Source organism: Cajanus cajan, chromosome 7 (genome assembly GCF_000230855.2).
Source record: "Cajanus cajan strain Asha chromosome 7, NIPB_CcT2T_4, whole genome shotgun sequence".
Taxonomy (NCBI): Eukaryota; Viridiplantae; Streptophyta; class Magnoliopsida; order Fabales; family Fabaceae; genus Cajanus; species Cajanus cajan.
In genome coordinates, this window is record NC_138523.1 from 21,595,119 (window position 1) to 21,667,207 (window position 72,089).

At 36.9% G+C, this 72,089-nt stretch overlaps 2 protein-coding genes across 2 annotated transcripts; both read right to left on the bottom strand.

The window, feature by feature from the left end:
* Nucleotides 1-22,969: 22,969 nt before the first annotated feature.
* On the bottom strand, nt 22,970-47,104 carry PIE1 (SNF2 domain-containing protein / helicase domain-containing protein). Its single transcript, XM_020370874.2, has 21 exons — nt 46,769-47,104; nt 46,569-46,681; nt 43,464-43,544; nt 43,266-43,373; nt 43,025-43,105; nt 42,844-42,932; nt 42,614-42,750; nt 42,466-42,530; nt 41,504-41,639; nt 41,030-41,101; nt 40,865-40,938; nt 40,647-40,781; nt 38,924-38,959; nt 38,356-38,424; nt 38,135-38,197; nt 34,976-38,045; nt 34,482-34,546; nt 34,336-34,403; nt 33,266-34,031; nt 32,508-33,028; nt 22,970-23,977 (listed from the first exon to the last, which is right to left on the bottom strand). The coding sequence occupies exons 2-21, from the start codon at nt 46,626-46,628 to the stop codon at nt 23,542-23,544; spliced, it is 6,132 nt and encodes a 2,043-aa protein (XP_020226463.2). The 5' UTR covers nt 46,629-46,681; nt 46,769-47,104; the 3' UTR covers nt 22,970-23,541.
* On the bottom strand, nt 28,944-32,501 carry LOC145949487 (uncharacterized). The gene is made up of 2 exons (XM_083059439.1): nt 29,303-32,501; nt 28,944-29,114 (listed from the first exon to the last, which is right to left on the bottom strand). Exons 1-2 carry the CDS (start codon nt 30,714-30,716, stop codon nt 29,092-29,094), a joined length of 1,437 nt encoding a protein of 478 aa, XP_082915565.1. The 5' UTR covers nt 30,717-32,501; the 3' UTR covers nt 28,944-29,091.
* Nucleotides 47,105-72,089: the final 24,985 nt, after the last annotated feature.

The window sequence follows — 72,089 nt, forward strand, 5'->3', positions numbered from 1 at the left end:
AGAAACCCGGATTGATGTTGAGTTTCCTTCAAGCTCCTCCCTAGATCTTGAACTCCTTGATTCTTCCTATGCTTGGTTAAGGTCTCCTATGGAGGAGAAGACCTTAAGACCACCACGGTTGGTGGAGAAACTCTCCCAAGAAGCGCCACTCCTTGTTGTAGAGATAAGCCCCTTCAATTCTCACCACACTCTTCTATGAAGGGATAAGAGAATTGGATGCACTCAAAGAGGTTTAGGGACTTTTGGAAGAGAGAAATCTGAACTCAAGTCAGAAAATACAATCTCAATTACATCAAAAGTGTTTTACAAAGAGGGAAAAACGAAAATATAGGAGTAGGAAGCTTGGAGAGTAAGCTAGTCTTAACCATGGTTCACTAGGAACCATGATAAGGTCTAGCTAACCACCCATGGTCTAGAAGCTTGGAGAGCAAGCTCCTCACTTAGCTTGCTTGGTAAGCTAGCTAAGGAGAAGCTTGTGCTTCAAGCTTCCAAGCTTGAGAAGAACCAAACTATTTGGCCAAGTGTGAACACAAGTGTGAACACAAGTGTGAACACATCTAGGTGGGCGGCTCTTTGGACTTAATTTACTCCAACCGGTTTTGAAATTGATAATTTGATTTAGTTAGGTTCATCCAATGTGAATGGAACCTAGCTAAATCAAATCTATGAAAAATTAGGAGTAAAATGAGTCCAATATATAAATTTTAGCCTAGGACCACCTTTTGGCTAAATTGCTAGTAACACTCTCTAGCTTGCTAATGGCACTCTCTAGCTTGCTAATGCCACTCCCAATCCTACTACTAGAAAACTAAGAAAAGAATGTATTTCTAGGTTAGGTTAAATGGAGTCCAAGTGTCCAAGTAACCTATCCTAGAAACAATATACAATAGCTACTAAAAAGGAAATAAAGTGCCTCACAAATACAAAGGCAAAAATACACCTATACAAGTATCTACTATATACAAGGTACAAGAAAACAACTATACAAGTATGTACAATGGAAACTTAAGAGACTAATAAGAGGAACTATAATCAATGCTCATGATGAGCAAAGGTCTTTTGAGCACCTCCTCTTTAGAAGTCTCCTCTAGCTTCCTAACCATGGACCTAATTAAAGGCCCAATGGTCTTCATGGGTGAGCCTTCTTGGATCATCCTTCACCTTTCTTGGTCTTACCTCTTCCAAATGGATCCTTGGGGATTAGATTTCCATCACCTATACCCCACAATCGATTCAAACTACTTAAATATTATGACAATTAGCCCAACTTGACAATCTTAAGTATAAGTATAGTAAAAATATGGTTAATCACTAAGTGAAGGACATGCCTCGTTAAGCTAGAATTCTTATTTATGGTAAGTGTTGTTATGATGAATTAATGTATGAAACTTATGATTGATATCAGTGATGGACAATGAGTATGCTATAATTGTTATCATTCATATGAATTTCATGAACATGATATGCTTTAAGAATGAAATAAAGACCTAACCAAGAGAACTAGGTGTCTCCCCATGAAATTTTGTTAAAATGAATCCCAACTAAAGCAATCCCTAAAACCCTTTTTGAATTATTGAAAGGTTGGAAACCAAGCTTAAAACATGTGTGTTTGGACTTGTCCAAATGAAGTTAGGATGTATAATCCAAATGAAAGCAAGTTAAACCTAAGGAACATTAGTGCATATTTTATTGGTTATGTTGAAAGGCCTAAGGTATAGATTTTATTGTCCAACTCATAACACTAGAATTGTTGAATTAAGAAATTCAAAGTTTCTTGAGAATGATGCGGCTAGTGGGAGTGATTCAAATCAAGTCATTGGATTTGAGAAAGATCAATGTGTGAAGACACAATTCTTACATAAACTTTTAAGCTAGTAGTTTTGGTGGTGCTCACCAAAATCAAGTAACTTAAGTACCACACCAAGTTGAACATGTTCTAGTAGGATAGTTGAACATCATCCAATACAAAATTTTAAGCAACTTGTTGAACAACAACCTTTTCAAGAGGTTGTGGATGTAACATTAAGAAGGTTAAATAGAATAAGGAAGTTCGGTATTCCTAGTGATTATCAATTGTATTCACAAAAGTTTGAATATGACTTTGGAGTTGAAAATAGTCCTAAATTGTTTTCACTTGTAATTAATAATTACAATTCTAAGTTGTGGTATGATGTTATGAAAGAAGAATTGGATTGTGTGGCAAATAGTAAAGTTAGGATCCTTTTGGTTTGCCAAATGAAGTAAAACCTATTGGATGTAGGTGGGCTTTTCAAACCAAGAAGGGTTCACTAGGCAACATTGAGAGATATAAAGCATGATTGGTTCCCAAAGGATGTTCTCAAAGGGAAGGAGTTGATTATAGAGAAACATTTTCTCCTATAGACTCTTTATGCATAATAATGACATTAGTTGCTCATTTTGACTTCGAACTACATCAAATAGATGTGAAAACAAATTTCCTAAATGGTGACCTTTTTCCTCTAGTGATGGGGTTCACTTAGTTTGCAAGGTCAAGAAATCTATGTGGATTTAAATAGGCATCCCGTCAATGGTATTTGAAATTCCATAGTATTATCTCATCATTTAATTTTTATAAGAATAATATGGATCAATGCAAATACCACATGGTTAGTGGGAGTAAAATTATATTTTTGGTCTTATATGTGGATGTTATACTTATTGCAACCAATGTTTTGGAGATGTTACATGAGGTGGAACAATTTATTTCTAAGATTTTTAACATAAAGGGTATGGGTGTTGCATCATATGTCATTGGCATTAAGATCCAAAGAAATAGGTCTTGTGGAGTTCTTGACTTATCTCAAAAGGCCTATATCATCAAAGTTCAAGAAAGGTTTAAGATGAATGATTGTTCATCAAGTGTGGCACTTGTTGTGAAGGGTCATATATTCAATTTGAATCAATGCCCTAAAAATGAGCTTGAAAATGAACAAATGAAAAACATTTTATATGTTTCTATTGTAGGAAACCTTATGTATGTTTAGGTTTACACAAGAACTAACATTGTTTTTGTGGTTGGAATGCTTGGGAGATATCAAAGCAATCTAGGAATGGAACACTATAAAGCTACAAAGAAATTGTAAAGGTATCTTCTAGGAACCAAATATCTTGGAGGTTTCTAGTTACTCAAACTCATATTTTTCTTGTTGAATTGACTCTTGTAATTCAACATCTGGATACATCTTCATGATGGCTAATAGAGCAATATCTTGGAGAAGTACAAGATAATCATTAGTTGTCTCTTTACTATGAAGGTTGAGATTGTCTCATTATTCAATGCAACGTCGTAGGGTATTTGGTTAAAAAAATTCATTGTTGGTCTACAAGTAATTGATTCCATTTCTAGGCCATTGAATATATACTATGATAATTTCATTGATTTTTTTTTTGTTAAAAACAATAAAAGCATAAATCAAAGCAAACATATTGGCATAAGGTATTTATCCATGAAGACACATGTTAAAGCAAATTAATTTATCATTGAAATTAGCACTAAATCAATGATTGTAAATCCATTGACAAAAGGCATGCCAACTAAGTTGTTAAAGGATCATGTAATAAATATTGGTCTTGATTTAGTTATGTGAGGTATCTTTTGATGTGGTGAAACTTTAGTTTTTAATTGTCTTCTCATTTTTTATGTATACATTTTGGTTAAGAAAGGCGAGAAATTTGGACTCTAATAAAAATTGAACATGTTCATTCATATAAATTTTTGTTTTTACTAAGAGTGATTATATTGTGATACATAAAAGGTAATAATCATTTTATTAGAGAACCTACCACCATAATTCACGTCATTACCTTTTAGGTTAGAGCATAAAGTTATCAATAATGTAGATATCATGAAGTGTGAGAATTAGTGGTCCAAGTGAGAGAATGTTAGACTTAATTTTAAATTCTAAAATTGTTATAGTGGTCTTAACTATTCTTACCCACCTTCAATTTTTATTGTCTTAAGTTGTTAGACTAAGTTAAAGTTTGTTCATTTACTCTTTTAATGAAAAGAGAGATGTTGATGCATAGACTAATTTATCTCCAGATCTTTAGAAATAGGAGTTGGATTTCTATGATGGATAAAAGCTAAACTTTATAAATTGCATAAAGTCCCCACTCTAAACATATCTAAAAAGATAATACCCATCCATCAATGTTAAGTGTTAAAGGTTGAAAGTATTTTGTGTATTTTATCTTCGAAGGCTTTTTAGCGAGAGCAATGTCTGGAGGTTAATGATCCTATTTATACTTAAAGTTTCATTTTCTATTTGTGGTTTGTTTGAAGCATGTGTATATATGATGAAACAATGCATGTTTCAATGCTTTATTATATAATTTTACATTATGTCATTTTAAATGTTGTTACATTGAAAATATTACTATTTTAGAACTCTAAGGGTCGAGGGATCCTTGAGGGTTGAGTTGTTGTGTTGTTTTAAGTCGAGGTCAAAGTTGACCAAGTTTAAGGGAATGTATATAAGGTTCTATTAAGACTTGAACTTCATAAGTTCATATCTTAAGAATTCTAGAGAAAAGTTTTAGAGATACAATCTCTAAAGCCAAAAGAGATCCATTTCTTCTTCTAACTCCATAGAGTGTATCAATTCTTCCATTGTAGTAGAGTTGTGGTGTTTGAATGAAGATTCAAAGCTAGGAGTCGAGAATCAAATATTAAAGTTTCTTATAGTGTGATAGCTTGAGAAGTCATGTTCTTCACTGTTCCTCCTTCTCTTTCTTGTTTCTAAGAGATTCAAGGTAAGGAAAGCTTGTAGTTTCATCTTTTATGATGTATATGTTGATTTTGTGTGTTGAATTCATGATTTGAAAAACATTGAAGTTGAATTTTAGAGATGAAACCTAGGTGTTCTTGTTTTGGGGTTTCTGATGGCATCCTTGCTTGCATTGGTGGAGAGATGATGACCAATGTGAAGGAATCCTTGACTCTTTGGATCAAGCTCTTCAAGGTGGGCATTTTTTAGGATGAGAATCAAAAATGGAAAGGTGAGCTGAAAGTGTTTGATGGAAGGTTTGAGAGAGTACTATAGGGTTTGGCTCACTCCATGGGTCATGAAGGTCACTTCTAGGGTTTTTATCTCAAGGATGGAGATAGGAATGGTGATGGCTAAATTTAGCCAAGGATGACTAAGGAAAATATAAAGGCACAAAAGGCTCTCTCTATATTAATTTCCAAAGTATTTACAAGGAGGCTAGCCTAGGGTATTTATAGAAGGGAGGATGAATTTAGGGTTGCATTTGAGAGTGTATGGTCGAATAATGAAAGCCAAATGCACTTCAAATGAAACCTAAATTAACCCTAGATACTACTTGGTAGCCAAGGATGGAATCTTTGGGTTTGGTTAACCTACAGGAGCATCATAAGACCATGCAACCTAGGTGCCCTCCACTTGGGCCTGAACCTTGCCAAGTCCAAAAATAATTCCAAGACTACCAAAAAACATGTCTAGGCCTAGTTTCCAACCTTAATAAAAATACCCTAGCTATAAAATAAAATCCTATAATCTAAGGCACCCCATAATACAAGGGTAAAATGGGAATTTAAAGACAGGTGAAGTTAGACATGAAAAACACATAGAAGGGGGGGTTGAATATGTGTGTGTGAACAAGGAGAAGTTTTATAAACTTTTCGCAAAGATAACTTGATTCGTCTAATCAAGGTTTTAAAAACGTGGACAACTATACAAGGTTTGCTTAGCTCAAGATGTTTACGTCTGCAAGTTTTGTCGTCTGCTTCGGGAAGATGTTTCTTAAAGTGATAAATTAACAGTGTGTATCTTCCATTTAAAGACAGTTGTGTTTTCAAAATAAGCAATAGACGAAACTTCCAGTTTGATAAATAAGCTAAACAAAATTTATGTCTACGTCTAAAACTTGGTTTTTAAAAAAAATGTTGGACGAAATTTTATAAGTGATTCGTCAGTATTCAAGTCCAAAATACAGATAAATAGTGTAGATGTTTTTATACTGGTTCACTCAAGTTGAGCTATGTCCAGTCTCCTTCAACTAAAGGGTTCCACTAGATATGCAATTCAATATAGAAGTATTGGCAACCAGTCCTAGCCCGTTGGCTTCCCTTGCCAACGCTAGTATTTTCTTATCAACCTCTTCAGGCTAGCAATGAGTATTATGGACCTTCCATGTCAGAACAACTCCTGGTTCAAGTATTATCGACCACTCCTAGTCACAGGTATTCTCAACCACTCCTGATTGGCTAGCTTCACTCACCAGCTCTAGTATTCTTAAACCATTTCTAGTTCTCCAAGTATTCTCGACCACTCCTGGCTCACCAGCTTCACTCACCAGCGCTAGTATTCTTTGTTCAGCCACTTCTGGCTCTCAGTGAGTATTCTCTACCAACTCTTGGCCCGCCAGCTTCACTCACCAGCGCTAGTATTCTTTGTTCAGCCACTTTTGGCTCTTAGTGAGTATTCTCGACCAACTGTTGGCCTGCCAGCTTCACTCACTAGCGCTAGTATTCTTTGTTCAGCCACTTCTGGCTCTGAGTGAATATTCTCGACCAACTCCTAGCCCGCCAGCTTCACTCACCAGCACTGGTATTCTTTGTTCAGTCACTTCTGGCTCTCAGTGAGTATTCTTTGACAAGCCTAAGTACATGTTCCTTACATATATTTCTTTCCCTAAGTACACATTCCTAAGTTACACTTAGAACTCCTTAGTCTATAGAAAGAAATACACTAAAGTACATGTTCTTTTTGTTTATTGGGCTTGATCTCCATTTAATCATTCTTACAATCAAGTAATAGCCCAGGGCAACGCCAGCCATTTTCGGTTCGAGGTTATTACATATTTATAGGCTTATAAGATTTTCCCGTTGCATATATTCGTTGAAGTTGATATAGTCATTCATGACCAGTTTCATTTCCTCATTTAATGCTCAGATTCTTGCATAAAATGTTGCTTCTTGTGATAGATCTTGCGAGAAGTATTTTTGTCTTGGTAGCAGCAGTATCTAAGTTTAGTAGGGGCCTAGGAACGTTTTTGTCCTTTTCTAGTCTCATAGCTGTGGAATTTTGTCCTTGTCTGAAAAGGTAATGTACTTTTTCTAACACATGCATGCTTCTAGTTACGTGCTTGATTTTCTCTTTTCTTCTTTTCTTCTCACAGTTTCGATGACTTTGTGTGTTCTTCTGCGAGTTTGGATGACATTCAAATTGTCCTATGAAACTTGATTTCTCATATGGTTGTGTGACAATTTCTGTCTGGTCAACTCATATATGGTTAGACTTTCAAATGATCTTTGACCAGCCTTCGTTTGAGTCTTTATGTTTGCTTTAGGTTGTGCTTGACGCGCTTTCATCTTGTTCTTGATTTGTCTTATGTTACCCTTTCATCTGTCGTCGTGTATCATCTGATGCACATGCTTGTTCTTCATTTTACTTGTTCTTATGTTTTTTTGACACACTAACACAGTTGTTAGAGATAACAACATGTATTATATTTGTCTCACTCAAAACTTCGTTGGGAGTTTCTTCGCCTGATTTAACAATCTCCCCCTTTTTGATGATGACAAATATAATTAAACAAATTTGTTACAAATAAACCTTGGAAACTTGAGGCAAACACTTGAAGACTTGAAGTGCTTTATTTCAATTATAACCCTATTGATCATTATGTAATTTACGAGATATTAAGACATAACTCTCCCCCTAAGTCTATACTCTCCCCCTGACTAGATTGCTCATTGCTTTTCTTCATGTTTAATATATCTTATTTATGAGTCCGTATATAGTTTGATTTCTTTTGTTTCTTCTTCTCCCCCTTTGTGATCATCAAAATGATGTAGATATAAGAAACAGATGTAGGTTGAAGTAAAAAGATAGTTGAGATGAAAACTTGAAGTAGAAAGATGTATTAAAAATGTTCATAAGAGAAGACAATACAAATAATTTCGTTTTCTCTTAGCAAAATACGCCCTATTCTACTCTCTCCATTCTGACCATCAAGACGAAGGTGGATCATTGGGTATCTTGGATGCAATCAGATTAAACAAGCTATCAAACTTGTTCTCCAGGTCTGTTCTGAACCTTTTGAATTCTTCAACTAAGACGTATTGTTGTTATGGTTCATAAGCAGAAGAAAGAACCTCTAGAGGAGCAGACGCAAAAATTGGTTAAGCAAAGATAGGCTCAGACAATGTTTGTGATCCAGATTGGGCAACTTCGGAGGGAGCATCCCAAGGCATAGGCATACCTGGTTTTCATGGTGGAATATCCTTGCACCATTTATACTTTACCTTATGCCATGTGTCAGTGGTCGCCTTCCACTCATCTTTGTATAGGTCGAGATTGAAAAGAGAGGAGTGGATAAAGTATCTCTTACTAAGTGCATCAGGATCTGGCCCACGTCGTCTATGAAGAAAGGCAGCAGATGTGTCACTGAAATGTATCAGTTTGCATGGCGTCATCTAGCAATATCTACGTAATGTGAGTGTCTCAGTTTTTTCTTTGTCCGAGATACCAGACGAACTTGCTTCCTGATTACCTTGTACATGAAGTTCTGATAAAACTTTTCAGCATCATCTTCAGTGTATTGTAGTGCTCTGGCCGGGTCTTGTTGCCAATTCAAGTTCACTCCTTTATAGTGGTGAACCTTAACCTTTGATGGTTTGGGCATAGGTCCGAGATGAAGTACAGGATCCTTCATTTTGTTTTCATCAATTGGAGGGAGACGAGGGCATATACGATCAGGATAGACATAGATTTGTGCTTCTATAGGAGTGTATAGAGAGGGAGGTATGTACAATTGTAAAGGTATATCTCTACATAGGCGCAAATGGCCAAATGTAGCAAAATCGGACACAGAGAGGGAGCGATAGTGACCAATATGTACAGGGAGGAATTTGGTTGGAGAATTGAATAACTCTACCTTTGGTAGAGGAGGTGGAGGCTTACTTGGTCGTCGTGAGGATGAAGTTTTCTTTCTACATGGTCATGAGGATGATGGTTGTAGATGGAAGGGACGGGGTAAGTTGAGGAGTTCCTTGTGGTGGAGTCCATGCGAGTTTGGAGTTTATCACACCTCCAGGGTAGATCTTCCTCTTGAAAGTTGGTGGAGGAAGGGCAGTTATGGCACCAGGTGGAAGGGCTAGGTAGGCCTTAGACGGAGAGAAGTGTACGTATGGGAAATATGGTATGCACTCGTACATTCCTTCCTCATATTCATACTCCGGCACTAGTAGAGTATTTTGGCATTATGGAGATGCTTCTTCTACGATTGTTTGACGATGAGGGCCAATGACAGTGAGTGTTGGGTAGTGCTTCAGAAGGTAGTGATTAAACGTAGGAAGTCTGGGTAGTTCTACTATCTATTGTGGAGAGGATGGAGGAGATTCTTGTTTAAGCCCAAAAGCGAGTGGACGAGCAAGAATGGAGAATGGAGCTAGAGGAGGAGGCTGCTCCAGGTAGTAGTACTCTGGACCGTATGTTGGCTTGTTGGACAGGATGGCTTCATACTTGTGAGTATTCTCGTGCGAGTCACGTAGAGGATTCTTTGAAGTGTCTAGTATGGTTGAGCCTTCCTCAACCCAAGAGTACACAAGTCTGTAATATCCCAGCGCGTGTGCGTTGGGCTTCTGCAAGATGTAGCGCCCCATCTAGTTGATGGGATAACATCCACACAGCACACTGAATGTCTTTTCAATAATGTAGGAGCGTGGCTTTGATCGTAGACCAATTTTATTTCTCTTTATGATATCCTTATCAGTGGTGAGATGGTCGGTAGTAAGCAATTCTGCTTTTTTTGTCTAGATTAGCTGTTCCAGGGAAAATGATAGAGCATATGTCTGTCCCAGGGTCCATTCCTTCTGGTATTAGCGAAGTTGTTGGTTCCTCAAGAGAGAATGATGGAAAGGAAGAAGGCCTCGGAGGCATGATCATGAGATCGCTCTTGATAGTAGTCTTCCTTTTTCTCATACTCAGGGTATTTACAGAGGCAACCTATAAGAAAATTTTAGATAAAATTTATAACCATCTAGTTTATCAACATTTTAATCAGACGTTCTTCATTAGGAGTTCAAAGGAAGGGAGGATAGAGAGATATCACTTACGAAAGAGGAACGTAAAGTGACGAGAGGAGAGGGAGTATTTGCAAGCATCTTCATCTGAATTGAAGTGGTGATACCTTCAGTCGCAGGTTTAGCCATAATTTTTTATGCGAGCTTTATGATCCTTTTCTTTGTCAATTGAGGTGGTGCACGAGGAGGTGACACGAATTTTCTTTTTATAACCTTTCCAATCGGTTGGTTGTCCTCAGCATCAGACGTGGATTCTTCGTCTAAATGGAGAATCATTTTTTGTCTAGTTGTTGGTGTTGTAGCAGCCAGAGGTTCAGCTTTCATGGGAGATGTAGATGATTGACGCTTCCTTGTTGAACGCATCGCACACTGCCCTTCTCCAATCTCCTTCTTTATTTCAATTTCTTCGGTGAGATCAGGAATGGTGTAGGTTATAGGCATTTTCCCTAGATTAGCCTTTCCGAAAATGATAGGCTATAGGCGTTTGTTTGACCCCATGTCCATGATCTTCTGCTTCTCTTCTTTGTTTCCAAGATTGTGAAATTTGTGATAGACGCCTTGATCCCAGAGAATTTTATTTAGAAGCATGGTGTGAACTATGAAATTCTTGCGTTCTTTCAGGCATCCTTTCCAATGCTGAAATAGCGTTTGAGGCAGGTCAAAGGAGGTTCCTGTCATCATATGGAATAAGAAGAATTTGTGCATATATGATATGCTGTCTTTGCCACCTATCTTGTAGAGGATTGATTTGTTCAGAATTTGTTGATAAATCTTGGCCTTGTCAACAAGCTTGTTGTAAACTATTGGCCCTTTCTCACCCTTTTTGTGAAGAGTCTTGGTAACTTTTGTCAGCCCACCGGCATCGGAAATCCACTCTTCCCAGTAAGTGTTCCCAGCTCTTTCACATCCAATGGCTTGAGCGATGATGGAGGGGCATATCTTGACCCTTATTCCGAGCACTTTTCCTTCAAAAGATCCTTGATGGATTCTTAAAGATTTGTAAAAACAACTTTATCAGACTAGGGTAAACTACTTCCTTAATGTTGAAACACCCAAGGATTCTGCAGTTGGCCAAATCCTTATAGATAGGTATACCCAATTCCTGCATTTTGTTAATGTTGAAGCGATGCTCTAAGTACATAACTGGATTTTCTTCTGTAGAGAAGGTATGAGCATAGTCAGTAGCTTCGCACATTTTTGCAGGAATATTCACATCTGCAGCGTTTCCAGTTTGTGCGGCCATTGCAGTGGAGGAGAAGGGTTTTAGAGATGAAAGATTAGGGTTTAGAGATTTGAGACAAAAGTAAAGAGTTTTGAGTTTCAAAGTTAAAAAGTGTAGGGAGAACGTTTTCTAATACGAGGGAAGATATAAAGTTTTTTTTTAAAACAGAAGGATATTTTCTGTTTTTTATTTTCCTTATAATTCACATGACGTGGTGCCTTTTTGCCTTCCTTATGTGGGTTGTCGCGCACCTCGCATTAATTTCAGGTTAAAGGATTAGTCTTTTTAAGAGAAAATTCCAAATGACAGTTTTGTCGTTTAATAATTTAATCGTTGTACTCCTCCAAATGTGGAGAATGTTTGTCCCCAACTGCACTTTGTTCAATAATGACAGTGTGACGAGTTAAATTTTTCAGACGCAAGAGAAGTGGTTTACACACTCCATCTAACGACGAGTCTCAAATTCTATAATCTCCTGCATCATTTTTAGGAATACATAGACACAATGGTTTACTGAGTTTATTTTCCTATTGTGTTCCTTATTATGCAGATTGGTACATGCATCAGTATTATAGTGCAATGGATAGGATTTACTCTCATAATATATAGAACTTTTTTTATTTGAGTAGATAAGATCATACCTGTTTTACCTATACCAGTCATTCGTCTTCATTGCTCTTCAGCTTTCCTTTGTCCTAGTTCTTCCATGGATCGTTATGTACCCTTGCATTGTTAGATGCTCAACCCAAGGGGTTAAGCTCTGATACCAATTGAAGTTAGACATGAAAAACACATAGAAAGGGGGATTGAATATGTGTCTGTGTGAACAAGGAGAATTTTTATAAACTTTTCACAAAGATAACTTGATTCGTCTAATCAAGGTTTTAAAAACGTTGGACGACTATACAAGGTTTGCTTAGCTCAAGATGTTTGCGTCTGCAAGTTTTGTCGTCTACTTCGGGAAGATGTTTCTTAAAGTGATAAATTAACAGTGTGTATCTTCCATTTAAAGATAGTTGTGTTTTGAAAATAAGCAATAGACGAAACTTCCAGTTTGATAAATAAGCTGAACAAAATTTACGTCTGCGTCTAAAACTTGTTTTTAAAAAAAATGTTGGAAGAAATTTTATAAGTGATTCCTCAGTTAATTCACGTCCAAGATACAGATAAATAGTGTAGATGGTTTTATACTGGTTCACTCAAATTGAGCTACGTCCAATCTCCTTCTAGTTTTGTGCTTAATTGTCCCCTTTCTTCTTTTCTTCTCACAGTTTCGATGACTTCGTGTGTTCTTCTATGAGTTTGGATGACATTCAAATTGTCCTATGAAACTTGATTTCTCAGATGGTTGCGTGACAATTTATGTCTGGTCAACTCATATATGGTTAGACTTTCAAATGATCTTTGACCAGCGTTCGTCTGAGTCTTTATGTTTGCTTTAGGTTGTGCTTGACGCGTTTTCGTCTTGTTCTTGATTTGTCTTATATTACCCTTTCGTCTGTCGTCGTGTATCATCGGATGCATATGCTTGTTCTTCATTTTACATGTTCTTATGTTTTTCTGACACACTAACACACTTGTTAGAGATAACAACATGTATTATATTTGTCTCACTCAAAACTTCGTTGGGAGTTTCTTCGCCTGTTTTAACAAAAGGTAAAATAGGAATAAAAATAAATTCTATGCTAACAAGGCTTAGGAGAATGATCAATATTCTATAGACATAAGAAGCATGTCTCTAGGAGTGTTAGCTCCTCTATCATCTTCCAAATTCCTAGCCATGGACCTAGTGATGGGTCCCACATGAAGCTCCAAGGACGGTCCTCCATTAGTTTCCTTATTTAAGATAAAAGAATTGATGATCTTGAATTGCATTGTTTTTGCATGTTGAATTTATTTCATTTTTTAAACTATATGTTGCTGGTAGATGGTGAATTTCGAGTTGCATGCATGAATTTTGGAGTTGGATGAGAGAATTTTGAGTAAGAAGTTGGTTTCTAGTGAGCTAATGAATTTGTTCTTGATGTATGTTTCTCTTCTAGGTTTTCTTGCTTAGTGTGCCCATGAGGTCACTAAAGCGAGTTGGTGTGACCATTTTAGGGGTGGTTTCTAACTTGATTTGCTTAGAAAGCTTAGTGGTCATTCTAAGCAAGTTTCATTTACTCAAAACGAGATTTCACTCGCTTAAGCAAGCTAACTTCACCTCTCATGTGTAGTATTTGTTTGAGCTCACTTAGAGTGAGTTGTGGAGTCCTTGGAGCGAATTTTGTTTGCTAAGAGCGAGTTCATCAAGGCTTGTAACACTTGTTTCCTTTGAAACTTGTAACCTTTAAGTCATATATTTGTTATGTTGGTTGTTTACATGAAAGTTGATCATGATTGAATCTGGTTCATAGTATGTTTATCTATAATGATGTATGATGATGATAATTTACATTGTTTTAAAGTTCAAAGTAATTGTTGTTTGAAGTCGTATGAAGTAAATTGGATGACAAGTTTTAATAAACATGCCATTCATGTTTTAAATTTGAAGTTGCATAAAAAATAGAGGAAAGAAAAGTTTTCAAAAATTTAAATACCCAATTATGTGGATATCATTGTGGTGCTCTATGAGTCCAAAAGTTAAAACCCTCCAATCAGTAAATTGCCTCCTAATTGGGAAGTTGTTTTAAATTATCTCCTCTAGATTTTTTAGTTGAAACAATATGGTGGAGGCAAAAACACATTTGTCATACATGGCCAACAAGTAAAGTACAAGGTTGAGAGTCAAAATCCCTAAGTACTAGAAAGGTGCGTAGTATTTAGAAGGTAGTTAATGAGTTAATTCTATATAGGCTTAGTTATGCATTCTAAGGTCATGGTAGGCTCATATCCAAGTTTTTCTATTCCTACAATACTACTAGACTTTCCTAGTGTAAATGGTGAAACTTAAGAAACCAATTTTTTCACCATGTGAACCGTTGTTTCTAGTTTTATATTAGCAGTTATTTAAGTTGCTCAATTGTTTAGTTGATTTTCAAATGTTTAGTTTCTTAGTTGATTATGAGATGTTCAGTTGATTTCTTTGTTGTTTTTAGTTGTTTATGTTGTTAACTTATGATTGTTGTTCGAGTTGTTATTGTGTTTTTAAGAAGTAAAGCTAACTTGATGTTTTAAGTTGCTTATGTTGTTGAATTTATTACTTCCTTACCTAAAGTTATGGTGTTTTATTTCTTAAGCTTACCCTTGTTTTTCCATGTTGTTGGATTGCTATGATATGCTTGTTTTGGGAATAAGGCTTGATTAGGTAGAGGGTACATTTGGTGGATGGTCATGTTAGAGATGATTATATTTTGTTGAGTTGTTTTGATACAACATTTGTATTTAGAGATGTTTGACCAACGCTAGGGTTTTATGTAATCAGTATGCTTTACTATATGTTTATATATATATATATGTGTGTGTGTGTGTGTGTGTGTATAGGATTTTATTGTAACCCCATAAGGAAAATTATGTTTTCAAGTCAAAATTGGCAAGAACTATTTTATGTTTTCTACACTTTGTACATATATCTATTACATGGATGTCCAAGTATTGTTGCATGATACTTTAGGTTAGTTGTTTCTTTATATTTTCCACTGTGTAATTATTGTGTTGTACAAAGTGTAGTGACCTATCAAGTCGTTACACTTTTATGGTATTAGAATTGGTTAAGTCTCTTTTGGGACACTTTGTAGAGGTAGACTTGTTGTGTTTTTGTTGTTATGTTGTTGAAGTTGTGTTGTAATGTGTTGTTATGTGTTACCTTATCTTTATTTTTACCTCATTATAGGATGGTAGGTAGACAACCTAGATATCTTGTTCCTCCCCAAAGTGATATAGCCCAAAAAACAAGGGCTATAGAGATGATGGAAACAATAATGAATCAATAGAATGTTGTTATGGCTTAACAACAAACTGCTAATATGCAATAGCAAATTGTGATGGCTCAACAACAACGGGCTATCTTAGATCAGATGGAGGCCAACAGGTCTGTAACAAAGCCTATAAGGATAGTAGTTCTAAACAAGTACCATGGACTACCTAAGTTTAGGAAAGAGGATCCCCCTTAGCTCTATGGAGATATTAGTCTAGAGGTGGCAGACTAATGGATTAGTGATATGAAGAAAATATTTAGTTTTATGGCTTATCAAAAGGATAGGAAGGTGACTTAGTGTTTATGTTGAGTTGTGAAGTTGAGTATTGGTGGAAGAGTACTCAATAGATGATGGAAACTAAAGGGGAGGAAGTGAGTTAGGAAAACTAAAGTAAATGTTAGCCAACAAGAAGGGGGTTGAATTGTTGTGTTTCTTAAAAATCAAGTCTTTATAAAATTTTGATACTCAAAAATAGTTATTTTGAAGCTTTTTACAAGCTTAGTTTTACCAAGGTTTACTTTTGAATAATTTTCTATAAAACAAATCCTCAAAAGTTGATGCTTCTGATTCTAAAAACTTGGTTCTTTCTTTATAAAGTCCTTTAACAAATTTTAACACAACAGTTGAATATGCAGTAGATATATAATTAATAATTGTAACATTATAAGTTTTGATAGTATTGTATTACTCCTAGTTGTATATGTTGCTAAGTTGAAATGTTTGTGTTGAAAGGCTCATGGGTCTAAGGATCCTTCTAAAGTTTCAATGATATTGAGAGGAGGTTCTCTAGGCAGATACCCAATTTGACCCTAGAAGAAAAAATTTATGAGGTTTTTGTTTTGAGTAGAACCTCATAAACTCTTTCCTTTAGCTTTCTAGAGAGAGGATTTCAGAGAGAAGGTCTCTGATCTGGGAGCTCTTTTTCTCTCAATCTTCTTCTCTTCTTCTTCCTAATTCTCTTCTAAGTGGTGTTTTTGTAATTCAGGTAGTGGAAACCTCGAATCAAGCCATTGAATTTGTTGTGGAGCTGGTCGTTCTTCTTCTACCTTGGAGTTCTTCAGTTTCACTCCATTCCAAGGTAAGGGAAACTGGAAATCTTGGGTTTTTTGTTAACATGTTGGGTTGTTGAATGAATTGAGACTTAAAATTGGTAGAATTTCTAGAAATTTGTAGCTGTGGGGATGGATTCGAAGTGGTTGCATGCTGAAAACATAGGTTTTGGTGTTCTTGATGGAAGGTTCAAATGTTGATGGTTTTCTTTGAGTTTTGATCCATGCATGTTGTCTTTCTTGTGGTTTTTGAGTTGCATGAACGAATCTAGTAGAGATAATGAGTAGAGATCGTGGTTAGGAAGAAAATTGGTAAAGTGTAGGTGAGGAACGAAGGGGGGAGCTAAGAAAATGCAGAAAATTTTTCACTCAGCGTTGCAGCCGTGGTTTAACACTGCAATCGTGGGAGAAAATGGGATGGCCAAAACGCATAGTTGTAGTCATGGTTTAGCGTTGTAGTTGTGGGAAAACTAGGATGGTCGAGAATCAACACTACAACCATGGTTCAGCGCTACAGTCATGGGAAAAGTTGGGCTGGCCGAGAGTCAACGTTGGAGCGCTGAATGAGACAACTTCTTAACAATAAACACTAAGTCACCACAACATAAATAATATTGATAAAAATCAACAATGATTAACAAAATGTACAATGTTACATAATTAAAAGTATATTATTTATGAATAATTAAATTAAAAACATATTTTTAAATTTTATAATGATTATTCTTTAATAATGTTAAGTTAAATACTCTAAATTAATATAATGGGAGAGTGATAGTATATATCATTGAGGGATAAAAATGTTATTTATTTGATATTTTATATGAAGGATGAATAGTGTTAATACTTACTTCTCTTAAGGGAAGAAAATGTAATTTACATTAGCAGCGTTAAGTTAAATGAACTAAATTGTATATTTTAATATTTAAGAGTGGATAATTGTAATTTTCTCTTATCATTATTATTGATATTGGTACATAAACTTTTATATGGAGTAATTTATTCACTCCTATCATAGAAATTTGAAGATAAATAAGAAAGATAAAATTGGTAAATCATAATTTTGTTTTATAAGTCAAATAAAATCAACTAACATAATTACTTATATAAATTAGTGTGATTTGATTAAAAATATCTTATAATAAAAACTAGTATATTTTTTACTAAACATTTACTATTTATCTTAATATAAAGCATCAACTATTACTTGAAATTAAATTCATAAAAAGGTTAATTTATATAGGCAATTCAATCACAAAAAAATATCGAATCATACTTATCTTAGTATTTTATGATATAAAATTTAAATTCTAAAGACTAAGCTAATAGTTGAAAATCACATTTCTTTAAGAATGAAATAATTTAATTTTACTATTTTGATTTATAATTTAATGTATTTTTTGTGTCCTTTACATATTGTTTAGGACGAATTTTAGCGTGATGAAGAAAAGTAAACTGTGTACAGTGATCTATTCTATTCTTTTTAACTATGAGATTTATCTCATGTACATAATAATACTGCACACTCTTTGCAGCTAATTATTATTATTTAATATTTCATTTTCTCCTTCTCCTTCCTTATTTTATGCCTCCTCTTCTTCGTTGTTATGTTTCTTGTTTGGCGCCATGGAAACTCTTGCACATTAACTGAAAGCCCGAGAATTGGATGCTTCAACCATTTTGGCATGTCATGTGTTACTATTGTGTGCCCCCTTGTAAGAGTTGAAACTTGGAAAGAGTTACCCAATGGATGACAAATGATGATTTGGTTATTATGATGTGCTACTCATGTTTTCAATTTGGTTTGTCGTGTCAATTTGATTTAGTTGTGATTCTTTGGTGGGTTCTAAGTAAGGTGAAACTGTGAAAGCAGAGATTTATGTTTGGATTTTGGTTTTTGCTATAGCAGTTTGGTACTTGATGATGGAGAAGGTGTAGAATAAGCCAGAGAGAGATGAATGTTGTAAACCAAGACGAAGGGAGGTAGCAATGGAGCACAAGGATGGAAAAATAAAAAATAAAACAATAACAATCAACCACAAAGGCTGTACTGTACAATATTATTATGTACATAAGATGCATCTCGCTTGATGACAATGGTGCACCGAAAACTATAAGAATGTATGTTTTAATATTTTACTGTATGATTATATGATATATAGGAATGAAAAAGATTTTAAACAGTGATCTAAAGTTTTAAAGTTTTGTTTAATTTGACTTATATTTAATAAAATATTTATATTTAAACTTTTAAAAAAAATCTATTTATTTATGTAGATTTAGCTTATACTTGAAAAAAAAAGTTTGTTAGATTTGATAAATTGATTTATTTATCTATATAATAAATATAAAAAAATATGTGTATATTAAATTATTAACAATATAAATAAATACATAAATTTATGATATATGAAAAACCAAATTATTAATATTTTTAATATTTTTACTAATTTAATTATACATTTTACATTTTTTATTCATACAAAATCAAGAAATAGAAAACAAAAAATCTAATAGTCGTATCTTCGTTTACTTTTTTCCTTCATCTTCATAATTGTTTATTTAGAATATTATAAATGGGATATAGAAAATATTTAGAAAGATTTTTTTTCTAAGATTATCTTCTTTCATTACACGTGTGTTAGTGCACATGAATATGCATAAGTTGTCCCTCTTACATTAATCCTTTTTTTTTTACTCTAAATTTTAATAATAATAGAGTACAATATTTAAAATTAAATTTATTGGCCTATTTAATATTGTTAATGTAAAATAAACTAATAGATCAAATAAGACTTTTAAATAGGTCATACGAGGCCTAGAAAAAAAAATTTGATAAATAATAAATCAGACATAGGCTTTACTTTTATAGAACAAACTCAACCTATATATTCATAAATTATAATCTAGTATAACCTATTTTCATCCCTAATGATATATGTTGTTATACATGATGTTATGTTGTAAGTATTGTTGTTTTTAGAACTTTGAGGGTCAGGAGATCCTTGAGAGTTAAGTTGTTTTGATTTGTTTAAGTCGATGTCAAAGTTGACCAAATTTAGGAGAAAGTATATAATATTTTTTGAGAACTTGAACTTTATAAGTTCATTTTTATGAATTCTAAAGTGAGGTTTTAGAAAGATAATTTCAAGAGTCAAGGAAGATCGTTTCTTCTTCTTAATTCACTTCGAGCACCTAGATCCTTCTTTGAGTTAGAGATTTAGTAGCTGAGTTAGAGATTCAAGCTTAGGAGTTGTGAATCTTATAGAGAAGTATCGTACGAAAGGTTTTAGGATCTTCTTTGTTTTATCTTCTTCTTCTTCTTGCTTTGTGAAGCAATTGAGGTGACGAAAGTTTTTTATTTAATATTTAAGATGTTTCAAAGTTGTTATTCGAGTTGTTTAGTCCATTGATGGCTCAATTGTTAAGGATTGAAGTTGCTCTTAAGTTGAAAAGTTGGGACTTTCAAGTGTAAGGAAACTTGTGACCCAAGGAAGTTTAGATTTTTAATGTTTTGAAGTTGCATGGTGAATTTGATGTTGAATTCATGTTGTATGAGTTGTTTTTATATGTTTTGATGGTTTGTGTGTGATGAATCATGCTTGTGGTGACTGGATTTGATGAGAGAATGAGTCTCCATGAAGAGAATTCATATTTTCTCCCAATGAGAATGAATGCTCCTTCAACGTTCATCTAGTGTTAGGGATTCTCTACCCAAAATCATGCTCTCACTCAACGACTTGATTGTTTCCGTCTAATAAAACAACGTTGTGATAGCCTCTTTTAGATCTCGATCGGTAAGACATTATGCCCCTAGTAAAAGGACCCATAGGAGCTATGGTCACTCAACAAGCTATGGTCACTCAATGGGTTATGGTCGCTCAACGAGAGGATCCCTAAGTTGTTTTGTTCACTTAACAAGCTTTTGGCCTCCCAACAACAAGCTCCAAAGGAGATGGATCACCTGGCGAGCCAAAGCACGCCTAATGAGGAAAGACACAAAGAGTTTTTCTCACTGGGCGAGAGTAGCTGCCCAACGACAAGCTCTAAAGTGCATTGATCCCTCAACAAGGCTACCCATCACCTAAAAAGAGCTTTATTTTGTGAAACTTATATATTGTGAATCCTATACATATTTTGTTGAACTAAGATGATGATTGAACCTAGTTCAAAGTATGTTGATATATGATGATTTATGATGTTTTAGTTGAAAGTAACATGTATAACATTGATGAAGTAAGTTGTTATGAACATGTGATGCATGTTTTAAGTTAAAAGTTGTATAAAAACTAGGTGAAAGAAATTTATTTTTGAAATTAAAATATCACATAGTGTGGATATTAGTTATGGTGCTTTAAGAGCCTAACAATTGAAAACCCTTTAGTTAGTAAGTTGTCTCCTGATTGAAAAGTTATTTTAAGTTGTTTCCTATAAGTTTTCAGTTGAAACAATATGGTGGAGGTCAAACCATATTTGTTATAAGCGACTAAAGAGTAAGGTATGAAGTCAAGGATCAAAATCCCTAATTGAATATTGAAAAGATACATAGTATTTGAAGAATAATCGACTAATTAATATCATATAAAGTTAGTTATGCATACTAAGGTTGTGATAAGTTCACCAAGTTATTTTATTTATGACAATAGTACTAACTTTCCTAGTGTAAGTGATGAAAACTAAGAAACCAAATTTGGTCACGATGCCAACCATTATTTTCTAGTTACCATATCAATCGTTTATAATGGCTTTATATTAGCTATTGTTTTTCGATTTTATATCCGTTATTGTGATTTGATAGGGTCAAGTCACAAAAATTGTTCACCCATTTATAGGAGACCTCCATAAATTGTTATGTATGAGAATGCATCAATTGTTTAGTTATTCAATTTCTTAAGTTTTTATCAGTTGCTTTAAATTATTCAGTTGTTTATGTTGTTAAGTTGTGGATGTTGTTTCAATTGTTGGTATGCTTTTAAATTGTAAAGCTAACATGTTGCTTAAGTTATATATGTTATTTGAAGTTGCTTACTTCTTTATCTAATGATATGATGTTTTATTTTACAAGTTTATCTTTACTTTTCCATGTGTTAAACTATTATGATCATACTTGTTATGGGGGCAAGGCAAGATTAAGTTGGATTGTTTAGTGGATAGTCATGTTGAAGATGGCTTTTCTATTTTTGTTGAGTTGTTCTAATACAACATGCTTATAGAGACGTTTGACTGATGTTAGGGTTTTATGTTTCAATACTTCGATACTAGATTTATATTTGCATATATGTACATGATTTTGTTGTAACCCTATAAGAGAATTTATGTTTTCAAGTTAAAATTGGTCCAGGACTATTTTATTTTTTTTATACTCTATACATATATTTTTTCATGAATGTCCAAGTATTATTGCATGATAACTCTAGGTAAATAGATTCTTTATGTTTTTCGTTGTGTCATAAATGTGTTGTACTAAGTATAATGACTTTCTGGATCATTTATAGACAACACATAAAGGTGGTCCATAATAGCATTTATCATCATTTAATACTCTTTATAGTCCTTATTATAAGGCACTTTTAACCGAATTGCACAAACCAATATAATTAGTTATATTAGTATTTTATTAGATTTTATAAAATCATAAGGTACCAATTTTATCCTTCTTAATTTTCTTTAAATTTTTATGGAAGGTGAAGATATTACTCTATATAAATATTTATGCACTAATATTAATAAAAATAATAATTAATAATTTGAGAGTCTAAAAGGTGAAAAAAATATATATATACACTCCCACAATCTTTAATAACGATAAAACATCATGAAAAAATTTTAATACTTCATAAAAATTATAATGTACCTTATAAAAAGGACAAGGATTTTTACTAAATTATTTCTTATAATAAAGACAAAAGGAGTATAAAGGATTTTAAGCTTAAATCTATTTTTACGCTATAGTTTCAAGAATGTACAATTTCAATCCTCTTAATTTTCAAAGTTAAACAATGTCATCCAAAATTAAACTTAAAATATTAATTCTCGTGAATAACAATCTATAATAGTTACTTAACTATATTAACTTTCTAGCAAGGAACATTATTTTTTACTACAAATATGTTATGTTTCTTTTTTATTTCAATTAATATTTATAATCAATTAAAACTTTTTTAAAATTTTTAATATCACTATTTTTTAATGTGACTAACTAATAGCAGGTAGTATTACTCACAAATACTCGACTTTTAATTTTGAATGAAATTAATAGCGAACTTATGTTGCTTTATTTTGATAATTAAGGAAATTAAATTACAATAAAAAAAATTAAGGTACCAAAATTACTAGTAATATTATAGAAATCAAAAGTGAATCTAATATGGTATTAAAGATTTTTTTAGAACAAAAATACTAAGTAGTTGTGTGGTTAATGAAAAAGAGATGTAAACAGTAATCGCTGACTAAATAGATAACCTATGTAATAGCTAAATTTTGTCGAGAACGTGAATTTTAAACCTTCATTTAGTTTATTTCAAAAGGCGCCATTTGTTCCCACATAACAGTCCTTTCAAAAGGATGTTAAATGCTCGCTAAAAATGATTTGGACATTGCAGATGCCACACAAAAACAGCCTTATTTCATCAAATTTTCTATTTTAGTTTAAATAAGCCAATGGCCATCTTTTAATCTTTTATAACAGAACGGTGAAATTTTCATTGGCGGGACACCATAAAAAAGGGCATCATTTTAAAACATGTATGGTATAACTCATTTTCTCATGTTAAATCATTTAGTGTTCTAAATGAATGGGACTAATGAACTAACCACTAAGACTAATTTGTTCTGCTTGCATAACAAAATGTTGCCAGCTAAAGCACTAAAAACCCTAGGCATGCCCCAGCAAAGAACATATGTACGAGTGCATGCAAAACATTCCAGGCAAATCCATGAGCACCGATAGAGGGAATAAAAAATGAAGGCTTCTTACCATTCTATGGAGAATGGCGCTGTCGAATTCGAGCTGAACCCCCAAGCCAATACATAATTCCCAATAAAAAAAATTAAATTATTGACAGCGTTCTACATCTCTATTTTCCTCATATCGAAACCTTCAGCAATGCTTGCCTTTGACCTGTTTGTGTCTGTATATGCAAAAATGGCATGCCTAAGAGAGAACTGTAAGAATGCATTGTTCCAATTGTAAGCCAACGGCGATTCATGAGCTGATCAAAGACTACTAACTTGCCAAGAGTATGCCACTTTGTATTCCAGTAGCAAAGATCTTTTAAAACTGCATTTCAGCCAAGATTTGATCCCTTATCTAATGTCAGTAAATTCAGAGAATGCTGTACAATCATCAAGGTCTGAAATTAAACCAGCATCATAATCATGTGGGAACATTTCCACACTACACATTTCCTCTGAACTTTCCCCATTCAAGCGAAAGAGCAAATTGCCATCCATACCATCAATTCCAACTTCATCGGCAGTGGATGAAGTGAGATCGAATCTCAGATCCTTAAGTGGTGATACTGACTGGGATATCGAGTCAGCCTGATGGTGATGCATTTCACTAGGATCTGTTGAAGCTCTTTTGGACTTTGACCTAGATGGCTTAGCAGAGTCAGATACAGAAGACTTTTGCTTTCCAGAGGATTGTATCCTGGATCCAGGTCGAGACCTAGCATCATTGGTTGGGAATGCAGATGAAGCCCATCCAGAGCTGTCTTCTTCACAAACTCTTGTTGCCTCCCTGAGGGGTGGGAAAAACAGGAGAAAACACCATAAGCTTTTCAACAACCAAGAAAAAATGTTCATAGACTAAGAAGTAAGGAGTTGGGAAATAAATTTTGGCATTTACTGACAGCTTGGTTAAAATAGTTATATTGATTCTTTAAAATGGTACTTTTGTTGATTGAAAAGAACAGTGACCAACAAAATACAACGAGACAGGGATTTATTTGATGTATAGAGAGAATACCCAAGAGAGTAAATTATGACCGAAATTCAACCAGGCAGGATATATATAGAAAGAGCAAATACTTCATTGGATCAATCACAAGTTGAATTTGTAATATAATGAATTATCAATGGGGAATTTTTGTTTCGGCATAACAAGAATACAAGTAGACCAAATGGAGAAAAGACAACATGAGCAAATCTTCACGCCTCATAAAGCAAAGACTATTCAGCTAGACTAGGCTAATTATATAAGCCTAGAAATAAACTACTGCATGGTCAAAAACACAGGCCAACACTCAAAATTAACTCTACAACAGATCAATGCAACGGAATTGAGTAAAATAAACTTCTGGTAATTGACAGGGCATAGCAATCTCTATTCACCAACATCAATCCTGCTATTACAACCTATTCCAGCCTTCCAGGAAAATTTCTATCTTGACACTGATTTGTGCCTCTCAAGGAAGGAGCCAAAAAGATGATTAACAATTTTCTGATGAAATGATAAACCACAGAATAAATATTAATCATTGAATAAGTCAACCATTCAATGCCGAGCGACAGATAACCCCAAGCAAACCAGCAACAGACAAAAATATTAAATTACTACAAGGGATGCAATTTGATATAAAAATTAATTAAAAAAATAAATTATTCTTATAAGAGCGAGAGATATGAGAGAGAGATTTAGAGAATTCAGTAAATTGTATTATTGATGAATGAAAAGATATCTGCAAAGATTACAATAAGCGTATACAAGGTTGTCAATCTCGAGAGTTTACGTAATCTCGTGAAGGCTCTGTAAACTCGTATCGTAAACTCGTCTCGTAAACTCGTAAGAGATTACTCAATAAACAAAATTATAAAAATAATTAAAAATTATATAATAATTAAACATTTTAACTTTATATTAAAGAGTAAAATAACAAATTATATTAATAATAAAATAATTTATTAAATATAGCAGGATTACACTATTCTAATTTATTTATATATATATATATATAAATATTAGATAATTTATAATACAAATAATTAATAATATACATATAAAAATAAAAATATAACTATTTATACATTAAATATTTTTAATAATAAAAATTTATAGTAGTTAAACAAAATAAAAAAATTAAGAAAACAAAATATTTAAGGCCTTATATTAAATTTTGTATTACTTAAAATATTATCTAAATTATAATAATAATAATTAATAATTAATAAAGAGAGGTTACTTTCTATAAAAAAATAATGAAGTAAAAACCCTCTTAACCAAATCAAAACAAAAAATAAAACTTGGCCCATTTGGCCCATATTCCAACCCTAATTATTTTTCCTGCAATGCAACCCTTCCTCAAGCCGTCGCCGCTGCCTTCCCTCTTAGAAGAAGACAGATCTGCAGATGCCGGGGAAGACAGAGCCACTGTCAGAGATGATAGATCAGCGGAGATTCGCCGGAGAGGAGAGGAGACTCGCGGAGGTGTCGCGCGGAGAGGAAAGGAGACGCGCGGATGTGTCGCGCGAAGGAGGTGAGGCGCGAAGGAGGTGAGGCGCGAAGGAGGAGAGCCGTGGAAGAGGCGCTGCGGAGGTCTGGAGTGGAGAGGAGAGTAGGAGAGGTCTGGTCTGGAGTGAAAGTGCCCTAACACAACACAAAACGTGCGTTTTGTGTAAGTGGAAAAAAAAAAAACGGTGATCTCTTAATATCGGAGGTAGTCTCGCGAGTTTACACGAGTTTACCCGAGTTCACCGAGATTGCTCGGAGTTCACTAAAAAACAAGTTTACCTCCGAGTTGTACAGGTAAGCTCTTGTAAACTCGTAAACTCGTAACTCGTTACGAGTTTACGAGTTGTCACTAGAGATTGACAACCATGAGCGTATATATAGACATAACCAACTTCTAACTAACTATGACAGTTAACTAACTTCAATACACTTAATAAAGGTGTTTATTATTCTATTCTATTCTATTCTCTAATATACCCCCCACAAGCTCAAGGGGGATGAAAGATAGTAGACAAGTCAGTCACATTGAGCTTGGACCGTAGAAACAGGAATCTCTTGGGCGACAGAGCTTTAGTTAAAACATATGCATATTGATGCTGAGCAGGTATGTGTGAGACAATAAGAGCTTTGCTTAACACCTTCTCTCGAACAAAAAAGATATCTAGTTCCATATGTTTAGACCTTGAGTGTAGCACAGGATTGTGAGATAAAGAAACAGTGCTTTGATTGTCACAAAGTACTTTGGGAGTATTAAATTTGACTTGCAATTCCTTTAGAAGGGATTGAAGCCATAATACTTCAGTAACAGCTTGAGCCAAGGCTCTGTATTCAGCTTCAGTGCTGGACCGTGCAACAAGCAGTTGCTTCTTTGACCACCAAGATACCAGATTAGGACCAAGAAAAATGCACGCAGCAGAGGTGGAGCGTCTATCATTAGGATCAGCTGCCCAGTCAGCATCAGTGAATGCAGTGAGATTAAAAGGATTAGTAGACGTAGCAAGTGTGAACAGCAGACCATGACCAAGAGTGCCTTTGAGATATCTAAGTATCCGTTTAATCACTTTCCAATGCTCCTCCATTGGTAAGCACATAAACTGACTTACTTTATTAACACTAAAAGCAATTTCTGGCCTTGTAATTGTGGCATATTGCAGAGCACCAACAATGGATCTGTATAAGGTTGGATCATCAAATAAAGTGCCATCCTTAGGGAGTTGTTGACCACCAATCATAGAAGTAGATATTCCTTTACAGTCCTCCATTTTAACTCGAGTGAGAAGATCCGTAATATACTTGTCTTGAGATAACAACAGCCCACCTTGAGGAGTAGCTTTAACTTCAATACCCAAAAAATAGTCCAAGGAACCAAGATCCTTGAGAGAAAAATTGGCATGAAGCTCATCAACCAATTTTTGCAGCAAGTCTGACGAAGTACCTGTAAGAATGATATCATCTACATAGACTAGCATGTAGACAGTGGCTGTGGACTGAGAGAGAATAAATAGACTTGGATCACATTTGCTTTTGGTAAAACCCAATTGAAGTAAAACAGAGGTCAGTCTGTCAAACCAAGCACGAGGGGCTTGCTTTAGACCATAAAGTGCCTTTTTCAACTTACAAACAAGGGTTTTGTTTCCAGATTGAACAAAACCAGGAGGCTGAGACATATAAATGTCTTCCTCAAGCACTCCATTGAGGAATGCATTGTTAATGTCCAGTTGCCAAAGAGGCCATCGAAAGGAAACTGCCAAAGAGAGAATAGTCCGAATGGTGACTGGTTTCACAACTGGAGAAAAGGTTTCTGAAAAATCAATGCCAGGTTGTTGATGGAAACCTTTTGCAACAAGTCTGGCTTTGTATTTGTTGATAGAACCATCAAGATTTTCCTTAATTCGAAAAACCCATTTGCAACCAATAGGTTTCCTTCCAGGAGGGAGATCAACTAAAGTCCATGTTTGATTGTCATGAAGAGCTTTAATTTCAGCTTGCATGGCATTTAACCAGTTAGGGTCAATGAGAGCAGCTTTCACTGTCTTTGGTTCTGCATTAGACAGTAAAAGCGTGGGAGTGATTCGAGGTTGAACAATTCCATTCTTGGAGCGAGTAATCATTGGATGAACATTAAGTGGCATAGCAGAAGATGAGTTTGAGGGAAGAACAGGAGCAGCAGACGAGTGTTGCTGAAAAACTGAAGTTGAAGGAGAGCTAGCAGTATCAGCAATAGAATCAGAATGCAAATTACTGAATCTTGAGGAGTCTGAGTTTGTATCGGATGTAGGCTGAGTTGGTGTTGACAAAGGTGGATTATGAGCACAAATTAAAGAGGGAATTGTTGACACCGAGGTTGCAGGGTTGGTAATTTTGGACTCGGGAGAAAACAATTCATGGTAGGAAAACCGCATTTCATTGAAAATAACATCCTTGCTGATGTAAATTCGGCCAGATTTACTTAAACACTTATAACCTTTGTGGCTAGGAGAATATCCCAAAAAGACACACTCCTCGGATCTAGGTTGAATTTTGTATTGATTATAAGGTCTAAGTAGAGGAAAACAGGAGCAGCCAAAGATCTTGAGAAATTGGTAATCAGGATTCTTATGGTAAATCATTTGGTAGGGTGATTGAAAATCAATTGAGGAAGATGGTAACCTATTGATTAGGTAGGTAGCAGTCAAGAATGCATGATCCCAAAATTTTAATGGAAGTGAGGCATGATGAATCATAGCTAGTCCAAGTTCAACCACATGTCTATGTCTCCTCTCAACCATGCCATTTTGGTGATGAGCATACGGACACGTAAGTCTATGAGCAATGCCTTGTTGCTGAAGATAGGAAACCATAGGACGAAATTCACCACCACCATCAGTTTGGATAGATTTAAAGGATATTGAAACTGTTTTTCCGCAAGAGCCTTAAAATTTAGAAAATGAGAGAATACATCCGATTTCTTGTGAAGAAGGTAAATCCACATATAACGTGTACACGCATCCACACACGTTAAAAAATAAGAATAACCACAACTAGATTCTAATGATGCAGGTCCCCAAACATCAAGAAAAACAAGTTCAAGCGGTTTAGAATAGACACTTGTTGAAGATTGAGATGGAAGTCTATGAGATTTTGCAACACAACATGAATCACAAAAATCAGAATTTTTATTGATAGGAGGAACATGAATATTACAAGATTTTAAAGCCTTAGTTAGTGCATCATGATGAGGATGCCCTAACCGCAAGTGCCATTGTTTGTAAACAGTAGGAACAGCCTTTGTACAAGTGTCAGTTAGAAAAATACAGGGTGTTGAGAAACTAAAAACAGAATTTTCTGGAATATCATCTTTTGGTGATGCACTCTTTGCTAAAGATGGATGAAACCGATAAAGACCATCTTCACCAAGTTTTCCTTCAAGAAGAGTCTCGTTCAAATCCTGTGATTTGACAACACAATAGTGAGGATAGAATACAAAATAGACATTATTGTCTTTGGCAAATTTGGAAACAGTCGTCAGATTTTTGGTTAAATTGGGAACAAGGAGAAGATCTTTTAAGGACAGAAAAGTAGAGGGACGAGTAGGGGACCGAAACACATTAGAACCAATTGAGGTAATGGATGTACCTTGGCCATTAGCCATGACAATGTGCTCAGCTCCAGTAAATTGAGCACTTTGAAGTAAATGTTGTGGATCTGGAGTAGCATGGTGTGAGGCTCCTGAATCAGGAATCCAGGCTGTGACCGTGTTCAGGACAGGAGCAGTTCGCTGTGAAGAGGATGCAGAGCTTGAATGAGCTTGCTGAGTGGCAGATGGAGCTGCTTGGAATGCAAAACCAGGTGGTGTGAAGCCAAAATTAGGAAAAATCGACCCAAAAGAACCACGTGATGCATGTGGAGGCCACTGTGATGATCCTGGATGTCCAAAAACATTGGTTGATCCATTAAAAGGTTGAATTCCAGTATTAGGAAGGAATCCAAAATTGTGAGAGCCATAGCCGGTTTGAGGTCCAAGACCAAGGCCAAAATTCTGAGGACCATAACCATTTTGAGATCCAAATCCAAAGGAAGTGTAAGGAGAAAAATTAGGAGCAAATCGTTGATAGCATGTTGAAGCTTCATGTCCTCTTTTATGGCATATTTGACACTGAATTGATGATCCACAATTTCTACCACCGCGTGAACCACCACGACCACGTCCTCCATCACGATTTTGACCAGAAAAGCCCGCATTGTAGCCACCCTGAGAGTCAAAGGATGAGTTCTGAAACATATTTTGCTGAGAACTTGGCATTTTTGACTGATGAAATGCCAGATTCGCACCTAGATTGCCATTAACAGTTGAGGTAGTTTGAGCCAGATTTATAGTCAAGGGTTCTTGAATGACAGATGCTTTGGCTTGTTCCAACTGCGCTTCTTGAGCAAGAATCATAATTTCAATTTCACCAGGCGAGAGAGCATCATCACGATTGACAAACGCTGTGATTGTGGAGATTAACGAATCATAGTCATTTGGAAGACCTCCAAGAATGCATTCAGCATGCTCTCTGGGGGAGACAGGGCTTCCAATTGAAGCAAGAATTTCAACTATAGTGCTGATTCGAAGAAGATACTCAGAACAGGTTCTGGTACCTTTCTTGATGGTGCAAAGTTCAAGTCGGAGCTGTGTGGCTTTGATTTTGGTGAGAGAGTGAAAATGCTGAAACACCATATCCCAGACTTGATATGAATGACGACAGGAAACCACTCGTGCTTGAATGGAGTCAGACAGTGTAGTTAAGAGCCAAGAGAACAGAAGCGAGTCCTTGCGATCCCACGTGGTGTATTCAGGGTTGACAATGTTTGCATCACGATCTTCACTGGTGAGGAATTTCATTGGAATTTTCGGATTAACAACAAACCTCTCAAGGTCATGAGCACGAATTACAGCCGTGACCTGTTGCTGCCAAGTCATGAAGTTTTTCTCATCAAGTTTACAGGTTAAACTTTGAGAAAAAGTGTGGGAGACAGTTGACGAAGCTAGAGTAGAAGCGGAAGCCATTGAACAGACGAAAACAGAAACAGAGACAAACGCGCAAGAATGCAGAGAAGACGCCTCGAACCAGAAAATATCGCAACAGAGATTTGCGAGTCGTAACAAAACAACAAATAACAAAACCAGCCAAGCGCGACACAACCAAGCAAGAACGGAGCAATCAGTGACAATGAAGCAGCCAAACGCGATGGACGAGCGTCAGAGAAGCGATTTCGAACACAAAAGAGGAAACAGCGCAAACGCCCAAGGTTTGCGATCGGAAGCAATGAACAAACACGATGCAAACAATTGCAGTCGTAGCGCTATCGCAAACGTAGCGCAATCCAGACACAGGCACGAAGAACAACAAATCGTCGTGCGCTAACAGAGAATTCGAAGGCGAAGAAGAAGAGAGAACGATTCCCGGACCCTAGCTCACGATGATACCATATAAGAGCGAGAGATATGAGAGAGAGATTTAGGGAATTCAGTAAATTGTATTATTGATGAATGAAAAGATATCTGCAAAGATTACAATAAGCGTATATATAGACATAACCAAGGTTGTCAATCTCGAGAGTTTACGTAATCTCGTGGAGGCTCCGTAAACTCGTATCGTAAACTCGTAAGAGATTACTCAATAATAAATAAATAAATAAATAAATAAAAATAACATAATAATTAATGTGTTACATCAATTATTAATATGTTATGTCAATTGTCTATGTGATATATTAGTAATTAATATAAATATAAATACACGTTGAAAACTTTTTTAGATTAAGGATATTTCTGTATGAAAAAAATAGGGGTGAAAGTGCAAAAATTATGGGCCGTGTAAACAGCATTGATGAGCCCACTTAAATTCGGGGCCAATATACAAAACTAGCCCATCAAACCTGATCCAACGAGACACGACCGGTGTGCATCCTGAACCGGGTTTAACGAACAAAATTGCAAGAATCGAAGAAGTTAGAAGCTAGTTAGATCAAACATCTAAATAGAGATCGGAGAAGAAGAAGAGAAGAGAATGGGAACGACGGTGGCGGGTCTAGCACCGGGTCTGTCACGGAAGCTGAAGAAGGTTCTAGAATCGAGGATCGACATGTCTGATCTCTTGTCTTCGCTCAACTCGCGCAGACCAGGTGTTCCGCTCGCAGTGGAGTCGCGCGGACCAGGTGTTGCGCTCAAGGTGGAGTCGAGCGTAGGGGAGAGGAGACTCGCGGAGGTGTCGCACGGAGAGGAGAGAAGATGCGCGGAGGTGTCGTACGAAGGAGGTGAGGCGCGCGGAGGAGTCGCGCAGAGGAGGTGAGGCGCACGGAGGATTGAAAAAAAAATGGTGATCTCTTAATATCGGAGGTAGTCTCGCGAGTTTACACGAGTTTACCCGAGTTCACCGAGATTGCTCCGAGTTCACTAAAAAACGAGTTTACCTCCGAGTTGTACAGGTAAGCTCTTGTAAACTCGTAAACTCGTACGAGTTTATGAGTTGTCACTAGAGATTGACAACCATGGACATAACCAACTTCTAACTAACTATGACAGTTAACTAACTTCAATACACTTAATAAAGGTGTTTATTATTCTATTCTATTCTATTCTCTAATAATTCTTAACAAAGGGCAAGCCACATTACTGAACCAAATTGTTGTCAGTAATGAAATTAACTAATTCCCTCTACCAGAGGGGCAAGTAAAACTCAGTTTTGTTTCTTGTTCTGGGCTCATGCCACCTTATTTCAGCACCCAAAAAAACCTAAATTACCACAAATTTCATTGACAAGTCAAACTATGAACAAAAACCCATATTCAGCCATACCTGAATCGGTTCTCAGCAATGGAAAAACCAACTTTAAGGCCATCTCCTGTTTGCTTATTTAAAGTTGGTGATGGTTCAGTGCCAGGTATCGATAAATTTATAACAGATGGAAATGAAGATAGGACATCACACTCCTCTTTCGGGAACTCCAGAGTTATATCCAGCTGATCAGTGCTCACTGGCATGTCTTCCCCTTGGATAGAGAGGATGACTTTGTCATTCTCTGGCCTAGTTGTGGTATCATCAAGTGCAGCTGCTACTAACTTCTTGCTCTGGGTCAAATTTGCAAATGTCATCCTTCCAGAGGATTTCTTCAAGGAATTTTGTGAAGGCTGGCCAATAGAAGTAAAGAAACTCTGATCGAAATAGAGACCATTACAGGCAGGTGATTGATTTTGCCTGCGCTCAATATGTGATGCCACCTTCCAGACAGATGAAAGTAGTGCAAAAAAATGTTTCTGCAGCAGCAACTCCCTATTAACCTGCTCAGAAGCAACGCCTAAGAGTATCCGAATGTTATCCTGCCAAAAGAGATTAGATATGAGAAAAAATTAAAGATTTTTTTTGCATTTATCAATTTTGGGATGATTAACGGCCAATAGGAATGGTTAAATATTTTCTAAATCATAACTAGTAAATAAAGTTGCAATCTACTCCAAATGAAATGAAATTGCATAGATGAGATCACTACCACATGCAAAGAAAAAATATTGTGGCGAAAAAATAGAAATGTTAAAATTTAAAATTGCCAGTCTAACCTCTGTAACTTTAAGAAGAGCCTTTCCAGAGCCTGGACTGTTGATCTTCTCATGATTAGCATTGTCCATTGAGAGCAAGACATACTTTTGGAATAGTTCTCGGAACCTCTCACAGCAATGGACAGGATGACGATATCTCCCCCTGTATAATCCACCAGCAGTCATACCATAAAGCGTCTCACTAACCAAACTCCAGTTAGGACCGTATTCATGAACAACAGCACATAATATTGCATCCTCCTGAGGCAGCCAAATATCAGCTGATGGAAAACAATCTTTGGACCAATGATTCCCCTTTTTCAATTTTTCTGGTTTTATCACCCAGATCCGTTTTACAGGCATAGGGGTGATGGATATTTTTCCTCCCATCTTACTCCTGCTTGTTGTTTTCTGTTCCAAATCAACCAAACTATCACAAGTTTTTGATTCTGCATGTTCATCCAGCACAACTAATGAGTTGGATTCTAAATCAGAAGCATAAATGTCAGGAGGATCCCTCTTGGACTTTTTGGACTTCTTATGTCTCTTTTCTTCTTCACCATCAGTTGTTAATTTAGACTTCTTACGTTTTTTCTGCATGGTTGAATTTGGAGACACAAAATCCAGACCAACGACATCCTCATCATCTATGTTCATTGGCTCTGCTTCTGACTCTTCTTTCACAAGTCTCAAGCCAGAATTTAAAGATCCTTTCTTTAGAGATTTGAACTTTGCCTTCTTTGGTTTCTTTTTAGATTTGGGCTTTGAATCCCCTGGTGTATGAGCCCTGCAGGGAAAAGATAGAGCATTCTCAGGTATTTTCTTATATAAGGTTTTACCTTATTTCAATACAAAACTTTACATGTATTTCAAACTCTTAGTAGTAAAGCTGTAGAAGAAACAATCAGAACAAAGCACATTTTTTATGCAAGGATTAATACCAAAACCCCAACCCCCACAGAAAACTCAGTCTGTGGAAGAATATTACAGTTATGAAGGGCAAAAAACTGTGTTTTGTTTGGATGTTGGACATTCTTTTTTTGAAGGCAAGTAACAGGAAACAGAAAAATCAAAGTTCAGTGCTGGCCTACTTTTTAGAATCATAAGCTTCTTCCTCAGCTTCTTTCTGTTTAGCTTCATATTCGAGTTCCTCCATTAACTAAAAAAACATAAAAGAAAACATTAATAATCATTCCAAAAAGAAGACAAAAAAAAAATGAAAGTTCATCCAATGCACCTGATGTTGAGCCAAGGCCTCTACTTGCTGTCGATATGCCATAGTTGCAAAATCAGCATCCCAGCCTATAATGTAGACCAAGAAGTGTTCAATCTCATAATGATGTCATGCATACAAACTAAACATCTAAGTATTTCAATATTAGTAACAACCCATCTGCTGAACAAGTCAATAAAAATACCAAACATTGCAAGCACTGAAAATCATCCACAAATCAATTTCAATTTTAAAAGCCAAAAGGATAACCATGCGCCAAAATAATTATTACACGATTATAAATGGTTTCAGGTGTAATGAACATAAGGAGGAACACGAACTACAAGTTATTTTATAGCATGTAGTAAAATTTCACAGACCTTAGAGACAAAATATTTGGATACAGTTTAATCACACTTTCAAGAGATACACAACATGACAACCACTTAAACATTTATAAACATGAATAAAAATAATTTTAAATGATATGAAGCAAAAGGGAGCAGTGTGGTGCATACTTTCATATACGAGAGGTTCCTCATCTTCATCAATTTCGGCTTCCATCTCATCCTTGTACTTTTCAATGCGATCCAACTCCCATTCTGTGTCCTCAATCCTGACTTCAGATTCCAAGGCTGTTTTATCTATAATTGGATCCCACAGTTCCAGAAAACGAATGGCATAGCGATCAATAGGGCGAAGCTTATTCTCAAATGCTGAGATAGCTTGTCCAGCTGCAGCTGCAGCTGCAGCCATCTGTTTGACATCAGCCAGCACATCAGCATCATCTTCTTTGACAGCAACAGAGTGTGGTGGTCTATCTTCCTTATGATCACTTCCATTTAACATTACCACATTCTCTTTATTTAAGTTTGAAACAGATTCACCTAACTCAGCAGTCTCATCATCCTCATTTACATAATCATCCTCCTCAAGTCTCCCAATGGCTTCTTCTGTAAACTCCTGGTTGTCCACAGCCTCTTCCAGTTCAACTTTCTTCAATGCCATATAATCTGCTTCATCTTCTACACATTTTAATGCAGCCTCTACATCTGCATTAGTTACAGAAACTTCCCCATTGTTCTGGTTTTTCTCCTTTGGCATATTTTTTACTGAAAGTGTTCTATGATCTGAAAATAGTTCCATAGGATCGAGCTTCTTGAAGAACTCGGTATTATAACCCCCACTTTGTATAACTAGATCATCAAGTGCACGCTTCTGTTTCGCTTTCTTCAAAATATTCTCCTCAATGGTGCTTTCACTAATCAATCTATAAATATGAACTTCCCGTGTCTGACCAATTCTGTGGCACCGATCTTGTGCCTGTTGATCCATAGCAGGATTCCAGTCACTATCATAAAAAATAACCGTGTCAGCTCCAACTAGATTGATACCAACACCCCCACTACGGGTTGACAATATGAAAAGAAAAAATTTGGGGTTTGTGTTAAAGCGCTGCATTAAGGTCTGTCTCTCCTCCGGTTGGGTTGACCCATCTAATCGCATGTATGTATAGCCATACAAATTAATGAAAGCTTCTAATATGTCAAGCATCTTTGTCATCTGGGTGAATATCAGGGCTCGATGACCTTCTGATTTTAATTTCCTCAACAAAATTGCTAATTCCTGCAGTTTCCCACAGTCAAATTGTATAAGCCGCCTATCGGGGAAATACACTTGGCGGCGTACAATTGCAGGCCTGATTGGTGACAGTAATGGTAACAGAACCTCAGAGCATTTCTGCTTGTAAGATGGGCGCAGAAATCCATTTGTCTCACTAGTACTGCACCAGCAAACAGGAGTAGGTGCTCGTGCAGCTGGAATTGCAAACATGAAACTTTCAACCACATCAGTCATCTTTTGAAATCGTTCAACAGGGGAGAGAACAATGTCAGCTAGCTTTGATGAGTACAAGTACGAAACAGGGTTTGCTTTCACTTGATGAATATCATATACAGGATGTCTTAAGGTAACAAGATCCCTTAGTGTTGTTGAGTAGATGGGTCGTTTTTTACATCTCAAGGAGTTCCACCATGCAATAGCTGCTGCACGTTCCTTTGCCTGTTTTAGCCTCTCTTCCCAGATTGCCCTTTGGATCTCTTCAAAAATGTTTGTTCCTTGCAACTTTTTTTGACATTTCAGTCCAGGCCTAATTACTTCTAGGTCAGCTATATCAGTACGTTCCATGATTAAAGTCGCAGGGGTCTCAATAGCTTGTACTTCATCACTTTCCCAAGCAGTCATGCTATGGTCAAGATGAGTGAATAAAAGACCCAAACCTCTTAGGTCCACCGTTGAAAAGGGACTAGGCAAAAGAATTGAGCAAACTGAAGAACTTAACTGAACATCAATACCACACATATCAAAAGAACTGACAATAGGACGACCCTCAAATAGGTCAGGATGATTGCAAACCTTACGAAGTTGCATGATAATACTAATCATCCCAAAAAAATTGGCACTTGCAAGGGTGGCTTGGGTCTCTGAGCTAGCAATGAAATCTTCATACAAATTCCGCTGTCTCTTTGACAGTCTACAATATATGACATGTTCATGCTTCATTGGAAGTTGCTTCTCAACATCTCGCTTTAATCGACGGAGTAGGAATGGACGAAGGACATTATGCAGGCGATCAACAACCTCCTTATTAACTTTTTCTTCTCCCTCTACCATCCCTGATATAGGATTACTAAACCAATCCTTAAACTCTTGATGTGACTGGAAAACATGAGGCATTAAGAAATGCATGAGAGACCACAGTTCCATGAGATCATTCTGTAGTGGCGTACCAGTCAAGAGAATCCGCCGTTTTGAATTGAAATTCAATAGTGTCTGCCACCTTTGTGACTTCCAGTTTTTAATGAGATGAGCTTCATCTAAGATCAAGTATTTCCACTTTTTGCGCTTGAAAACTTTGGAGTCCTGAATAACTAATCTATAAGTTGTTATGCATACATGAAATGAGTTTGGTTTTAACCATCCTTGTCTTTTAAGTTTTCGCTCCTTCGCACTTCCAAAATAAGTCAAAATTTTAAAGGCAGGACACCATTTCAGAAATTCAGTCTCCCAGTTAAGCATTACACTAGTTGGTACCACAATTAAATGCGGTCCCCAAATCCCTTTTTCACAGGCAAGATGTGCAAGCAAAGCTATAGTCATAATTGTTTTTCCAAGCCCCATTTCATCTGCCAAAATTCCATTCAGTCTTTTTTCATACATCGTGACAAGCCAATCCAAACCAATATGTTGGTACTCACGGAGAGAGTACTTGAGTAGAAAGGGAAACTTTGTACGCACATTCGTTGTGGAGAAAGTATTTCCAGTGGGTTGTGCTGATCTTGCAGCAGCAGCTGCATCAGCAATTATATGTTCACTTTCTCTTGTTTCCAAATTTTCATGAGGTGATTCCCATTGTTCTTCCTGGGACTGTACGGCAGCCAGTTCCTCACCAGACTTGATATCTTCATCCATAGGAACCACAGGATCCTTCTGCCCAGCATCTTCATGGACTGGAGAATTCGAAAGGTCCTCTGATAAAGCAGAAGCATAATCAGATTCATGTTCCCCATCTTCATTGTCACTTGTATCCTAACAACAAAAGGCAGGAAAAACAAAATCAATGTTTTAGTACCAATGAATCAAGCCATAGGTAAAAATTATAGGTGAATACCGCTTACCCTTTTATACCTTGCAAGCAGTTCCTCAACAGGCATGTCACTCTCCTTTTGTAATAATGCAATCTACAAATAACAAGAAGAATAAGTAACAGTATATACATAGATATAACCCACACAAGCTGGATACAGTGTTTACGGGAAAAATTCCTAAATTGTATGTATTTGGAAAAAATTTGTAAGAGAGTACACAATTTGTGAGAAAGATAGGATAAGCTCTTAACCTCATCCTTGGGATCAATTGCATCAACTCTTTCCAGTTTTTCCTCCTCAGATAAAGTTGTTTCATCATCCTGATCATTTTAAAGAAGGTAAGACAATAAATTGACAGGAAAAACAACAACCAAGAATTGAAAACAAGTAAATAAGCAAAACAATCATAATAGCTAAACAAATTATTCGACCAACAATGCCAAAAACTTTTTTTAATATAAGAACCAAGCTAATACCATTATATCCAACAAATGATTACTTCGAAAAAAGCTTTGACTAGTATGGAAGGATACAAGAATTCTGACTAGTAAACCCTTATCATACACAACATTTGGATTTTGAAACACATAAAGCAAAGGCTTGGTCAACCAGAAGATAATTTCATATCTAGTCTTTGAACTATTAGCTAAATCCCACTTTTCTCCATGAGCAAAGGTTTGATACATAAATAATAGAGGCCAAAAACTGACACAGAAAACATAAACCACCAACCACACGCACCTCATTGATGATCAAAACCAATTGAAACAAACTCAAAAACGGAAATGATAGCAATTATATCCTCACACATAGTATTACCTTATCTTCAGTGCCAAGCAAAAAGTCGCCATCTTCCTGACAATATTTCAAATCAGATGTCAGGAATACAGCAAAAGGAATTACAGTTGAACATTTGTTGGGAAAAAAGGTGCAATAAAGGAAAAGGCATAAAGAGTAATTTTCCCAATAAGCTTAACAGTTGAACATTCAGAGCTCATGTCCTCTCCCCTTAATATTGTCCCAAGAGTTTATTTGTCATAAGTTCCCTGTTTCAATAATATTTTTCTATTAACTAACTCAGTTTGAAAGATTAGCAGAATACTTTGATGGTGCCACAATTAGTTACAAAGAACAATCTTGATGAGTTGAAGCGGTGGAAAACAAATACATTGAATAGATTAGAACGACCCTGTCGTGTTTAAAGCTTCGAAAGCCAATATCTATGACTTAGTTCAATCTCTCTCTACATCTGTACTGCAACTTACAGAGAACCTCAGATACCTACAGCCAACACCACTTATTTATCACCCCTCTCTAAGGAATGCACATCTCCACCAAAACTGAGGAGTGTGCAAAACATCCAAACGGATCCGCACCAATTCATAACTGATTTGATCCATATTAAAAAATCTGTTTCGTTTTGAGAAAAAATCCAATTCAATTATCCGATTTATTTTTGCAAAGTGAATCGATTCAGGTCAGTTTTTAAAAAAAAATCAATCCATGAGTTTAACATGAATAACTGCACCGAACCAATCCAGTTTTAAAAAAAAAAAAAAAAAAAAAAAAAAAAAAAAAAAAACCAAACCGGTCCGCTTTGTAAAAAAATGGACTGACTAACCGATCCTCTTTTATAAAATAAATCCATTCAGTTCAGTTTGGATTTCTCAAATATCTGATCCATGAACACTCCTACCAAAACTACCTAATTCATTACTTGGATAACAACAATTCTATCATCCTATATACTAAGACCACAACTTTAATTAAGCTGAATAAGACAAATTAAGATGAAGATGTACAGAAACTAGCTCATAGCCATATCCAACTGGTGGCACCTGAGCAAGCTAGTTCTCCAGTGATTTGTATTATTCCATGCTAGATTCAACATATTAATATATTATACCAGTTATTTCCTTACATGCAAAACTACATATCACCGCTGGATCTCTACAATCATGGGCACATGGTTGTATCTTTCCCAACCATGTCAAAGTCATTCAGATTGTTGATGAATCATTACCTCAAAGACCAAACAGAGTCTGTTAGCATCTAAACTCCAGATAAATCCCAGAACACGGACTTGACATTTCTAAATCATTACTAGTCCGAGGGTTATGTCAGTTTCCAAGGAAGACAAATCAAGGATTCATTCTATGGCAATTTAGCATTAGCAATGAACAATTTTTCTGCTTTTCTGATAGTAATGAAAAATTTTATCTACACTTATTGTGTAACAATTCCCAAAGGAGTAAAGGAGTATCTTATAATTAGATGAACATCTTCATTTCGAAAAGACATCTTTTTCCAAAAAAATGTGGAGTAGCACAGTGAAGAGAGCAAGGAGAAATGAAGTGAACATATAGTAAGGCATCAAACAAGAAGGTGCACTCTTAAGTTGTCTGATGGATTATTCTACATAATTGCTGCGACAATAATGAAGATGTGTCACAAAAGCCAGATCTATAGATCCCTTACTGTGTAGGTAATTAATTATAACGAATACATGTTTGTCTAAATATAAAAGCAAGAAAAATATGACCTCTCCATCAGTAAAATCATATGCAAAATCTTCATTGACTGTCTCACTGGGAACCTCTTTGAGATTTTCAGATTGACCATCCTCACTCTGAGGTAGATTGTTTGTTGGTATAGCAACATCACCATTACTTTCATCCTGTTATTGAAAAATGAGCATTACACTAAGTCCTTAACTCACTCTGCTATTCAAAGTGGTAAAACTAAACACATACAACTTACACAACGTCGACCAGGGACCATGATGCAGTTGCTTGTGCCAATTTTGCTGACAGATAAAAGATCATCTCCATTTTCTGCAATTTTTTTAATCATGTTCTATGTCAGAATCAAGCATAACTTGGGCAAAATAAAAGGGGAACATACTTGATGCTAGTCTTTTCTTACCATCACCAGCTCTAACAATTTTCCCATCATCTTCACTATGCTCAGGACTACTTTCTTTCATTGCAGATTCTCCTAATTGTAAAATAAACAGTGGAATAAATTCTTCAATGGTTTATTAAGGCAAATATAATAGATGCATTAAGGTAAAGCTGATGCTTTTCTTTTAGAGAGGTACAAGTTACACTATCCTAACTAATTGTAAAATAAACAGTGTCATAAATGCTCCAATGGTTTATTAAGGCAAATACAATAGATGTATTAAGGTAAAGCTGATGCTTTTCTTTTAGAGAGATACAAATTACACTATCCTAACTACCATACTACCATTTTTCCTTTTCTGGTCTATATTGACATCCTTTGATAAGAAACTGAGAATAACTCAGAATTCCAGAAAACACAAGAGGATGGTTTATATAGCAAATCACCCTTCCTCTCTTTTAATCTAAAAGAAAATAATAAATAAATAAATCTCACCTTTCTCCCCAGAATAACGCTTGAGTAACTCCTCAATTGGAAGATCCATTTCATCACACAAAGCTGCCAATTCCTCTTGTCTTTCTTCTTTAGTTATAAGAGCCTCATCTAGCTCAATTGTTCGCTCATCATCCTCCTGAAAGCAGTACCATCATAAAATAAGTCCATATATGAGTTTGGCATAATCTGTACCCGTTAAAACACCAGAAGAAATAATCAGGTCAAAAACACACTTATAGAGGAGTTGTTCAACTTCCAAAAGAAACTCGTTATTGAGTAAACTTCAACAACCCACATGGATAAATTAACAATATTACAACTAGGAAATTCAGAAAGCATATAGTATAATGCCTTTTAAAGGATAAAAAAATAAGTCAACAATGCAACAATTAGAAAGTATATAAAGCATATTATATAAAAATAAATCAATAAATAAAATTTGAAGAAACAAAACATAATAATATAGGAATATGACATACTCTTGTTATCAGTGATGTAACAAAGAAAATGAATTACTACCTGCGGTAGTGGAACCTCACATATCCACACTATTCAGAAGTTGTGACATTTCTTTTAGCAAAACGACTAGCAAGCAGACTATTTCTTTTATTACTTCCACAGAAAGACAAATCACACTTAATTTTCTTTATCATGCAGCAGAAAAATTGTTTTTTTTTTTTAATAAAGGACTTCAGTCAAACAAACAATGTGCAACTAAAAAAAAACCAATTTTATTAGTCCATGCAGTGCAAGGGGCACCAATAGGGCACCTAAATGTCCAGCATAATAATAATAATAATAATTGATATTAAATAAATAAATATTATAAAGTTGAAACTCAACCTTATCTAGGATTTTGGAAGTAACAAGTTGTTTTCACAGACAACATTGCCCAAAAGCTCAAGAATCTGTGTTTATGATGGTGTGGCAATAACCAAAACAATAGTATTATAAAAAATTACCGATTCATCATCTGATTGCACATCATATTCTTCATCATTGTCAGCTGCATCTGATTGATACTCGGCTATAATTGGATTGAGTAAAGTTAAAAATAAAAAATAAAAATGATTTCCATTTATAACATCAAAGACACATCTCTCTACCTACCAACATTAGCTTCCTTAGGTTCATTAATAATATCTCCATGTACATCTTTGCATTGAACATTCATGTGATGCTCTGCAGAATTATTCTCTGCTGGTTTATAAGCATCCACAAGATTTTCTGCCAACATTGTTGAGTACCTGAAAACAATATATATTTAAAAGAAATGGCAAGAGTCAAGTGGGCTGCCAGTTTCAGCGAAAGATAAACAGAAAAAATAAAATGGAATCTACCTCTCGGTTTGCCCTAAAAGAAACTCAAGCTGTTTGTCGAGTGCCTTTTTCTTCTTCTCATCAAGTTCCATTTGATGCTTGTAAAGAACCTGGCACAACAATAGGTGATGAAATGAAGGTCATAAAATGGAAATTACAAAAGCTATGCCAACAAAGAAATCAATTAAATAAAATATATTACCAGTTTTTCTATTTTTGTCCAGAATTTCTTAATATCCTTAGAAATATTAAGTGCAACTTTTCTTAACCGCTGCTCTTCTTCCTGTACAAGATGCAGTTTTCATCAGATAACATTAAAACGGGGAATAAAAAAAGCATACAATCACCAAACTATACTTTCTGTAGCTTATAATAATACAATCACAGCATTGGTAACTATGGCAGATTATCAGTGCTTTCATTTATAGAAGAGAGATCAGCACCTTCATCTTCTTTTCACCTCTTGTAGCCTGATCTAACATGCCTTTGCTGGCTCTTAAAGCAACTTTCTTTGCCTGAGCTAATTTCCATTTCCTTTCAGACTCAAAGTCCTGCAAAACAAAGAACAGCAACCACAATCACACAAATTATAATATGCCACATTGAACATAACAGATTTTGAAGGTGAAACTAATGGATACCTTTGATAACCACACCATCTCTTCTAAGACATGGTCCCAATGAGTTTTGGGTCGTCGAGGCTCCCTTGGAGCTTCAAGAGCCTGACACAACAAAGATACATAAATTTAGAAAGGAAATGGAAGAGAAAAATGTTTTTTGCAAATCAGCAATTAACAGCATTCTCATTGGATGATTTCCTTTTTTCTTCATTCAGGTTGTTCTAGGAGTATTTCTTATACTCTTTCACAAGTCTTTACTCTCTCTAGAGAATTACGAGTTTAACCCCTAAAACTGATAATATAACTTCCAAAAGAGGGAAATAAAGTTCAAAGTTCAAACCTAGCATTTGGTGAGGCATTCCATCAAGGACAAGCAGAAACAGAAAGCAAAAAATCTTATTGTAAACTCAAAAAAATCCAGAAGAGAGAAATAAATAAGTCAACAGCCAAATATTTAGTCCCCAAATTTAACCAAAATTTAATAAATAAAAAAATGGTTTGATAACATGATTTTACAATCTTTAAATAAAATTTCACTTGCAAAATGCAAATACATTCACTCAAAATAATTGTCCCATCATTCTTGCTCAGCTTATTTTAAACTTTTAATTTTTCTGCATTTCTCTGCTTAATTGCATCAATTTAGTCAATTAGGCTCAGTATTTTTTTGTTTCCTTTTTCTCTTTTTAGGAAATTTCTAATCCTTCCCCCAGAAGTACATTATCTTTCTTTTTGAGTTACCAATCTTTTGGAGGTGAAAATTAGTTCCATAGTTTAAGTTAGATCCTTCTTACAAGGAGAAAAGGAGATTGATGAGGATGCCATACCAACAATTTGAGTTGGTATATGAAACAAAGAAACACTTCAAGCATAATTTTGTGATCACAAAGTGCCTATCAAGCTAAAATTAAAATTTTATCAAATAGGAGCATAGCATAAAGAAACATATCAAAAGTCAAAGCACACACACAAATATATATTAGCATTTTGAAGTCAAATAGCTAACAAAGTGACATAAGCTACAAAACGAAGATTGAAATCAAAACCAGCAGCTAAATAAACATAAGCAACCAGCAACTTAATAAGGACATGTAGAGAGGCAGAGGACCAGCAGCTCAATAAACAATAGCTAATAGCACTCCAGCAGCTCAATAAACAACAGCAACAAGCACACCAGTGGCTCAATAAACACAAGCAAACAGCACCTAGGTTTTCAAGCCACTCATGTAAGTTGTAGAAGATAAGAAGGAAGCGAAAGATGAGACAATAGCAATTTATGGGCCATTCATTTTCGGGAGGAACAGAGGAAAGAACAAAAGCATGAAAATGAGAAAACCACCAACCTTAAAGAAGAATGAGTTGAAATGTAAAAATGTGAAAACCAGCAAGTGGGCCACCCTGGATTTCATTGGAGGAAAAAAAAATTGGCAGGTTCGCTCTCTTGTTTACTAATTTTTTGAAGATAAAACATTCATTTTTTTAGGGTTTCACATAACCTGTGCAAGAATCATACAGTTCTTCTCCAGGTCACAATTCTTGCGATTCAGGTCTGATTCATGGTGCAATTCAAGCACCAAAACAATTTGCTCACCGAATCATATCCCCAGCTACTCAAATCATATCGAGTCACATGGATCTATCGCGAATCATACAATGCTGATAATGATTTGCTAATTGTGTAGCGAGAAGAAACATCAGCCTTTCACTTCCAAGGTTATTTTCAAGCAATGCAGCAACAAATATATTGATTAGGTTCTCTCTTCTAAAATCCTAATAAATGAATTCCTTTATTAACATCAACTTTGCTCTTCCATACCAAGTACAGTGTGTGGCATGACATGCAACCAACTTTTTCCCAGCACAATATCATATTTTCAAAACAGCAATACTAAAAATCCAAGTAAAGAACAATAACTTTTTAGCCAATTCATTTCCAAACTAATTCGATACGAAAAATCAAAACCCTTTTTCCTTTAAAAGTCTTGAAACATCAATCAAAAAAATAAGTGTACTGATTCCAAAACTCTTAAAATAAGCAGGTGACAATTTTCACTAAAGACGCCCTAGGTAGTCAAAATATTGATTTCAATTTTGTTAATAAATCAGTTTCAATTTCTTAAGCCTAGCATCAGTGTGTAGGAGGCACATCAAGTACGAGCGAGAGAGGTGAAAGAAGCTAATCTTAACCATACAAACGTGGACGATCAAGTTCAGTTTCACTTAAAATTAATCTTAACCATCCATTTAGCAGTAAACAGTTAAAATTAAGTCTTCTCATGCCCTCAATTGATACACTCCCTGTAAACATCAATGGTAGGGCCACTGTCTGTCATGCCGAAGCACGGGTTCATTATCCGTAAATCCAATTTTGTTAATAAATCAGTTTTAATTTCTTAAGCCTAGCATCAGTGTGTAGGAGGCACATCCAGTAAGAGCGTGAGAGGTGAAAGAAGCTAATCTTAACCATACAAACGTGGACGATCAAGTTCAGTTTCACTTAAAAATAATCTTAACCATCCATTTAGCAGTAAACAGTTAAAATTAAGTCTTCTCATGCCCTCAATTGATACACTCCCTGTAAACATCAATTTTAGGGCCACTGTCTGTCATGCCGAAGCACGGGTTCGTTATCCGTAAATCCAGGGATTCATCTCCAGTAACCAATGTTAACATATTAAAATGCAGCTAACTTCTTTTTTTCACCATATAAATAAAATCTAAGCACAGTTCCATACCTCAACTTCTTTTTAACTCCTTATATCGTTTTCTTTACTCTTTTTTTTTTTTTTGTATTAGCCAGTTCCAATTCACAATCACGACAAGTATTATTCCACTTAATTTTACATCATGCAACTTCTAAATCCACCTCAGAAGTAAACCATCAATATCGCAGCCAGTTTTCCCGAATCTGAGTTCCTTTTTATTTTTAAATTTTTTTACACAACAAAAACAAAAGTCAAGCCTCACAGAACGAGGAACAAAAACCAGCAGAACAACAAACCACAACCAGTAACTACAGTTTCCATTCAACGCCGGAATCAACAAAGAAAAATAATTCAAAAAATAAAATAAAATAAAAGTGAAAAGCCTAGAAACGACGACGAGAAAGACGAAACGCGAACTAACCTTTTGCCGTTTAGCTCTGCTCTCGTGATCAATCTTAGACCTGGGACCTTTGGACGCCATCGCGGTAACCAAAACTCACGCACCAAACATATCCGTTTCGCAGCGCAAAAAACCTGCTAAATCTCGAAACGATAACCGAAGGCAATGCATGAAGAAACGAGAAACACGCGGAAAATAGCGGTGCGAGGAAGGAACCGTACCTTATCGCGCGAAAAGTCGGCGAAATCTTTGGAGTTCGCAATGGATGGGAGCGATAGGGACCGAGAAGAAGAGAGTGTCGGTGGAGAAAAGGAAGAGAGAAAAAAAAAAAAAAAAGAGGTGAAGTTGTGACTCGAAGAAAACAAAACCTAACGCAGAGAGAGGAGGAAGAAGAAGAAGAAGAAGAAGAAGAAGGAGAAGACGAGAGAAGAAATTAGAAGAAGCCACGCGCGAGACGAAGCGGACAGCGTAGCTTCTTCACCTGACTTGTCAAAACGCAGCGTTTTGTTTCACTGTTCAATGCTTTCTTTCTCGCCCCGGAACCCCGAGAACGCTTTTGTTTTTTCTTTTTTTTCTGCCTCATGGTTTTTACTTTTCTTTTATCATGAGGAGTTTGGATAATGTTATCAAAATCGAAAGTGAAGAGTAACAATTAAAATTATTTTTTATATTATCAGATTCTTTTTCTATTTATACGAAGTATTTGTCTGTTCATATAAGGGCAGCTTACTAGGAAGGGATTGTATTATTTTTTTATTAACCAAAAAAGAATTATATATTTTTGAGCATGATATGTGAAAGAATGAAATGAATAATTTGCTTTAGATCTTGTGGCAAAAAATAAGAATGAATAGGTTGAATTTCTTTTTAATGAAATTCACTTTAATCTAAATAAATTTGATGATGATTTTTATATGTTTTGTTGGAAGGAATTAACTTACATAATAACTAGTAGAAAAAAAGTGTTTTTTTGGTTGTATTAAAATAAATAACCATACTTCTTATGAATCACTTCATATTAAAATATATATAAAAAAAATGTGTAAACTAAAGAGGTATTAACATTGGAGAATGCGGTTTTGAAATAGATAACGATGCAAATATTTATTTGACAGTGTATATTTATTACCTTTATACGATAATTAAGGGAAAAGGGTCTATTTAAAAATGAAATACAAAAGTTGCCACTAAACAAGAGGTACGTAGTATTCTCTTTATATATATATATATATTTTAATGAGATTCACTTTAATCTAATAAATTTGATGATAATTTTTGTATGTTCTTGAATCAGCTTAGGAATTTAACTTACATGTATAACTGGTTGAAAAAAAAGCCCTAATTTGTATGTATTAAATAATAATAATGATATTTTTTAGAGTATTTACAATGGAATATGCTTATAAGTAATTCTCATCCATTTTAAAATGAGTCTCATTATGTCATATCACTCGTGAACAACTTATATTTTTGACAACTCATACTTCACTTTTTGATAAATTTTAAAAAATTAAATTATTATGGATAATATATACACGTAACACATTCTCCCTCCCAAAACCCTCATTGCCATTGCAATGGAGAACAAGAAGCTCCACCCTCGCTTCTCACTCGACCACCAATCTTCACTCGCACTAGACTGCGTCGCCATTGGCCACATGTCGAAGGTGTTGGACCTGACAGTCCGATTGATGTATCTCGCCAACGCGAAGGTCGTCGTGTGGAGGTTGGCGCGCAAAGGCCGGTGTGCAAAGCCCTTCGTGCAAAGGTGGACAGAGATGGCACATGAAGGCTGTCGTGTTGAATTCAATCGTCTAGCAACTTCTACACGGTGGAGATGATGACTCCGGTTGACGGAGGTGGACGCATGCTGGTTCCTTCTCATCAAATCTTCATGTTTCTCCTCAATGAACCTATTTTGGGAATGAATTTTTCTTTTTTGTTTTCTTAAGAAACGAAGCTTCTGCAAGGAACTTTGTTAGGATTTAAGGAACCCACTTTGTCATATGGATCATCTCCAATGCAAAGTTTTAATAAGAAATGATGAGGTGGTGTTAAGAAACGGATAAGCAAAAAGATACTAACGGTAGAGAATGTGATTTTGAAATAAATAACGGTACAAATATTTATTTGAAGTGTGCATGTGCTACCTTTATAAAACAATTAAGGGGCCAAAAGGTCAACATAAAAAAGAAAAATAAAAGTTGTCACTTAAAAAGGTATACAATATCTTTATATATAATGATATGGATAATTATATAAATAAGTTATGATCATGTTATAAATTATTAGTGGTCGGAGGTTAACATGGGTGTTGCAAGTCTCCCATCATGGGAAATAATTTGTATTTATTAGATATATTATTCTTTTAACTAAAGGTTGAGATTTTTTTCTTCTTTTTCTTTTTCTTCTATTTTTCTTCTTTTTCTTCTATTTTTCTTCTTTTTCTAAACTTGTCTTATCTATCTCTTATCTTTTACATCTAATTCTCCCCACCTTCATTGTCACTCCATCATAAACACTCTCTTAGCATGACAATCATCATGAAACATGTCATCATTGCCAAGTTAGCGACCTTCATCCTCTCAAAGCCTTATATTTGAATTGCACTTTCTTTTACTCATCCATATACTTCAAGTTTTTTTAATGACTAACCTATTGTTTCTCCTTTCTCCCCAAACATCAATGGATGTCAATGCAATGTTGAGATGATTTATTTTTATGGGTGGAATAATGGGATTTGTGTGGATTTGATTTATAATGTGATTTGCATGTGATCTAAATCGTATGGGAGATCATTATTGATGATGTTTTTATATGTAATAATGATGTTGAGGTAGACTATGCGGTGTCTAAGTTTACTTTCTACCTAAAAGGATGCTCACAAGGTTGTGGCGATAGAGCATGTTGATAACAAGGGAGGAGTGACAATGCAAGTAGTGGTGAACTTCAAGGCAACTCTTGATGGAGGCACAACTACAATTGCTTGTGATGGGTGGGGCAATGGGGGTAGACAAAGCCACAAATTAGGAAAAAGAGTAAAAAAAAGAGAAAATAAAATAAAATAATATGTTAAGCCATTGATTTTAAACTTGTCATATTTAATGAATAGGAAACACTCTCCCATGGTGGGAGACATTGTGAAGTCTCCCACCCATCCTAGCCTCCACTTTATAAGTGATGTGGCTTGATTTTTATATTATGTTAAAAAATTTGGGAATGTATTTAAATTTAATTTGGTGCATAAAATTGGAATTAGAATTTTTTTTATAATTCTAATTCTAATTTTGTCAGAATTATAATTGGTTAAAAATTAGGATTCTTATGTTTGGATTGTGCAAAGAATTAAAGATAAAATTCTAATATTAAATTAAATTTTAATTTCACTTTGATACATTAATGTTAACTGATTAAGGACAACCATATATAATATTTTACTATATTTAGCTAATTAAGAGTAGTCATGTATAAGAGTACGTAGAGTTTAAAAAAATAATAATAATAACAATAATAATAACATAAATGTGATGATAGATGATTATGGTTACAAGAAGACAAAGGATGAAAAAAATAATCAATAGTAGTGGTAGTGGTGACAATCATGATAATGAAAAATATTGGTAACATTATTTTTAACATACCTTTCCTGACATTATTGATTGAATTTATTGAAAATCACATATTTTGATGGGTCACACCACTAAATCAAGAAATAAACTCATTAAGTGAAATGTGAATCCGACTAAAATTTGTAATTTTTAATAAGTTTCCATCAATAAAAAGAGAAAGCGTTAAAAAAAAGTATTGCTAACATTCCTCAATAATAATTGTAGAGGTAATGAACAACTCATAAGCGAAAGGTGGAGAAAACGATCAATGGTAATGATTGTGACACCCTCTACCCCAACATACATATACAGTAATTATAAAATATAAAAAAATTCATCATTAAAAACCAAATTTCCAACCAAGGGTAAAGAGCTCACATTCATAAACTTAATCCAAATAACATGCCGGTAAAATTACAAAGAGATAAAACTGAGTTTTCCAAAATAATTTAATAAGAACATTTTAAACTAATCCTATCTATGCCCCGATGTCACATGTCCTATCAGAGCAAAGCTCAACATAGAAGCCTAAGCTTCATCACCAACATCCTCAACCTCACGCTGATGATCACCTGTATAATAGTCAAAGAAAAATAACACGAGAAAAGGGAGTGAGAAACATCTCACTCTGGCTCACAGTGTAAAAATATATGCCAGATAGTCAAACACAAACAAAACAGGTATAACATAGATATATTAACAATAATATTACATCTCACTCATCCAAGACATAAAAATATCAAATTATCATATAACATTAAAAATGCACATGTATAGACACAAACTACATATTATCATGCATGTGGCGCCAATAAAACATCACATGGCATATTGCCGCTAGCAATACACAAAGAGTAGTCTAGGAGTACATGCCAGGTCACACCCTCTGCGCACTCTCACTAGAAGGACATACTACCAGGGTCTCGTCGGGATAGCTAAGCCGCGCAAGATACATCCCATGCACACAATGGGCGAGACTAGGACTTCCAAACCGAGCTATCCCCAAGGACTAATCCCCAAAGCTTTTACACTAGGGGGCCTTCCCTGGCGGTGTATTCTATATCGTACCCTTAAAAACATTTATGCAAATGATGCATGTCAATCAAGACTATGCATTCTCATATAATATTGTCATGTCTCATTATCATATCACATCATCATGTCTCATTATCACTTTTCACATCATCTCATTATATTCACATAGTCTCTACAAAGCACTCAAAATCATATCAAAACTTGTCTATTTTCAAAAATAAACACATATTTATACATGTCATTCAACAAGGAATACATCAGAACAATCAGAAAGCAAAATAGAAAACATTCATATTTTGTCTGTTTCTCATAGGGTTCCCACAGGAACCCACAAAGCACTCTAATTCATAAAATAAACATTTAAAACAATACAATTAACTCATACAATTACCTCTTCAAACCATCTCCTCTTATAATCACCAATGCATTCCCTAAGGGTTTCCATAGGAACCCATAGAGATCTCAGATCATACAATTAATTACATATAAGAAAACAATAGGCGAAACAGATATAATTAGGGAAAACCTCTCATACATAAGCATACAAAAAAATACACAAACACAGGATTGGGGGCCAATCCCACTACCCAACAGATATTCCCACACTCAAAGCGAGGTTTCTCACTCCCCCCTTACCTCGATAAGCAGGAGCTGAAACTAAAACTAGATTTTTTTGGTCTCCTCCTCTGGGTTCCCCTTGGTCTTTAGAGAGTGTAGAAGAAAAGAGGTCAAAAGTGAAAAAATGCGTTTTGGAGTGTTAGAACGTTCTATTTATAGGCATCAGATGATACCAGAACGGCCCGTTTCAAATTCGGAACGGCCCATTCTGGACTCATTCGTCCTACGCAAATTTCATATCCAGTGTTCTCAAACTAGAATGGCCCGTTTTGGGATTACACTTTAACCCACACGTCCATTTCTGGAATGACCCGTTCCCAAAGTGGAACGGCCCGTTCTGGGTTCGCATATTGCTCAAAACATCTTGTGTTGGAACGACCCGTTCCAATCAATGGTTTAAAGACCATTTTAGTAGTTTGGAACGGTTCGTTCCAGTTTGGGAACGACATGTTCTGCCTTACTAAAAAAAATCAAAATATTATCAAAAATAATTTTCATAAATATTTATTATTAAAATACTCATAAATATTAAAAACCTTTAAAACATTCTATAAAACTCATTAAAATATCTATAAGAAAATAACCTCCATAAATATAAAAATAAACAATAATTAACTATTATACTAGTAGAAAATTCGGGATGTTACAATGATACTACTAATAACAACAAAAATAACCATAATGGATGGGGTAATAATGATAGGAGCAATAATGATAAGGACAACAATGACAATGTACTACAAGAAAATCGCAGATCAATGAAGGAATTTAGCGAGGAAAACAATCTCTCGCTAATTTGTCCCTAATTAGCAAGGGAGTAGATAGGGATAAGCTTGTCTCGTTATTCCCTCGTTATGTTGCGATGGATAAGTGAGGGACTATTTTTCTCGCGAATCCTTGGCTAAATAGTGACAAACTTGATACTAGTTTTTTCTCCTTGTTATTCACTCGCTATAGACGATAGTTATTTAACGAATGGACAATAGGCTCATAAATCCCTCGCAAAATTGTTGACTTCACCTAAAAATGAACCTTTCATTTAGCAAGAGAGGTATTTTGTTGCAACTCCTTCGCAAGTGAGCGACACAATAATTCCTTCACAAAATCCTCACTAATCCCTTGCAAAATAGCAAGGGAGCTGTTTACGGTGGAATTATGAGTTCTTTTTATTTAGACTAGCACAATGAGTGTTTCAATTTAAGTGTGTTTTACTTACGTCAGAGAGATAGAGAGATTAATGATTACCCATTTCCCAACATTCATCAATGATTAACATATAACTATTTTCACATACATGAATGCTTAAATGAATCGAATGAACAATCATAATGCGAGCAATACAAATCATGATTCATTTGAAGGTTGATTACATTCACGTTAAAGTACCTTGATCGAACCATATAACTACGCTACGTGAGTACAAGAATGGAAAACTAATATTACCCTACTCCTAAAATGCAAAGTAAAAAATGGTCCAGAAGCAATCATACCCAAAGATGATTCCTCGCGCAGAAGCCATGTTCGCAGGCAGTGAATGCTTGGGAGTTCTATTAGATATGAGTTTTTCGGACCTTGAAGAAGTCCGTGATCTTTGTATTTATAGAGATGTAATGGGTAGTTAGTTCTGTACACGTATATTCTTAACCCATAACTGCTACCCACTACATTTGCTACGTGGTTCAGAATAACTTCCTTAAACCGCTCTTCCCACGTGTTCTTATCCTTTTCCTTGATAACCGCTTATGGCTTAGCCATTTCGACTTTTCCAAAGTGCGTTATTTTCGACCCTATCTTGAATGTCTCCCATGTAAAATCTTGTTTTCAACTCGAATGCTCTTGAATCTTAATTCGACCTTGTCTCGAGTATCCCCCTTTTAGGGCTGGTTATAAGTTTTTCATGTATGGTAGCCTTGAGGTAATGCCCTTAGTCAATCTGTTTTCGAGTCTTCTCACTTCGAGTGGTCTCAACAAATGCCCCCCTAGGAATTCAATCTTGATTGTTCGTTATAGAAAGATTTGAATTCCTATCTAAGCCCCCTTTAGTTAATATCTCTAAGAGGAGTATTCTCTTTCGATGAAACCCTGTTTTCCCTTGTCCTATCACATTTACTGCCTCTGATCGTTGAGATTGTATTGAGGTATTGATGATAAATACGGTGCCTGTTTCTTTTTTTTTTTTTTTTTTTACTGTTACCAAATTGTTTTGGCGGCCGTTACAATCATTAAAGTTCGAATTTACTCCAAAAGCCCATTTTGCTTGAGGCCCAATACCTTGTTACCCTAGGGTTAAACTTACCTTTAACCTTTACCATCTTACATTTCTTCATGTTTCCACTTTCTTCTTCTTCCTCGTTGGTATTCTTTCTTTGCTCCTCACTTGCTTTCTTCACGCCCAAGCTTCCTTCTTTCTCTCCGGTGATATCTTTGCTGAACTACTTCCGCTATCATGGCCTCTTCTGCTGCTTCAACCCCTGCCCCTGTTACTTCACTGGTGTCTCCTGCCACTGCTACTGGGGCTGCTTCATCCCCGGTTGTGTCTACTACTATGGCTACCACCGCGGTCACCACTATGGCTACTGCCACTTCCACCCAACCAAGTTCTTTGCTAATGGCTAACGCGCGAGTACATACCATTCCAGAGGGCACTGAAACCTTCATCCCCATCCCTGGTATGGAAGAGGTCAGCCTCAAGATCTTCAACTCTCAGGTACTCCTTCCTTTCTCTCTTGAGAATGGTAATATGCATGCTTTCTTAGGGCCGTTTCTAGGTCAAAACAAGAAAAAATTTGGTAATACCCTGCTCCCTGAGGACTCCTCTACATTACCTTTTATCCATTCACCCTCCATAGACCTTTCTCTGTTTAAAGATACTACCAAGATTTTTCGAGCTTTTCCTCCTATTAAAGATAGACACCTTCAATGGTTACTTCGTGTGGAAGATGATATGAGTTCTTCTTGGGCTGAAACGGGTATTCTCGAATTCATCCAACTCGCGAAATTCAATTTACATCTCTTCGATCCCCAGATGCTTCTTTCTGCTATTTTCTTTTGGAATAGGGAAACAAGAGCTTTCGAGTTTCCTTGTGGTTTCGTTTGCCCCACTCTTCTGGATATCGCTGCTATAACTGGCTTGTCCCCTTTAGGCGATAGATTTTACCCTGATGTTTTCGAAGATGAACTTTCGATTAAAGATCTCTCTATCACTTGGGATAAGAAAACCTATTTGGCTTTCATCAATGCGCACATGGGACAGCCTGGGACCCCTGTTTCGCCCTCTGAACACATTGCATTTTTGTTATATTGGTTGTCAGCTTGTGTTTTTTGCACACCTTCCCTTCAAGTACCCAAGTATTATTACGCTCTTGCTCAAGCCTTATACTTAAAGAAGAGAATCTGTCTGAGCAAACTACTGTTGGCCTCTCTTTATACTTGCCTCGATGAAGCCTCGGAGAGTCTATTTCGTGAATCAGGCCCTCGAAACCTTTCTGGTCCACTTTGGTTACTTCAACTATGGCTCAATGCCATCTTTGAGAAGAAGCTTTCTCTGTCTTCGACCTTCAACTCTACTTGTGAACTTGAAGGGGCTCGACTGACCACTTTGACCCCTCGAAAACGTTCTGTTAATAACTTTGGAGTTTACGTAAAGACTATCCTCGACTTCACGGAGTTCAGTGAAGACTTAACTCCTTTCATTCGACCTACCCTAATAGGTCCTTCTTGGCTTCGACAAAACAACCAAGTGGGGGATATTGCTTCAGATATGATTGAGACTTGGTTTGGTTTTTTATCATGGGATCTACTTTTTTCTGGTATGAGGCAAAGAGATGTTCGAGTTTACCCTTACCACCCTCAACTCTTTGCCCGACAATTTGGATTGTGCCAAATGAAACCTCTTCCCCTTCGTCGAAAAGAAGGCATAGACGCTGACATCTGCGTCGAATCTGGGAACTATGAAGAGGTTCTACAATTCATTTTGCGTCCTGACAAGAAACTTACACTTACCCCTTGCAACTTCTCACCTTCTTTCTTAGTTTCTAGATGTTACCTTCGTTGGTGGTGTCAGTATTGTACTGATAAGCTTATCTCTTTCGATATCTTTTTGAAGAAGCTGATCAACTCTCCTCTCTCTTGTTCGCAGGGGCCTAAACAACCAGGTACTTTCAAGAATCAACTTATCATTTATCAATTTGAACAATTTTTTAAGGTTTGTTATCGACCTGACAACGTACACCTGTAGACCCCTAAAATTGTCCGGGTCGGAAATAAAGCTTGAAGACTCTCGAAGACTGAAGGATAATCAGCCAGAAGGACTCCTCGAAGGCCCTAGGAGGGTTCTCTGTAGGTCTAGAGGTCTTAGAATAGCTCAAAATAAGGAAGTGGAGGGAAAAAGCCCAATACGGCCGTACTAAAGTCAATACGACCGTATTGACACTTCAATACGGTCGTACTGAAGTCAATACGACCGTATTGACACTTCAATACAACCGCAGCGAACTCAATACGGGCGTATTGAAATTTCTGAATTTCAATACGACCGTATTGAACTTCAATACGACCGTATTGAAGTTCAAAAATTTCAATACGGCCGTATTGCCCCTGTAGGCCGTATTGCGCCTATTCCCTATAAATATGACGTCAATTGGACGTCATTCCACACTTTTTCACTCAGTTTTGACTCCCTCCTTGAGTATTCTGGGGTTTTTGAGCAGTGTTCTGCCCTAGAAATCTCTCTGGGAGTCGATCCGACGAAGTTCTGGAATTCCGAGCACTTAGCTTGGAGATTCGAACCTAGTCGAAGGGAAATCCTCCGGATTTCCGTAGTCAAAATTTTAGAGGAGGGAGCGAGCGGGCTTGTAGAGCGAGGGAACGCCAAAAAGCTTCCCAGTTTTACGAAATATATAAAAGCACGCTTCAAAGGTTTTCTTCTTAAAATCCTTCCTTTTACTGCTTTCTGTTTGTATATTTAACTGTCATCATGTAGATAGTTAATTTATAATCGCTTAGAATAAATAGGGGTAATTTAGTAATTTTATACTGTTCTTTTAAAAATAATCTGTCATAGGGAACCCGAAAGGGGCGCCGTGGGGTGCTAACACCTTCCCCACGCGTAACCGACTCCCTTACCCAACTCTGGTTGTAGTGGCCAAAGTTGATTTTTAAATCAATTGCCTTATCCCTTTTTCCAATGTTTTGAGTAAAACATTGGTGGCGACTCCACGAACCCTTTTACTACGAAAACCACTAACCCATGGAGGGTCCCGCTTGGGATTGATATGGGTCAGTGAGCTTTTTAATAAAATTGCTCGTTTGACGAGGTCTCAGTTTGAGAATAAGTCATTCTAGCAATCCACATTTTTTAAACAAATAAACGAGTCCAACCATCAATCGCGAATGCCGAAAGCCCGTTTCGGGCCGGTGGCGACAGATGGCGACTTCACTGGGGAAGCCTCGAGAGTCAGTCCCATTTAGTGGCAGATTATTTTAATAAATAATAGTTAAAAATTACTTTACTACCCCTCACTTGTATGATAACATGTTTATCTATTTGGCTTTAAAATAACTGTTGTATGTTTAAATTCCGCAATTGTTTGAAATACAAACTGTACACAAACCTTTGCACACAACAGTTCCCTCTATACCCGGGGGCATGAGTGATTAACCATAGGGAGTGGATGTTAGTACGGCCGGTTGTCGAATGGGTCTATAGGTGCCCGTAGACCGTTGTCGGAAAACATCACTCAAGGTGATAACCATGAACTTGAGTCCGACGGTGCGTTGGAGCTTTCCATCGACCTACGATGAGAGGAATTGGGTCCCTATAATGGGGGCACCTTGGGGGCCTTGGACTGGTGAGAACAGTTAGAACCTACCTTGAATATGCACCATTTCTGCAGGATACCCCTACCTCGTGATTCGCTCGTGACTGTTCGTGGATGAGTGAATTGTTTGTGCATTGATTATGTGAAATTGTTTGAGCATACATTGCATTTCTTTAAACATACAACATTCCTATTCTTTTAAAATAAAAATAAATAGGAATAAGAATCTTCCATTATACGGTGTTAACATCTACCTTCATCACATTCATATAGGTAGTTTCCCTTTTCACCCAAAAAATACAAAAAGATACAAAATACCCAAAGAAATAAAGAAAAAAGGGTTATTTATCCAAACCAAGCAATATCATGCATCATCTTAGGGACATCCTAAAAACATGATAATGCTTAGTTGAATAAACACAATGCATGCATATTCAACGTCATCATCTCATATCATGCATTCTTATCAAAGATCATGGAGGGATCTAGATTTGCATTTCATACATCCCTCCCAATAAATCATTAATAAACATTAATAAAAAGAAAGAAATAATCGATGCGTATGTTCAAAGAATGGATCGCACGCCGTTCGTTATCAAGTGTAAGCCAACAACCGCGCCAAGCGAGCGCACATCAACTCCGTTGTTGGTAATCAAGACGAATAAAGGGGAAGGTCCGACACCATTAAGGATCACAGTTCCAAGGCCTTTCCCTTACAAATCAAATAAGGCTGTGCCGTTGATATACGACATCCACTCTTCTGCCGACAGCGATATCTCCAACATCGCTGGACTTGGGGGCATGACTAGGAGTGGCAGGATCTACACTCCCGAAGATCTTCATGACAAAACTCCCAAGAATAAAGGGAAAGAAAAAGAGGAAAAAACCGAGGAAAATAAGGAATCCGAGGAGGAGACAGACAAGCTGTTAAAATATATCCGACAGAGCGAGTATTCCATCATGGATCAACTTCATAAGACGCCAGCAAAGATTACTCTGTTGTCGTTGATCCTATGCTCCGAACCGCATCGGCAAGCTCTGTTGAAAGTCTTGAACGAGGCATATATGTCGCACACTATCTCCCAAGACGAGTTTGAGGGGATTGTTAGTCACATCAAGGCTAATGATCACCTCACCTTCATCGATGAAGAAATCCCCGCCGAGGGATCAAACCACAACAAGCCCTTGCACATCTCTATAAAGTGCAAGGAGTATCACATCACTAAAGTCTTGGTAGATAATGGATCTTCCTTGAACGTAATGCCAAAAAGAGCGCTCGAGCAAGTGGCAATCAAGGGAATCCAAATGTGCCCGAGCAACATGATCGTTCGAGCCTTCGATGGATCTAAAAGAGAAGTGGTGGGAGAGATCAATCTTCCAATCCAAATTGGACCCACCATCTTCAACGTCGAATTTCAAGTGATGGACATTACTCCCGCATACAGCTGTCTCCTCGGCCGACCTTGGATTCATGATGCAAAAGCTATTCCTTCTACGCTTCACCAGAAAGTCAAATTCATTGTGGGTGACAAGCTGGTGACTGTACAAGCTGAAGACGACATACTCATCAGCAAGCCATCCACCATACCTTATGTGGATGCAGTGGAGGAAGCTCTAGAAACCGCCTTCCAAGCATTGGAGATTGCTAATGTTGAAACGTTTCCCCGAGAAAAGAAGAAGGTAGCTCATATGCTCACAAAGAACGGATACTTGCCAAGACAAAAATTAGGCAAGGACTCCCAAGGAATCCCGGAGCTACCCATTATCAAGGACAATCCGGGGAAACAAGGGTTAAGATATAACCCTAACAAAGATCAAAGGACGAAGAGGAACCAAGATCCTTCTCGACGTTCTTTAAGCCAGATCTTTAGGAAGGCCGGTTCACAATCGTCAAGGCCGGTTGTCGTCATCAAGTGTCCTTTTCCTTCTAATAGGGATGTGTAAATTCAGTGACTATTAGAGATCACTCCTCGGGGACAGCCCGACCCCCGAGCCTCGATAGGGCACATGTTTTCACTATGATTATAATAAAATCATTCTTCATTATTTCTTATTGCTTCTTTTCTTGCTTGCAATAAAATTCTAGACCACATTATTTAACCCTGTTTGAATAAACATAAATGAGGTTAAAATCGTCTTAATAATCAATAAACCCGCATCATTTTTATGTGCAATGTGCATGACAGCTTAGAGCACCTTTCCTTGGCCTCAATAAGTGCCGTCATGGATAAAAAGAAATCCATTCAGGACAAAAATCCTAAAAAACAAAAAGCTCGGCAGGAAACCCAAAAAGGGGACTGCGCAAAAATAAGAGCAAAAGACCCGCTAGGAATCCCACAAAAGGGTGACCTAGGCAAAAGTTAGGGTTACAAAATGAAGACAAAAACCCGCTAGGAATCCCACGAAAAGGGTGACCTAGGCAAAAGTTAGGGTTACAAAATGAATACAAAAGCCCGCTAAGACATCACAAAAGGGTGTTTTAGGCAAAAGTTAGGGCCGTCAAAAAAAAAAAGAAAAAAACAAAATAAATCCATGATGGTACCATCAAATGAATTCAACAAGGGGCTCAAGAAAAGCTATCCAAGTTGTCAAAGCACAATCATTAATAACAAAGATGTGCTTAACCTCATAAGTGTTTAATCAAACAAACCTAAACATTTAAGCCTACCATTGGCCAGTCATTCTTACAAAATCCATTTTTTAAAAATAAAATAATCCCCTCTAAAACACAAACTTTTGAAAATATATCCTTTCCTTCTTTTCTCTCTTGTCCCAACGATTTTTGAATAATCTAGTGGAAACATGGAGATATAGTGGTCAATAGGAGGGTTGACACGTCTTCTAAAGGAAAGGAAGGATCATTTGGTTGATGACACCAAATCTCAATATAATACGCATCATTCCTCGGTTATAGAAGTCGGCAGCGCACAGTCCGTCTGGAGGAATGGCAAAAATCCAAATAGAAAAACGCATCGGTTAATTCTTTTGAAAAGTGAATCAAATAGAATTAGGTGCATCATACTGCATACATGCATACAGATGATAGGTGTACTGGAAGATCACTTATTCTCTGTTTATTGAAAAAAACAAAAAAAAAAATATATATATATAAACTTCAGAAAAACAATACGCCCGTATCATGTTCAGTATGCCCGTACCAAAATTAGGGTTATGAACAAATTTTCAATTCAATACGGGCATACTGAAATGAATAACGGCCGTATTGGCAATAACAGAAATCCTCCCTCACATCAATGACAAAATTCCTCCAAGAAGAAGAGGATAGGGGGAGCCATTCATTTTTTCCAAAAATAAAATAATTAAACTTGCATTTTGTGCATCGCGCACATTAATTGCACATTCAAAGACCTCGTCATGAGGCAATTGCATAAAATAGAAAAAATAGAAAAATTGCTTGTGTATGACAGCAGCAAACAAAATGCAAAGATTCAGAAAATCAACAGCGTCATACAGAATAACTGAGCCTGGAGAGGCTTGCCGAAAGAATACTCTCAGAATAACTGAGCCTGGAGAGGCTTGCCGAAAGAATACTCTCAGAAAATAATTGAGCCTGGAGAGGCTCGCCGAAATAATACTCTCTCAGAATAACTGAGACATTTCTGTACAGAAAAAGCCGAAAAACAACAGAAAAGGCAAAAATACAGAAAAAGCCAAAAAATGACAAAAAAGGCAAAAATACAGAAAAAGCCAAAAACGACAAAAAAAAAGGCAAAAGATTTAGAAAATCAATCGCCTCGTACAAAATAATTGAGCCTGGAGAGGCTTGCCGAAATAATACTCCCGCAAAATAATTGAGCCTGGAGAGGTTTGCCTAAATAATACTCCTGCAAAATAATTGAGCCTGGAGAGGCTCGCCGAAATAATACTCTTTCATCATAACTAAAGCCTGGAGAGGCTTGCAGAAATAATACTCTCTCAGAATAAATGAGCCCGGAGAGGCTCACAGAAATAATACTCCCCAGAGAAACCTCAACTCACGCTCTTGGACTCAAAATCACCAGCAAGAGCTATCAAAGCAAGATCGACGACATTCCCAATGGAAGCACGATCACCCAAGCAGAATATCCAAGTCAAAGGACTTAAACTTCCTCAGTGAAGATAGCTCTCCAACTCAAGTGTCGAGTGAGGCTAAGCCTGTAGAGGCTTCCTAAATAATACTCTGGGATACATAAGATCCCCAAATCCCCAGTCGCCTACTCAAGAGGCATCCCTGTAGAAGGAGAAAAAAATAAAAAAAATAAAAAAAATCAATAATCATTCCCCAAGTGGAATCTGGCTCTCAGCCAATCATTGAACGTCAAGCTGATACGCCTAACAGAAGAGGCTAATCAAAATCAACGACAAAATCCCCCAGTGGATAACAGCCTATACAGAGGCAGCAAAATCAGAAAACCAAAAGAGACACCCGAACAAGGATAACCGGGATACTCCACCAATGTCGAAAGGACGTCAGCCAATCATAAGGCACCGCTCACATCAGAAAGAGCATCTTTGTGTCTGCACCCAAAGGAATCAGAAATTCCCCAGTGGGAACCAACTACGCAATGGAAAGTTGGGACACAAGAACCTATGAGTAACTGCACATCCCCTAGACGGATCCCTGCGTTATCCAGCCCTTAGTGGCACAAAATCAAAAAACAACCGTCGAAGCAGCATCGTGGACTGTGGAGACAAAATCATCACGAATCCCTGGAAAGGAGATATTCACGCTACCCCCGTCGTCACAAACACGGAGGTATGCAGCTTCCGGCTCGGGCAATGAGCGAAGCTATCTCTGGAAAAGGGGTACTCACCACTTACCGTTGTCACAAAGGTACTTAGCTTCCGGCTCAAACGAAGAGTGAAGCTAAGCCTGGAGAGACGGTACTTACAGCTTCCAGCTTGGGCAACAAGCAAAGCAAGGCCTGGAGAGGCAAAACTCACACTGCTCACCGTCGTCACAAAGGTGCTTGGTTTCCGGCTCGAACAAAGAGCGAGACTAGGCCTGGAGAGGCAAAACTCATACTGCTCACCGTCGTCACAAGGATACTTAGCTTCCGGCTCGAACAAAGAGTGAAGCTAAGCCTGGAGAGGCGGTACTCAACCATCATCGTCATCAGAGGCGCGTTGATGTCCAACTTCCGGCTCGGGCGTCGAGTGAAGTTGACCTTGGAGAAGGTAAACTCAGCTACCGAGGATGTCAGAAGCGCCGAGGTATGCACCCACCTGGGGAGGCTACTCAACATTTTTCCACCGGAAGACGCTACAAGTCAGAAGGTCGGCACAATACCCGGACAATTGGGTCAACTCCTTTACTTGTCAGCCGATACACCAAAAGGCCGTCCGACTAAGTAAAGGGGGGGCAGCTGTAGACCCCTAAAATTGTCCGGGTCGGAAATAAAGCTTGAAGACTCTCGAAGACTGAAGGATAATCAGCCAGAAGGACTCCTCGAAGGCCCTAGGAGGGTTCTCTGTAGGTCTAGAGGTCTTAGAATAGCTCAAAATAAGGAAGTGGAGGGAAAAAGCCCAATACGGCCGTACTAAAGTCAATACGACCGTATTGACACTTCAATACGGTCGTACTGAAGTCAATACGACCGTATTGACACTTCAATACAACCGCAGCGAACTCAATACGGGCGTATTGAAATTTCTGAATTTCAATACGACCGTATTGAACTTCAATACGACCGTATTGAAGTTCAAAAATTTCAATACGGCCGTATTGCCCCTGTAGGCCGTATTGCGCCTATTCCCTATAAATATGACGTCAATTGGACGTCATTCCACACTTTTTCACTCAGTTTTGACTCCCTCCTTGAGTATTCTGGGGTTTTTGAGCAGTGTTCTGCCCTAGAAATCTCTCTGGGAGTCGATCCGACGAAGTTCTGGAATTCCGAGCACTTAGCTTGGAGATTCGAACCTAGTCGAAGGGAAATCCTCCGGATTTCCGTAGTCAAAATTTTAGAGGAGGGAGCGAGCGGGCTTGTAGAGCGAGGGAACGCCAAAAAGCTTCCCAGTTTTACGAAATATATAAAAGCACGCTTCAAAGGTTTTCTTCTTAAAATCCTTCCTTTTACTGCTTTCTGTTTGTATATTTAACTGTCATCATGTAGATAGTTAATTTATAATCGCTTAGAATAAATAGGGGTAATTTAGTAATTTTATACTGTTCTTTTAAAAATAATCTGTCATAGGGAACCCGAAAGGGGCGCCGTGGGGTGCTAACACCTTCCCCACGCGTAACCGACTCCCTTACCCAACTCTGGTTGTAGTGGCCAAAGTTGATTTTTAAATCAATTGCCTTATCCCTTTTTCCAATGTTTTGAGTAAAACATTGGTGGCGACTCCACGAACCCTTTTACTACGAAAACCACTAACCCATGGAGGGTCCCGCTTGGGATTGATATGGGTCAGTGAGCTTTTTAATAAAATTGCTCGTTTGACGAGGTCTCAGTTTGAGAATAAGTCATTCTAGCAATCCACATTTTTTAAACAAATAAACGAGTCCAACCATCAATCGCGAATGCCGAAAGCCCGTTTCGGGCCGGTGGCGACAACACCGCACCATCTTTGACGCTTCTGTGTCCTTATCGAAAATGGTACAACGGAACATACGCTCGAAAAAGGTAATAAACTCTCTCGGTAAAACTAATTTCGAAAAATTTTGTCCAAAGTATATACCTCCTCTTCCAAATGCCCTTTTTGGCCTGGTTAAACATGTATCTCATCCTCCTTGGGTGAAAACACTCGACCCGTTTTACCTTGAACGCAAAGAAATTCCCGTAAAGGATAAAGTTACCTACGCGCGATGTTCCGTGTACGATTTTCCTCGAAACAAGTGGTGGCCATTATGTTGGGTCAATAACATTAACCCTCCTCCTGGTAAATATTTCTCATTTACTTGTTTTTCGAGTATACCTCGAACCTGTCTCACTTCTTTGGTCCAACCTTGCAGCTGCTATCCCTCAGCGTGTTCCTCGACATCCTGATCCAACTCCCGATTGGGAGAGTGATGAAGATGAAGGTGTTTCGAAGAAAGGTCGAAAAAGAAAAACTGCTGCTGACAAGGTTTCTTTACGTTCGAAGGTACGGCTTGTCTCGATTGCAACCTTTCTCCATTAATATTCTATTTTATCTCACTCTTTTTGAGCTTCAACTTCACAGAATATCGAAACCTCACAGAAACAAGAAACCTCGAAAAAGCCAAGAGTGGATTCGGACGGTACCAAAATTGTAAGTAATTTAATTCGAACATCAAGGTTATTCTCATGCTCATATTTCATAATCAATTACTTATCTTTCAATTCTCTTCAATTCAGGTCTCGACCACAAAAAAACAGGACAAGGGAAAAGCGAAGATGGTCTCACCTCTTCCCAAGAAATCCCATAAACCTTCTGGCGGGAAGCTACTCAACGACGCCATGAAATCTGTTCCAAAGGTATTTCGATTTTTACTTTCATTTACTTTGTATTTTTGATTTGTCTAACATTTCCTCAATAGGATATCGAGATTATCCCCTTGGACTCCTCTCAAGATATGTCTCGAGAGATACAGAAAAACGTACCTCTTGTCGCTGAAGTAACTCAACAGGTTCATGTTCTCATACCTTTCAACTTCGAATTTTCTGGTGTTTTAACTTAATCTTTTAACTTACCCTTTCATTTCATCAGTTGCCTACCTCCCCGGCGGATGTTGCAACATTGGCCTCAGTTATGGCTTCGATAGGGGTTCCTCTTCAGGCTGAAGAGGATAGGGTTTTCCAACCAGAGCCTTTGACCCATGTGGAGACGCAACCAGACTCTGCTCAAGGTGAACCCTCTTTTGAGTTACGACCTCCATTGAGTCCACACAAGGGTATATTTCTTTCGACTTTACTTTTTGATATGATAACTTGTTAATGAAGATCTCTTATGTATTTCTCCTTGTGTAGGTTCCACTGAGTCTCCAAGACCTTTTACCACTTCTCCTTCGACCCAAGGAGGTGCCACTTCTTCTGTCCAAGACCTCTCCTCTATCCCTTCTCCCGATTTGGATTTGATGAGCTTTTTCAACGATGAGGACGAAGATCTCGATAATATCTTCGAGGTCTTGGATAACTGGACGAGCGGTCCCTCTGGGTCAGAAAAAGAAAAATTGCAGGTTGCTGAGCCAACTCCCAATACACCTTCTTATCAGCCTCTGCTCGAATCTTTTCGCTCGAAAGCCTACGTTGAAGATCTTGACCAAGCTTTCCTCGTCCCTGAGTTTAAAACAGAGGTGCAGCAAATGCTCGATGATTTGCTCAGCTACTCTGACCTCCCTTCTGATATATCTTCAGAGCTTCAAGCGTTTATCAAGCCCTTCAGCCGTGCCTGGGAGCTTCGATCTCAGTGGTCTACTGCATATCAAGAGGTAGCCCAGATTGAGGTCGAAACTGAGGGGGATCGTGCCAAGCTCGAGAAACTCCGTGATGAATTGATTTCCATTAGGAAATCTACAGAAGAACTGATCTCTAACTTGCAGAAATTGCAGAAGGATGAAGCTGATATTGAGCATGCTATCGAGGCTCTGAAACATGAGCTTGATAACACTCGCTCGAAAAAGGACGGTGTGAAAGTGAAGAGCCAAGAGGTCAAGCAGCACCAAACAGGACTTAAAGAGGAGGGCAAGGCTATTTCTTCTCGGCTGGCAAAGACCTTGGAACACAAGAAGCACTTGGAGGCTCAATGTGCCTCTCGCAAAAAGAATCTGGACGAGGCTTACAAAGCTTTCGAGGATTTCAAGAAGCAATTTTTGCAATAATTCGTTCTTCTTGTCTATTTTTCCAACCTCTCAGTTTATATTTGCCTTGTATTGAACAATTATTCTTCTGCTCTTTTATGGAAATGTTTTAAATATTTCCCATTTATGACTTTGCTTGCACTTGAATTATTTATCTCCTTAATTACATATGCGTTCTTTGAATATACTTGCTCGACTAGAAATGGGCCTTCCCAATTATATGACCACTTCCCCAAACATCGAGATTTTTGGTCCATGGGAAGTATAACTTTTAATACCAATTCTCCGACTCGAAAACGTTGCATATTCACTCTCTTATTATAAGTTTTCTCGACTCTTTCTTTCTGTCGAACAATATTCTGTAACGCAATTAATCTTTCTTCCTCTAAAGAGATCAACTCATCATACATCAAGTTCCAATAATCCTCCACGGGTAATTCATTTTGTTTTTGTATATGAATTGATTGTAAGTTAATATCGATAGGAAGAATAGCCTCATGGCCATATACTAATTTATATGGGGTTGTTTTCGTGGCATCTCGAGGTGAGTTCCTATATGCCCATAGTATTTGGACGAGAGTTTCATGCCAACTTCGAGGTTTATTTGATATGTGTTTTTTGATTAAACCAATTACCACTTTATTAGCAGCCTCAACTTGACCATTAGCTTGGGCATAATATGGTGTTGAAGTTACCAACTTAATTCCTCTTGATTCTGCATATCGAGCAACGTTTCGACCCGTGAAAACCGTACCCTGATCAGTAGTGATTGTTTGAGGAATTCCAAACCTTGTAATAATATGGTCTTCGATAAAATCAATTATATCTTTTTGCTCGACTACTTTTAAAGGAATAGCTTCAACCCATTTTGTAAAATAGTCTATGGCAACTAGTATATACCTGTGGTTCTTCGAGGAAGGTGGGTGTATTTGTCCGATTAAATCCATTGCCCAACCCCGAAATGGCCAAGGTTTGATGATCGAATGCAACTCACTTGCCGGTACCTTTTGTATTGGTCCATGTTTTTGACACTCCACACAACTTTTTGCGAATTCGATACAATCTTTAATCATAGTAGGCCAATATAAGCCTTTCCTTGACAAAACCCATTTCATCTTCTTTCCAGCTTGATGTGCTCCACAAATGCCTTCATGAATTTCTGCCATTGCTATATAACTTTCATGGTCTCCCAGACATTTGAACAAAACTCCGTCGAAGCCTCTTTTGTACAATTCATCATTTAGTAAGAGATAATTAAGAGCTTGGAGTTTAATCTTCCTTTCGACCTTTATGTTAGGATTTCGCAAGTATTCGATCAATTCGCTCCTCCAATCTTGTTGACTTGCTGAACCTATACTTAGAATTTCTCGATAGTCTAACACTTCACTCTCTGTATGAATCAGATATTCGAGATACTCTTTACTGATTTTATATCCAGAGGCTATTTGGGCCAATTCATTTGCACTAAGATTTGAGTCCCGAGGAATGTGTTGTAACTCTACTTCACCAAACGTGTCAAGTAACTGTGCAGCTCGAGTTTTGAATTCAATTAATTTTTCATTTAAACACTTATACTCTCGAGTTAATTGTTTGATGACCAGTTGTGAATCTCCTCGAATTACCACATTTTTAGCGCCCAATTCTTTAAGAATCTCAAGTCCAGTGATCAGTGCTTGGTATTCAGTTTCATTATTCGAGTATCCTGTATTTGTTTTGAATGATAACTTCGTCGGGACCCCTTTGGGAGAGATGATTAAAAGACCTATTCCGGCGCCTAACTCGTGTTTCGAGCCATCGAAATATAATTGCCAAGGCTTGGTGGTTATGTAATTAACTTCTTCAGTTTCATTCGAATGATCTGCAAGAAAATCTGCAATTATTTGTCCTTTAGTTGCTTTTAGCGGCTCGAAAGTTAATGGGTATTCGGTTAAGGCGAGTGCCCATTTGCCGACTCGAGAATGTAACACAGGTTTACACAACATATATTTTATCACATTACTTCGACAAAGTATTACAACATCACGAGTCCTAATATAGTACTTCAACTTAGTACACGCAACATAAAGACTTAAACATAATTTCTCTAAAGGGGTATATCTAAGTTCTGCTCCTACTAACATTCGACTTAAATAGTAAATGACTCTTTCGATGCCATTTTCATCATCTTGCGCCAGCATGCCCGCAATAGTCGAATCATTAGCTGAAATGTACAACTTCAGTTGCTTCCCTTCAGAGATTGGTGCAAGCACTGGAGGATGAGCCAAGTAAGCTTTAATTTCTTCGAATGCTCTCTGGTGCTCTTCATTCCATCGAAATTCTTGCTCCTTTCTTAAACGCAACAAAGGAGAGAATGCTTTAGTTTTACCAGACAAATTCGAAATAAATCTCCTCAAAAAATTTACCTTACCTAAGAGAGATTGAAGCTCTTTCTTGTTCGATGGAGGCTTGGTCTCCATGATAGCCTTGGTTTTGTTCTTATCTACCTCGATCCCCTTCTGGTGTATAATAAATCCCAGAAATTCGCCTGCTATGACACCAAAAGCACATTTCAGTGGATTCATTTTCAAACCATATTTCCTCATTCTCTCGAAGGCTAGTTTCAAATGATATAAATGGTCTTTCTATTGTTTTGAGCCAACAATTATGTCATCAATATAAACTTGCACGAACTTACCAATCAAATCATGAAAGATTAAGTTCATCGCTCTTTGATAAGTCGCACCAGCGTTTTTAAGACCAAATGGTATCATCACCCATTCGTAGACGCCTAAGGCACCTGGGCATCGAAAGGCAGTTTTCGACACGTCATTAGCTGCAATATAAATTTGATTATATCCAGAATAACCATCTAACAAACTCATAATCTCGTTACCTGCAGCGACATCTATCATATTTTCAGCAATGGGCATAGGGTACTCATCCTTGGGAGTTGCCATGTTGAGATCTCGAAAGTCAATGCAAACTCTGAGTTTCCCATTTTTCTTTATAACCAGCACTATATTCGAGATCCAGTCAGGGTATCTCGAAGTTCTGATGAACTTTGCCTTCAGCAATCTCTCAATTTCCCCCTTGATTTTCTCGATCACTTCAGGAGCAAATCTTCGAGGACTTTGTTTCACGGGCTTCCTTCCTGGGATCATTGGTAGCCTATGTTCCACCAATTCTCGATCCAGACCTGGCATTTCATCATAATCCCATGCGAAGCAATCTTTGTATTCATGCAAAACTTGAATTATCTCCCCTTTCAGCTCCCCTTGCAAGAACTTGCTAATGTAAGTGATCCGCTTATTTTCGATAGTTCCCAGATTAACCTCTTCGAGCGGATCTTGGGATTCTAACTTATGCTCTTCATTAGCGGCCCTCTCGAAACCCAAAGGTGAATCATCAAAAATGCAGTCCAGTTTGAGTTCTAGCTCTTGCTCTTTACCTTCTTTTGTCCTTTCGATCTCTAGATCTGCTTTTTCCTTTTGCTTTTCATTTTTATCTGAGACTCCTTCGTCCCTTTGATTTTCTATTTTTTGCTTTTCTTCCCTCTTTTTCCCGATTTCGAAATCCTTTTCTTTTTGTTGTTTTTCTTTTTTCTCTATTGATTCGAAATCCATCTCTTCTTTTTTTTTTTTTTTTTCTTCGGCCAACATGGCCGTGCTAACCTCATTGTCAAATTGATCTTTATCGGCCAAGTTGGCCGTTTGATCGGCCACGTAGGCCGATATTCGAGCTAAGAAGCTCGAGTAAGGATCTTCGTCCTTCATGCATCCAGTGGAGCCGAATTATTTTCGGCTCGAATCACGAATCCTCTCTTTACATCCCAACAAAAGGTTTTCTTGACACCTTCCTCTTCATCCATCACCCCAGAGTTGTAAGCGTCGAAAGGTTTGGTCTTGGCAAATGCTGTCAGTTGTTGATCAGCAAAATACATGCCAACTTCATAAGTCTTCTGATCAGCTTCGAGAACCTCTAAACCTTCATCATCGTTCCAGAAGAAAACCTTCTGGTGTACGGTCGAAGGAACAACACCTACACCATGGATCCACTCCCGACCTAGCAACACGTTGAAGTTTACCTTGGAAGGTGTCACTATAAACATGGTAGTCCTCTTCACACTTCCAATCTGTACATCGAGCAGAATCATACCTTCAGGATGTGAAGACTTGCCTGCATAGTCAGAGATCATGATGTTGTGGGGTTTCAGATCAGCCAAGGATTTCCCAAACCTTTTTAGCATTGTCTTAGGCAAAATATTCACAGCTGCGCCTCCATCGACCAAGACTTTGTTTACCTCTTGCCCCTCAATCATCAGTGTTAACAATAGGGGTTTAAGGTGTCCTTTCATTTCCTCTGTGGGAGAGTCGAAGAATGCAGAATTAAACTTGGGGATGACCCTCGAGATTTGATTGACCCATATGATTTTGGATTCATAATTGGGGTCATCAAAGAAATCTTCTCGTTGCATGTCCTCTAGTTCATTCACGGATTCCATAGCACCACTATACTCTGAAGGTAGAATGGAAACTACCCCACAAATATCTTCCAAAGAATCTTCGAAACCGCTCTTGAAGCAGTCTGTTATCATGTCTTCATCGTCTTCGATGAACTTTCCAGAAGACTCCCCTTTTTGAGGAACTGGGATCGAAAAACGATTTCCTCCCATACCTTCAAAGGTTGCTTTGCGCATCCTTTGCTGCCTCCTCCATTGGGTTTTGGTTAAGTTGTTAAATGGCTGTCGAAAGCCACGTCCATATCCCCCAGCTGGAATTCTAACATTCCCTGTAGTCAAATTCGAAAATTTTTCTGCATTTCTCTGTACCGGGTTTCCCATGCTAGTCATTACTTGTTTACCTCGACCCATCATAGGCCTAGGTGGTGCGTTCCATCTCCCGACAAGTACATTCGCGTTCGGCACAAAAGTATTGTCGAACCTAGACGAGTTATACATCTCCATCTTCCCAATCGGGGCATTATATTGAGGCATATGAACTTGCCTCATGGTCAAACCAGCATTCGACCTAGCATTGGGCTTCATTTTTTCACGCAGCTTCTCAGCTTTGTAATTCTTCATTATTTCAGACTCCTCGAAAGCCTTAGCCGCTGCTCTGTCGAAGACAGCACTGCATCGAGGACACAACATGACCTCTTTATCAGCTTCTTTTTTCTTCGATAGAAACTCCACCAGACTATCCCCTTCCTTTGGGTATATGGGTTCTTGCTCTTTAGCAAAATCCTCCATTAACTCTTCGAGCTTCTCGTCAGAAATGGGCTCAATGCTATCATCGTCCTCAGCAGCAACTTCCACCATGTTGATGGACATCGAAATTGGTTCGACGTAGCCAGTATGGGCAGCAAATGGATCAACATCTACTTTCATTTCCTTCTCTTCAAAAGCCAGGCGACCATCAGTAATCGCCTTCTCGATGAAATCCCTGAAACGCACACAACTGTTAGTCCAATGTCCATACATATTATGATATTTGCAGAATTTCTTTCCTTTTCTTTGCTCGAAAGGTGGAATTTTATGATTCTCTGGGAGTATAATCTGTTTATCTTTTAACAAGGTATCGAATATCTTTTCTGCCTTACTAACGTCAAAACTATATTTCTTAGTCGAATTCCCTTCTATATTACCTCCTGGTTTTAGCATTTGACATTGGTACGTAGGTCTAGGGCGTAATTCTGCCAAATTAATCTCGAAATCTTCACT

Excerpts from the sequence above, each read along its gene's own strand:
- LOC145949487 (XM_083059439.1), bottom strand. The coding sequence starts at position 30,716 with ATGGCTTCCGCTTCTACTCTAGCTTCGTCAACTGTCTCCCACACTTTT. Across the intron at positions 29,115-29,302 it reads TGTCATGGCTAATGGCCAAG|GATTTGAACGAGACTCTTCT; the intron begins GTACATCCATTA and ends GTCAAATCACAG.
- PIE1 (XM_020370874.2), bottom strand. The coding sequence starts at position 46,628 with ATGGCGTCCAAAGGTCCCAGGTCTAAGATTGATCACGAGAGCAGAGCT. Across the intron at positions 42,531-42,613 it reads ACCTAAGGAAGCTAATGTTG|CCGAGTATCAATCAGATGCA; the intron begins GTAGGTAGAGAG and ends ATCCAATTATAG. Across the intron at positions 40,939-41,029 it reads AATTGTTAGAGCTGGTGATG|AAAATGGAGATGATCTTTTA; the intron begins GTAAGAAAAGAC and ends AAAAAATTGCAG.